Below are 72,089 nucleotides of genomic sequence, written 5' to 3' on the forward strand. Positions count from 1 at the left end.
GGTCACCAGAAGTGATGCTAAATTTCCGTATTTCGTGATTCTTTTTCTCGTTTGTTGGTGAAAGTTAAGCGCAAAGACCAAGACAGGTTCAGGAGAAATTGGAGAAAAATGTATTTTGGAACAATTGAATTGACATTCTTAATTGACGTAAGGCTAAAGTGAAGATCATTCCCTCTCAATCATAGCCGACTGCCTCCATCACCCTACTTCAAAAGAACTTGGGGTCTGTTTCTAACAACATGACTGCCCTTCAGATAAAAAAGAAGTAGAAGGAGAGCAAGCTTAGTTTGGGGAAGGGAATCAACCGTGTCGTTTTCAAGGGGAGAGTGGCAGCACGGGCCTCAGCCAATTTAGATTAGCACAGTGAAAATACACTGAATAGCCAAGGAAACTGGCACACCTTCCTAATATCATGTAGGGCCCGCTCTAGCACGCAGATGTTCCGCAACACGACGTGGCGTGGATTAATGTCTCAAGTAGAGCTGGACGGCACTGACACCATGAATCCTGCTGTAAGCGAACGAGGGAGTGTAGATCTCTCCTGAATAACACAAGGCATTTCAGATATGCTTAATGATATTCACGTCTGGGGAGTTTAGTGGACATCAGAGGTCACAAGAGTGTTCCTGGAGCAGTACTGCACTTGAGGGGTGCCGCATTGTCCTTCTGGAAGTGCCCAAGTCCGTCTGAATGCACAATGGACATGAATGGATGCAGGTGATCAGACATGATGCGTATGTACGTGCCACCTATCAGAGTTGATCTAGGCGTATCAGGGGTCTCATATCATTTCAACTGCACACGCCCCATGCCATTACAGAGCCTCCACCAGCTTGTACTGTCCCCTACTGACATGAAGAGTCTATGGATTCGTTTGGTTGTCTCCATACCAGTACAAACCCATCCCCTCGAAACAATCTGAATCAAGAATCGTCCGACCAGGCAACATGTTTTCTGTCAGCAGCAGTCCAATGTCGGTATGGACGAGCCGAGGCGAGACGTAAAGCTTTGTGTCGTGCAGCTCTGAAGGGTACACTAATTTGCATTCGCCTCCGAAAATCCATATGGATGATTGGTCGTTGAATGGTTTGCATCCTGACACTTGTTGATGGCCCAGCATTAAAGTCTGCAGAAATTTGCGGAAGGGTTGCACTTCAGTCACTTCGAACGATTCTATTCAGTTGTCGTTGGCCTCGTTCTTGCAGGACCTTTGTGCTGCCGCAGCGCTGTCGGAGATTTGATGTTTTACCGGATTCCTGATATTCACGGTACACTCGTGAGATGGTCGTATGGGAAAATTTCCACTTCATCGCTACCTAGGAGATGCTGCGTCCCATCGCTCGTGCGCCGACTACAACACCACATTGAAACTCACTTAAATATTGATAACCTGCCACTGTAGCAGCAGTAACCCATCTAACAACTGGTCTTATACAGGCGTTGCCGACCGCAGCGCTGTATGCTGCCTATTTGCATACCTCTGTATTTGAATATGCATGCCTTTTCCAGTTTCTTTAGCTCTTCAGTGCAAATCTGAACTGGTGGATGGATATTTGAGCAGTTTATCCTCTCAAATAAGAGTACTCTGCCATATCAGTGAGCTGCTTGGCTTGCGAGCCTCTCATTTTACGATGACATTAACTGGCAGGTTAACATTACAACTGGAGAACACATGTTTCCTTCGCACATCTTGAAATATCATGAGAGATAGATTACCATGATAAGAACTTTCCGCGAATTGACTCATTAAAGCCATTATCTGAAAACGGTATCAGTCTGGAAGAGGTACATATTCGCTTTACTCTGGAAAACATAACACACTCAAAAAAGTTTACCATGTAATATCTATGCAGCAGACACACCATCCATTACTGTCAAATATAAAAAATCTGTAAACATAATAGGATCCCACCTGTGCCGCACGGAGTGGCCTCACAGTTAGAGGCGCCATGCCACTGACTGCGCGGCCCCTCCCGAAGGAGGTTCGAGTCCTCCCTCGGGTATGGATGTATATGTTGTTCTTAGCAGATGTTAGTTTAAGTAGTGTGTAAGACTAGGGACCGATGGCTTCTGCAATTTGGTGCCTTAAGAACTCACACACATTTGAACATTTTTTCGATCCCAACTGTCAAATACCTGTCAAACCATTATCATCACGAAAAAAATTCGCAGCTATGTGTGCTGAATAAACAAATCTACTTTCGGAGTTGTATGAGGGTAGTGACACATTACTGTACCTGCTGATTCACTTTAGACCAGTTGTAGTGCCACCACTTTTTTTTGTCGTCGTACTGTCACAACTGTTGCAAACGGACCGTGGACTCCAGTAGATGAAGAGAGGGCCAGAAAGCCATTACATCAGATGGAGCAATACAAATGGCGCGTTCCCCATTTGTGAGCCAGGGGCCACCGCTCACAGCGCAGACGACGGGGCAGAGAGATGGGCCGACCACAGCAATTACAGGCCAGTGGCCACAGCCTAGGGCTGCCGCCTCGTTATGGTGTACATGGTTACAAGCAGTGCCTCGGCACAATACCTAAATACGAAGCATATATAAATATTGGCCATTTTCAAATAGAGTCATCACAGTCTAGCTGTACCGACAATGACATGTGCTCCACATCAGGAGACGAAGCGACATGCTTTCTCAAGGTTCCAGCTCAAGACGAGACCAGGTACTGAGTCCACTCACAGGGACTTGAAGCTTCCCAGCTGATTGACCACCTTCAGACTCACTTTCAATGTAGGTGCAAGGTAATTGTTTGTGAATGGAGTGATGCAGCCGCCCGTCTGCCTATATTCCCGCAGGCAAACTGACACTGTACTCCTGCGTTCATGAAGGTGGACGATCCTCCACTGAGGACTGTCTTCCTCTGCAAGAATCAATACGGGCTTCTGCATCTGCAGATGGTGCATGTGCTTCTGCGACCATCCCAGCGCCCAGTCAGTCACTGTCGCCCGTTCTCCCAGGACCAGGAGTTAGTCTGTCCACGCTGAGGGGAATCACAGACAAGAGTGCTACAGCCTGTTATCTAATAAAATGTGTGATTGTTAATGTTGTTCTCTTGACCTACAACTAGTCAAATTTTTGACTCAAGATCACTGTCTCACCTAACTCTGCCGCAGTTAGTGACCACCCAACCCTGGCCCTTACATTTTGTTGCATACCTGAGACGGACATTGGCACCCGGACCCAGCATCACAAGGCAGCTGCAGTGCTTAGCATCGAGAGTTAAAATGTGGTGAGGGGACGGACTGCTTTGTTTTCTTCTGCTAATTCATCTACAAAGGATGCGCTCTAGATAGGACTGTCGAATTAACTTGAGAGTAGTATTTACGAAGCTGGTGGAAACGGTGGATTCGGCACAATTTGTGAGCAATAACTGTAGCCAGTGCAACTTGTTAGGGCAGAGTGAACCTTGTGCTGAGTCCGTATCAGTGGTGTGTTTTATATGCCACCATTTACAGCCATACTGCTAGACAGTGTAAGAATTCGAAGTTCCTTGTATTTAGAAGTAAGATGTAAGCTAGAATTCTACATCTGCAAATGGGTATGGCCTTATGTTGTTGCTTTATTATACTTGGATATGTATTGGGGATAAAGCTCTACACAATCCAGGACAGAGGGTCTTTCCGGGTAGGGAAGCGATTCAGCTGATAATAAACGTATAGCAACTATCGGCAGCTAAGGTAGAGATGCACAAGCAGGCAGATGCTATGACAAATGGGGGGGGGGCTACTCCATTGCTAGATATAGCGGCTGCTATATCGATTACGCTCTTTTCTAGAGAGCCAACTGTGGGGGCAGTGGCAAATATTTCGTTTCGATCAGATGATCTCCTATTACTAATCGCTAATTTATAATTGTTGGGGAAGGCAAGAGTATTTTTAGGTTTTATTAGATGTTGAAGAAAGCTCTGACGACCGAGCCGTTTGGACAAGGGCTCAAGTAACTCCATAACAAACATAATAGTACGACGTTTTTCCGAGGGCAGTTGAGTGGAATGTCAGAGAAGCACAATCAGCAGTAAGTGTCAGTGGGTGGATAAGGAAAGTCAATAGATATACTTACGAATAAATGAAAAGTGATGAAGCGAATAAGTTAATCTTCTACGAAGCGCTGGAAAGGACTGTAGCTGCTGTCCTGAGAGGCCTACCACCTGACACTCAGAGCAGACTTCGGATAGGAACCCTCGAAAGACTTCAGTGCTTCTATTAGAATAGTTACGCAGCAGGAGGTGTTGTACGTAGAAATAAAGGGTGCACAGTAGGCGAGTCGTTTTATCTACAGACATTAAGTGTTATAGGTTTGGAAAAGCAGGACACGACCAGAATCAGTGTCATCAGTCACGATGTGAGAAGTGTGGTGAGTTTGCGTCCCAGAAATGGAATAGTAAATGCAAGGGGCAGAATGGACAAGAAGTGAATTTTCAGGAGTTAAACGCAAACGAGGAGTCATTTCAGTACTGCAAAAACATAGAAGGAGTCTTAAGTGGTAAGTAGCATAAAGTCGTTTGGCCACAGGGGTGCTTGTGTCAGTGGTAAATCTGGACCCCGTAGGAAGGAGACTGTTACACCGACCATACTACAGTATGCTTGGCGTTAGAAAGAGTGATGTGAAGTCACTGGAATCAGCAATACTAGATGTCAAGATGGTGTGGAACGATTTCGAGTGTGCAATGAAGTGGTGCCTCATAGAAGCGAAAGTTACTGCTCAATACTGAGGTTAGACCTTCTGTTTAAGCACCAAGCCGAAATTATCTACAGCGACGAGCGGTGGCCAGTGTTCCAACTTGGGGAGCCTGTCACCTGTGAATCGGTGTCGCAGGGTTCGGCTAATTTAAGGGACAAACCAGTCAAACTGTGAACAAAATCACTAAGCCTTAATTCTCATGATACAGTGACAGATGGCATCAGGAACCTGCTCTGTGTACGTGCAGTACCAGAACTACTTGTTAACTTAATGTGTACGATGGAGCCTCTAGAGGAGAGTGGTGTATTGGATGGATCACGATGTTTCGTATGAAGAAGTATTTTATGCATGCATGAAATGGACAGTGAAAGAGTACTAAAAGTAAGTTTAGATAACTTCGGCGTCAATGAAATTGTAATTGAGAGCGAAACTAGACTTTAGAATGGAGTTGATTTGGGAACGTCACATTTGGCCCATAACCGTACTTACGATAAAACAAAGGCTAAGATTAGTGTGGAGGATTGTAACTTAACAAAGATGATCCTCTGGAGGAAGAAGGGTGAACAACACGTAACTGCTGCATAGTCTAATTTATCATACCTCCTGTTTCGTATGTTAACAGCATTTGAACCCATCTCCCGTAACAAAAGTTTCAGTTTCACTACAGTACCAATCGCGAGTAGGGCCATTTCTATTACATTAACTAACTTAGTAGGCAATAGTGATAGTGTGATAGTCTTTAAGGCAACTGTGATAGTGTGATAGTCTTTAAGTTTTTATAGTCTTTCTCTGCGTACGGCTATAGAATGTTTATTAACAATTTTTTTTAAGTTGTAGACGTACCTAACATTCAGATACTTTCTCAACCTTACAAACAGTTCTTCTACTACACTCCATATTTTGTAATACACAGGAGTAGACTCCAGTTATTTTTATTTGCGTGAAACACCGTCCTGTTTACCGCTATTCCAGTGAACTATTACTCTAATACATTCAATACGATACTGTACTTGATGTAGTTAGTCTATTTGCGCTGTATGGCACCCGCACCTCCTCCTGCGAGTCATTTCTTAGTTTACTTCAGAGTGACTTCAGTCTTTACTGAATCAAGGAAAGCAATAGTATCTAAAGTGTAAAGTAGCTGTTCAATAATATTCTGCGACCCTCATATTTTTGTGTTCTCGGGCACATAAAGTTAGTAAACAAGGTTGTATCGAAAATAGCGAGGTTACTAAATACAGTGAAAAGTCATTGAAGAATCTCCAGCAAGTTGAAGAGGCATCCCAACATTCACCTACTCTTATTGAGGTCGCTCTTGGAAATTCTAATTTGGGATAGATGCCAAGTATCTTATACGCTTTGTCTTCTCCATTGAGCTACCTTGCGTAGTAACAAATTCACCAACCTCGAATTAATTAGAATGTGTAACTCACCGAAATCGTAGCATTTCCTTCTAATGAAACTTTTTTATCATTATAGGGCCGTAAAAGCATTCTTATCTCCTATCTAAATCGATGTTGTACAACACGCAATCACTGACCGTGAATGAGTATTGGTTACCTGAACAGTCACTGAATCTCCTTAGATAAAGCGTTATCTCTAACACATTTTGGAGGTCTGACGTACGCGATGTCAGATATAAAAGATGTAGCACCTTGGACACTAAAGCAGTGTGCCAGTGAGGCGTTGACGGCAATGGCAACTCTAGGTACAATGACAGGTAAGTCAATAACACCACTGCTTTGTGGGATTTTGCTGCACTATATGTTCTCACGGTTTTTTTCTTAATTTCAGATACTTGAGTTTTATGAGTGAAATTGTGACATTATTACTAGGATGCCTTGGCTCCATAGACTCCTACAATGAAGTCCAATGTCTCTTTCAAACACATAATATTATAAGCATTTTACCAATTATGGGTTCTGCTGTTCCATATTTCGCCTATTGACACCTATCAAAGATCAACAGAACTGCCACAACGGCAGCTGTATAAATACCACTGTAGTACACAAAAAAGTCTTGCAGACCGGTAGTTCAAAGTTTTAGCATTAATCTTTCTGAGTCGAACACACTTCTGTTAGAGATACATCATACTTTATCATTTTCATAATGTTTGTGACAGCTGCTCATTTCTGCTTATAAGAGATGATAAAACGAGTTTTATTATATAAGGGTACTTGAAAATGCCATAAATTGGAAGGTTTTTTTTACATTTAGTTCTTTGTCATTGGCCATCACGATGCCACGGATCACTGGAACGTATTATTTTAGTTTATGAACGCCGTAGGTAGTTTAACTTGGTAACATCTCAGCAAATCAAACAGTAGAGAGCTTTAATTCCTAGCATTGATTCGTATGGCAAACCTGCCTTTTATTCTGGATACGGTTTTCCATATACTTTTCCAGCTCACTTTCTAATACATTCCATATTTCAAAATCATGTCTCCAAATGACTTTCAGTATATTAATATATTTAATATACCAACAAATGACAATTTTTCCACATTTTTCTCGCTCGGTCTCTGCACAAATTTTCTTTCACATCCATTCACGCCATTGTTATCATAATGACCAATTTTGGGTGCTAGTACCCGATTAACCTGCCATGTGCCCACCTGAACTGTGGCTGAATAGGATTTTGTTCAGCCTGCGTCTTTAGTGTTCGCCACTTTTTACTAAGTACGTTATTAGTTTACTCACAACCTCAGCGCTGGGTTTGAAAGTGGTTCAAAAAGCTCTGAGCACTATGTGACTTAACATCTGGTGTCATCAGTGCCCTAGAACTTAGAACTACTTAAACCTAACTAAACTAAGAACATCACATACATCCACGCCCAAGGCAGGATTCGAACATGGAACCGCGCTGGGTTTGAAATTGAAGGCAAGTGGTGCCGTCTCGGGAAGAGTTCCTTACCTACTGGACCATCTGATGAGGCCGTGAATTCCCTGAAAATCTTAACCAGCTCAGGCTCTTTCTCATGAGTTGCAAACCACCCGAGCGTGTCTCCAATGAATGTCTCGAATTATGAACCGCGCAAACAGCTGTTACCTCACAATGTTGTATCGTTTCTATATATCAAACCAAAACATTCACTGTCATACTTAATTGTAGTTTTAGGAATCTCGATTGAGCACCATGTAGCGTTCCCACGGTTATACCATTGGTTTGAAAATCTCTCACCTGTAGGAGTGGTGGGTGCGAGAAAGTGTCTGTACATCTTGCAACGACTTTTTCGAACCGAATACCTCTGTTATGCGACACGATATTGTAGTGCCTGTGTTACTCTGAATTACAATGTAAAGTTCGTTCGGACGTGTATAGGCACTCCAATATCGTGTTATTATCCGCCGATAACGGGAAAGCGACTTTCAAGTAAAATGGCTCCCCTGTTGAGGAATACACATTATGGATATACGAGTACAGATTGTGAGCACTTTGTAAACGTATGGAAGTTTCGGTCTGTCCATTTGTCTTGCTGGTATAGCTACACGGTAAGGTGACTGTAAGCTATAAGTGGGAAACCAGGATTCGAGCCAGAGATCAACACAGATTGTCATTGTCGTGATTCCATTATACAGCTGGTGGTTGTTCATATTTGAAACTGTGAATACGTTTCATGTTCCTTTCTGATGTTTTCTCCTGGTGTCCGCCGAAAATTGTTCCCGACGTTCTGGCGCCGTAGCTGTCAATCTCTGCCTCAAGCACGTCCCGCAATCTGGTTAATTAACATCATATTTACAAATAAAGCAATCAGGTAACTTGGTTATGTATCTCTCATAATACAAATAGAACACCTAGGGGCGTGGGCCACGTATCCTTCCTTTTGAAACGACGAAACCTCTAAATAATATAACAAGTTGCTTGCATACCTGTAGTACTGCTTACCCACAGCCCTTGTGAAATTTGCTTGGAAGTTGACGATTTCTTGAAAATTTCGATGCATTAACAAATTTGTGCAGCTCATAAATTAAGCAGCGCCGTTTCCACTGATATAAAAGTGATTATAAAAAATGTCTTCGAACGTATAAGAGCTATTAACAGTCAGAATAAAAATGCTTCCTATTAAAGAAATTCCTATTCATTGTTATTAAACACACGATGAGATTTACATTTGATACTGTTTCAAATGCCGTGAGTAGCATCTTATTTCGTAGTCTGGACAATAGGTACATTAAATCTTATGACCAAGTTTAGTATTTTTAGGTGCACACCTAACTCTATAATCACCTTTCTTACATTTTTTTCATTAATAGTAGCTTCTCCCTAATCTTTGTGAACGCCTTTTGTTGTTTATAAGAAAAATGACTTGGTAATTTCATTTCCATTTGTATATAGTTTCCAATCAGTATAAAATATTTAACTATATTAACGTCTCCTGAATTTGCAGCGAACAAGCGAACAGCAAGCCAATTTATTTCAGTAAATGCGGGACTGAAAAAACACCTGCAACATTCGAAAATAATTGTGTGTAAGACAAATCTTCTTTCTATCACCTTACAGCTATAAATAGCCTGCGACAATACAAACGACAGGAACGCATTTCATTATGTCGTTTTAATTTCACGAGATTCAACAGCCTACTGTTTTTGAATATAACTTCGTCAGTAAACAATTGTGCTGGATTACTAGATTTCCACCACACCGAAAGAGTTCAATGCTCAGAAATCTCCTACTAGAAACAGACATATTTTTAAAATATAGGCAAGTTTAATATTTGAAGGGCAACGGTTCCAGGGCTGATAAGTGACACCTTGTTGTACATCTTTCTAATTCAGTAAACTAGAATAGGAGAAAAAGAACTAGTTGTATTAGTTGAGGAAATCAGATGAAGTTTGCATCTAAAAATTCTAATCTCACTTATGTCACACATTACAGACGATAACCTCTGGTATAAGGGCGCAGGACACTAGTATCATAAGACAAAGCTGAGCAACAGATGTATCGTGAACGCAAGCCAGATTAAGAAAGGTTAAAATTTCAAGGGTTGCCTCCAGGCGACACTTAACGTTTATCGGAAAAATCTTCACCATCGGATAGAAGAGGCGTAGAGAGTAGAGCAGCTATGACCATCGAAATGTTTTCGTGAGATTCGCCTAAAACAGCCGAAAAATTTCCTTAGTGGCAGGAGAGACACTTGAATCCCGCCTCTATAAAACGCAAGGCCAGTGTCTCAACCATTACGCCACCTCGCTCATTTGATTTAGCAGCAAATGTGGTACATCTGCCAAACAGTGTTTGCTTTTTAGCCAGCGAACCAGTCTCACATAAAAACATGGTTAAGCGAAGACTTTTCTCTCCAAGTTAATCTACACTAACGCTTAAAATCTAACGCACGCATAGCCAAATTATACAAAATTTAAGAAAGACCCGGTACATATGACTTCATCTGATAAGACATTATAGTATTAAAATATGTTAAGCAGTTAATAAATCAATGTTGATTGCCTATCATAGTCGGATTGCGAGGGATATCCGGAAAGTAAGCAATTACCGGTCGCCAAATGTAAACCACTGTGAAAATGAAAACTATTTTAATTGAAACTTCTTTACGTTGTCGCCCCTCCGACTTAGATATCTGTCATTGTGTTGTGCCAACTTTGTAATACGCTCGCCGCAGAAGACCGCCTCCTGGGCTTTCCAATAGTATTCTACGCTGTGCTACAGCTGGTTGTCCGTCCCAAAATTATGTCCTTAGCCAGCGGTTCATTTGAGCAAGGCTGAAAATCAGAGCAGGAAAGTACGGGCTTACGGTGAGTCATCAAACATTTCCCGTCAAAAACGCTGCAGGAGCGACCACGTTGTGCCTGCAGGGTGCAGACGACCACTATCATGAGGGAGGAAAAGCATAACAGCTACTCTATGTGGTCTTGCATGCAATGAGGAGAAGTATCACGGCATGCACACATACATGGTGGTAGACACTAATTTATAGAAATTTTTAAGCACTCAGTGAGCGTTCGGGACTGGGGAAAGTGACGTGGCGCTAAGTGTGGGTATACTAAGAGACACTGCCCAGCACATATGTTGAGAACTTGATCGGATTTTCACTGTGGTTATCATATCGTGATCGATCGCTCCTTACATTCAGAGTTGCTCTGTGGGAACAGTAAATTATGTGGTAAAAGGAAACAAAAGGACTGATCACAAACTGTTCCATTGTAATTTAAAGTTATAGGTTTTTATGTATTTACAGCGGAGTATTAATAGGGAACAGTCTGGAGAAATCAACGACACAGTACAAAGAAAATTAAATGATACTGCATCTCACTCCAAGCCAAAAACAGTAAATTAAGAAATCATATGGTGAAACACATCTGTAAAAAGAGCGAAGTAGATTTAGTTAAGATAAATTACAGCAAGGCAGGGCCGGTGCCAGTTACATATTATAGAATTCAAATGCATTTGCTATTTCACAATCTGTAATTGGCACACATTTATTAAAGCGAATAATTGTCAATTTTCGCAGGTGTAGCGGTGCTTCTGGTTCTGGTGGCAGCGGCTCTGGGTGCCCACCAGCAATCACTGGCTGACCCGCCAGTATGTCCAGAGCGGATCCCGGGCGTGACACTCAACATTACCTTCTACCCAAATGAAGACGACTGCACCAAGTACTGGGAGTGTGACAACGGAAACCTTTACAACGGCTCGTGTACTGATGGCTTGATATGGAATCCCAATGTGGACTCCTGTGACTGGCCGTATAATTACGATTGTCCTTACGATAGGAAACTACCTATTGACGTCATATCCTGTCCTCAGCCATCCCCAGGTGAGAATTTCAACGTTACTTTCTATCCTAATGAGGAAGACTGCACCTTGTATTGGGAATGTGACAATGGACTTCTGAGAAATGGATCTTGTCCTAATGGTCTCATATGGAACAATGACATACAGGCCTGTGATTGGCCTTACAACTATGACTGTCCCTATGACAAGAAGGGACTTATTGTCCTTTCAGATGCCACTCCAGACTGTCCGCAGCCATCGCCAGGCGAGGTTTTCAACGTTACGTTCTACCCCAATGAGGAAGACTGCACCTTGTATTGGGAATGTGACAATGGACTTCTGAGAAATGGATCTTGTCCTAATGGTCTCATATGGAACAACGACATACAGGCCTGTGATTGGCCTTACAACTATGACTGTCCCTATGACAAGATGGGACTTATTGTCCTTTCAGATGCCACTCCAGACTGTCCGCAGCCATCGCCAGGCGAGGTTTTCAACGTTACGTTCTACCCCAATGAGGAAGACTGCACCTTGTATTGGGAATGTGACAATGGACTTCTGAGAAATGGATCTTGTCCTAATGGTCTCATATGGAACAATGACATACAGGCCTGTGATTGGCCTTACAACTATGACTGTCCCTATGACAAGAAGGGACTTATTGTCCTTTCAGATGCCACTCCAGACTGTCCGCAGCCATCGCCAGGCGAGGTTTTCAACGTTACGTTCTACCCCAATGAGGAAGACTGCACCTTGTATTGGGAATGTGACAATGGACTTCTGAGAAATGGATCTTGTCCTAATGGTCTCATATGGAACAACGACATACAGGCCTGTGATTGGCCTTACAACTATGACTGTCCCTATGACAAGATGGGACTTATTGTCCTTTCAGATGCCACTCCAGACTGTCCGCAGCCATCGCCAGGCGAGGTTTTCAACGTTACGTTCTACCCCAATGAGGAAGACTGCACCTTGTATTGGGAATGTGACAATGGACTTCTGAGAAATGGATCTTGTCCTAATGGTCTCATATGGAACAACGACATACAGGCCTGTGATTGGCCTTACAACTATGACTGTCCCTATGACAAGAAGGGACTTATTGTCCTTTCAGATGCCACTCCAGACTGTCCGCAGCCATCGCCAGGCGAGGTTTTCAACGTTACGTTCTACCCCAATGAGGAAGACTGCACCTTGTATTGGGAATGTGACAATGGACTTCTGAGAAATGGATCTTGTCCTAATGGTCTCATATGGAACAACGACATACAGGCCTGTGATTGGCCTTACAACTATGACTGTCCCTATGACAAGATGGGACTTATTGTCCTTTCAGATGCCACTCCAGACTGTCCGCAGCCATCGCCAGGCGAGGTTTTCAACGTTACGTTCTACCCCAATGAGGAAGACTGCACCTTGTATTGGGAATGTGACAATGGACTTCTGAGAAATGGATCTTGTCCTAATGGTCTCATATGGAACAACGACATACAGGCCTGTGATTGGCCTTACAACTATGACTGTCCCTATGACAAGAAGGGACTTATTGTCCTTTCAGATGCCACTCCAGACTGTCCGCAGCCATCGCCAGGCGAGGTTTTCAACGTTACGTTCTACCCCAATGAGGAAGACTGCACCTTGTATTGGGAATGTGACAATGGACTTCTGAGAAATGGATCTTGTCCTAATGGTCTCATATGGAACAACGACATACAGGCCTGTGATTGGCCTTACAACTATGACTGTCCCTATGACAAGAAGGGACTTATTGTCCTTCCAGATGCCACTCCAGACTGTCCGCAGCCATCGCCAGGCGAGGTTTTCAACGTTACGTTCTACCCCAATGAGGAAGACTGCACCTTGTATTGGGAATGTGACAATGGACTTCTGAGAAATGGATCTTGTCCTAATGGTCTCATATGGAACAATGACATACAGGCCTGTGATTGGCCTTACAACTATGACTGTCCCTATGACAAGATGGGAATTATTGTCCTTTCAGATGCCACTCCAGACTGTCCGCAGCCATCGCCAGGCGAGGTTTTCAACGTTACGTTCTACCCCAATGAGGAAGATTGCACGAAGTATTGGGAATGTGACAATGGACTTTTGAGAAACGCGTCTTGCCCTAATGGTCTCATATGGAACAATGACTTACAAGCCTGTGATTGGCCTTACAACTATGACTGTCCCTATGACAAGAAGGAACGTAGTTCCCTGCGAGATGAGGTGTTTGTTTGTCCTCCAGTTCGCCCGCATTTGTTAGGCGTTGTTATGTTTTTTCCCAATGACGCTAACTGCCACAAATACTGGGAATGTCTTAATGGTAGAGTGAAGGATGGCAATTGTGAAGGAGATCTTGTGTGGAATCCTAATCTCAAAAAATGCGACTTGGAAACTAACTATCCTTGCAACACAGATAACTGATTGTGTAATAATTGATGAAAGCAACCCCCATACATTATTTGCAGTTACCGGAGTAGTGGAGTAACGTCTTGACTCATAATGTAATGAAATCTAAATGTTACGAGCAGAGTGACCTAATGTAATCTCTGTATATTTATTTTTGTATTGTGACCATAAATTACAATTTGGATCTATTTTAAAAATGGTTGTTTAATCTCTTATGCATACCACTACAACAATCCTGGATAGCGTAAAACCTTCGAAACAAGATTGTGTCAGTCATTTCTCAACTCTGTTCTCCTCAGGTTTTATATGATCTTCATTGTCTATACTACGGTCCAGTGAACGTCGGTCAACAGTGTTTTGCATTCATTCCTGCGCTGCTGTTAAATGAAACCTAATTGAATATCGTGCACATGCAGTATTTGTCTGAGCTGTAGACACATATATCACATTTCGCAACCGTCTTTTGTATGGCATAGGGCGTTATCCGTAATATTTGAAAATATAAGCTTGTTTATAAGAGTATGTGAGAAAACAGAACTACGTAAGTTAATAAATATCAGCAATGCACAACACTAGACATAAATATGCGAAGTCCCTACATCAGGCTCTAATGCACAGAATAAAAAAAAGAATAAATATAACCTCCTTTTGAACGAAGCCTATAGCACTGAAACACTCCATTACGTACTACTAATATCAGAGTTTATTGTCACGACTTTCATGTGTGAATGATCTCTGCCACGACCCTTCAATTGATATCTGTCCCATTTTTCACTCATTCCAACGTTCCTTTCAAATCTACTTCAACAACTTCACATGTTTTTGCAACCAGTGCTCCATCGTCATCGACATTGCCGAAATGGAGAAAGTGCAATGTTATAAACGATCGTAGCTCTAGTTTCTGAGTTCTATAAACAACTGTTCACGATGTTACAATCTTCCTGACAATAGATCTACGAAACACTAATCAGCCGAAATAATGCATGCAATAGTCTAAGAATTTTAAGGTGCGTATATGACCGTTAAGTTCCTGCAGGAATTCTACATTGGCAAAGGACTGTCTGAATGAATAGTACGTGTGTTTTCCTAACGTGTCGAGGGAAAAATACTATATATGAGACAGAGTATCTTTGTCTCGAACTTTCTGATGCGAACTGACAGATATTTAATTGGAAGGATATTCAGCTACAAACAGTTGTTGCGGAATGTAAACATACGTAGTATTGTAATTACTATCTATTCGTTTGTCTCTGACTAATATGAGTTATTTTCAAAAGGTATTCACGATAATATATTTTAAGAGCACGGCAGAACTGTTGACGAGTATTAACGAAGATGGTTGCATCCTTGACACAGCATGTTATAAAAGTTATGCCCACTTCACGATCAGATTACGTTATGCAAAGTGTACCTCTCCACGTTTTCAGCCAGCTGCATAAAGCACTAGTGAGGGTCATTAAGAATCGCTCTTACCTTTGAGTCTATTGCGTTAATTATCTATTCGCAATTGGAGTGTAAAACGCTATTTACATTATTTATCTAACACCACGATGACACACAACAAAATGGCGTCTCTAAGATTATTTGTGATTCTACGACAAATCCTGTGACCAAAGGACACTCCAAATACTTCGCGTTTCTGAAAGCTGCTAAATATCACATGCGATAACGGTTGCTTTCTCAAATGGAGTCTTCTGTAAAGGCAGCTGAAAACGGCTGCTGTTAAATAGAGTGTACATGGACTTTCAGTACTCCAACAATCAAACTAAGGGACGATGGCTCTATAGATGAATATCTTGAGTAAAAATATATTTTTATGTTGCCTTTTGTAATTTATGTGCACAAATAAAGTTTGCCGAAAATGACATGTTTAACGTAACGTAGCTAAGTGACAGTTATTTGGCATTTTTCTCATAAGCCTTCAGTCTGTCCAACTAGTAGAACCTGCTTACAAGCGAGGTTTTAGATCGATCATAGACAACAGCTTGTTTGAGAGACTCGATGCTTAATGTGTTACCATGAGAGGAGGGTGGATGAAAGAGACTTTCGTCATACACGTGCTTGTCTAACGGGAAAAATGCAATCCATAGCACCTTTCTGAACATCATAAACACTTTCGACAAAATCATAATATTTAGCGTGTTAACGGGAGAATGCGTAATACTAGAGGCTCAGAACAGAAGCAAGGTGGGTTAGAAGATGTAATATTCCACGGTTGGCGAAGTCTTTAGTTAGGAAGGATATACCTCAGATTGAGGAAGGAAGAGAAAGGAAATCGAAACATATCCGTCACTTGTGTCTATGAATTCTGTGAAACTTTTGAAAATAAGAATCCGGTTGCCGGCCGCGGGTTTGAATCTGCTCTTTCTGGATGCAATTCCATTACCTCCGTCACTGAGTCCTCTGTCTCATCTCTAGATCAGAGATTAGAACGTCATTATTAGAAACTGTATGATGTAACTTCAGTTTCTATTGTGATATGGTTCCTGCTATGGGAAATAATATAAAATCTGTGGATATAAGTCATTGACTTCTGCTGGATAAAAGCTACGGAGCACACCATTAATAAGAACAGCGCAGCTCTCCTCAGTCGCTCCATACTGTGTAGATTTAACTTAAGCTCCCCTCTCTAACTTATTTGGAAATACACTTGACTGGTGCACTGTGCTAAACATATCAATATGTGTTTATGTTTCTCGGTATCAGTAACCGCAAACTTTTATTTAGTGCGATGTAATGGCCTCAGATTATCACATTCATTCCGTAAAAGAAATCTGGCTTAACATTAAATTATTTACACAACTCTCATAGTACTTGTATCTACGTCTGCGAGTACTACACCGTATTATGGAAAATTTTTTGATACACCTTTAATGCAAGGCAATAACAGAGAAAATTAGAGGCTTTGGCAGCATTCCGTGCTCTTAAGGTAGTGCTGACATCTTCTTTTAGACAAACTTTAACTCCTGCCAAGATTTCCCAGGAGGGGAAGGAAGCCAGTGTGCTCTCTGTGTGCATCCCGGGGGGAGTCATTCCGGATGTGGAAGGGGTGATTCCCGATGCCATGAGGAGTAGAAGGTGCAGCCAACTGCAAGTGGTAGCCCATGTCGGAACCAACGACGTGTGTCGCTTTGGATCGGAGGAGATTCTCTCTGGTTTCGGGCGGCTAGCGGAAATGGTGAAGACTGACAGTCTTGCTTGCGAGATTAAGGCGGAGCTCACCATCTGCAGCATCGTTGACGGAACCTTCTGTGGTCCTTTGGTGCAGAGCCAAGTAGAGGGTCTGAATCAGTGGCTCAGGCGGTTCTGTGACCGTGTAGCCCGCAGATTCCTTGACTTGCGCCATCGGGTGGTGGGTTTCCGTGTTCCGCGTAAAAGGTCAGGAGTCCACTACTAACAGGAAGCGACTACTCGGGTAGGGTGGGCTGTGTGGAGGGGACTGGGCGGTTTCTTAGGTTAGAGTGTCTCAGGAAACCACAGAAAGCGCGTCCGTCAAAAACGGGACAGGTAAAACACAGTAAGGTAGTTGTAGAAACGATCGGTATTGTGGTTGCAAATTGTCGTAGCTGTGTTTCGAGAGAACCAGAGTTTCAAGTCCTAATAGAAAGCACTGAAAGTCAAATAGTTGTAGAAAGCTGGCTAAAGCCGGAAATAAGTTCAGCCGATATTCTTTCAAACGATCTAACAGTGATCAGAAAAGATAGATTAAATACAGTTGGTGGTGGAGTTTTTATTCCACTCAGAGGTAGTTTGCCTTGTAGCGAAATTGATGTAGAAAGTTCGTGCGAAATAGTATGGGTAGAGGTTATACCTGACAATCGGACTTAACTATTAACTGGACCGTTTTACCGACCCCTGAATCACATGATATAGTTGCTGAACAGTTCAAAGAAAACTTGAGTCTCATTTCAGATAAGTACACCGCTCATACAATTATAGTCGGTGATGACTTTAATCTACCCTCGATATGCTGGAAAAATTATACGTTTAAAGCTGACGGTAGGCATCAAACGTCGCCCGAAATTGTACTGAATGCTTCCTCGGAAAATTATTTTTAACTGTTAGTTCATGAGCCCACTCGAAGCGTAAATGATTGCGAAAGCATACTTGACCTTTTAGCAACAAATAATCCTGAAGAAATAGGGAGTATCATGACGAATACTGGGATTAGCGACCTCAGTTGCTGCTAGGCTGAATCCCGTAACACCCACAACCATCAAAAAGAAACTACAGTAAATATATTTTAAAAAACTGATAAAAATGCTCTTAACGCCTTTTTAAGAGACAGTCTCTACTCCTTCCGATCTGATCACGTAAGCGTAGAAAACATATGGAATGATTTCAGAGAGACAGTATCGACGGAAATGGAGAGATATGTACCACGTAAATTAATAAGTGATGGTACTAATCCCCCATGGTACACAAAACGGGTCAGGTCGCTGTTGCAGAAACAACGAAAAATGCATGCCAAATTTAAAAGAGCGCAAAATCCCGAAGATTGGTAAAGTTTTGCAGATGTTCGCGTACTTGAAAGCGAGATGCTTTTAATAATTTCCACAACGAAACTCTGTCTCGGAATGTGTCAGAAAACCCAAAGAGATTCCGGTCATATAAAAAGCACACCAGTGGTAAGACGCAATGAATACCTTCACTGCCCAGTAACACCAATAAAGTCACTGATGGCAGTGCCACCAAAGCAGAGTTATTAAACACAGTATTCCGAAACTCCTTCACCAAAGAATACGAAGTACGTAAATAATCCCGAATTCCAAATAAGAACAATTGCGAGGATGAAAAACATAGACGTAGATATCCTCGGTGTAGCAAAGCTGCTTAAATCACTTAATAGAGGCAAGGCTTCCGTTCCAGGTGGTATACCAGTCAGGTTCCTTTCAGAGTATGCAGATGCAATAGCTCCATATTTAGCAACTATATGCAACCGCTAGCTCACAGGAAGGTCCGTACCTAAAGACTGGAAAGTTGCTCAAGTCCCACCAATACCCAAAAAGGGAGATAGGAGTAATCCGCTGAATTACAGGCCCACATCGCTACCGTAGATTTGCAGTAGGGTTTTGGAACATATACTGTATTCTAACATCATGAAGTACCTCGAAGAAAACGATTTACTGACACATAGTACTGAATCAGAAAATATCTTTCCTGTGGAAGACAACTAGCTCTTTATACTCATGAAATAATGAGTGCTGTCCACACGGGATGTCAAATTGACTCCATATTTTTAGATTTTCAGAAGGCTTTCTACACCGTTCCTCACAAGCGTCGTCTAACCAAACTGAGTGACTATGGGGTCTCACCTCAATTGTGCAGCCAGGTTCATGATTTCCTGTCAGAAAGGTCACAGTGCGTAGTAATGGACTGAAAGTTATCGAGTAAAACAGAAGTAATATCCGGCGTTCTTCAAGGAAGTGTTATAGGCCCTCTATTGTGCCTGATCTATATTAACGACATAGGAGACAATCTGAGTAGCCCTCTTAGACTTTTTTCAGATGATGCTGTTATTAACCGTCTTGTAAAGTCATCAGATGACCAAAACAAATAGCAAAATGATTTAGATAAGATATCTGTGTGATGTGAAAAATGGCTGTTGGCCCCGAGTAAAGAAAAGTTTGAAGTTATTCACATGAGTACTAAAATAAATCAGCTAAATTTCGATTACGCGGTAAATCACACAAATCTGAGGGCTGTAAACGCTACTAAATACTTACGGATCACAATTACAGATACCCTAAATTGGAACGATCACATAGATAATGTTATGGGTAGAGCCAACCAAAGACTGCGATTCACTAGCAGAACTGTTAGAAGGTGCAACAGATCTACAAAAGGGACTGCTTACACTACACTTGTCCGCCCTAGTCCGGAGTACCGTTGTGCGGTGTGGGATCTGTATCAGGTGGGACTGATGGATGACATTGGAAAGTTCAAAGAAGGGCGGCTCGTTTTGTATTACCGTGAAGTAGGGGAGATAGTGCCACAGACGTGATACATAAATTGGACTGGCAATCCTTAAAACAAAGGCGTTTTTCGTTGCGACGGAATCCTCTCATGAAATTTCAATCAGCAGTTTTCTCATCCGATTGCGAAAACATTCTACTGGCACCCACCTACACAGGGAGAAATGTACATCACGATACAATTAGAGATATCAGGGCTCCATGCAAAAAGTTTAGAGTTCGTTTTCCAACGAGCCGTTCGAGTGTGGAATGGTTGAGAGACAGCTTGGAGGTGGTTCATTGAACCCTCTGCCAGGCACTTAATTGTGAATAGCAGAGTAATAATGCAGGTGTAGATGTAGACGTAGGTGTAATGCGTAATATGTAACTCACAATAGCCTCTGGCACCCAAATATTCGAATATGTGTCTGCCCCTCAAGTACTTCTTCTTATCTGTGTAGATAAGAGCTCCACATATAGAAAATTAGCGTTTACCATCATACCGATCATGAAATCGTTGGTGATGTGTAGTATCAACTATGTGATCAAAAGTATCTGGACACCTAGCTGAAAATGACATGCTAGTTAGTGGCGCTCTCCATCGGTAATGCTGAAATTCAATGTAGTGTTGGTCTGCTCTTGGCCTTGATAACAGTTTCCACTCTCGCAGGCATATATTGAGTCTGGTGCTGAAAGGTTGCTTGGGGAATCGCAGCCCATTATTCACGGAGTGCTGCATAGAGGAGAGGTATCGATGTCGGTGGGTGATGCTTGGCACTAAGTCGGCCACCCAAAACATCCCAAAGGTCTTCTATACGGTTCAGGTCAGGACTCCGTGGGCCCAATTCATCACAGGGATGTAATTGTCGCGTAATCACTGTGCCACAGGCAGTGCATTATGAACAAGTGCTCGATCGTGTTGAAAGAAGCAGTCGCCATCCCCGAATTGCTCTTCAACAGAACGAAACAAGGAGCTACTTACAACATCAATGTAGGACTGTGGTGTGATAGTGCCAGGCAAAACAACAAGGGGTGCAAGCCCGCTCCATGAAAAACACGACCACACCATAACACCACCGCATCCGAATTTCACTGTTGGCACTACACACACTGGCAGATGCCGTTCACCGGGCATTTGCTATACCCACACGTTACCCTCGGATCCCCATATTGTGTACGGTGATTCGTCTCTCCAAACAGCGTCTTTCCACTGTTCAATTGTCCAATGTTTACGGTCCTTAGAGTCGTTTGGCTTTTACCGGCGTAATGTGTGACTTACGAGCAGCCACTCTACCATGAATTCCAAGTTTTCCCCCCCTCCCGCCTAACTGTCATAGTCCATGCAACTCCTGTGTCATGGTCTGGATAGATGTCTGCCTATTACACATTACGACCCTCTTCAACTGTCGGCCGTCTCTCTCAGACAACAGACGAGGTCGGCCTCTACGCTTTTGTGCTGCACGTGTTCCTTCACGTTTCCACTTCACTGTCACAGTGGATCTAGGGATGTGTGGAAATCTCGCGTACAGGCGTATCACACAAGTGACATCCAATCACCTGACCACGTTTGAAGTCCATGAGTTCCGCGGAGTGCCCCATTCTGCTCTCTCACGACATCTAATGAGTATTCAGGCCGCTGATATTGAGTACAGGCAGTAGGTGGCTGCACAATGCATCTCATATGAAAACCATTTGTTTTCTGGTGTGTCCAGATGCTTTTGATCACAGAGGGAAGCTATGGGAAATCAGTCCACGTAGACCATAAGTGAAGTATTGAAGTGTATAGTACCACAGGCACCAAGCACAACAAATTCAAGAGCTTATCACGTCATGAACCTGGCCCTCATCTCTCGTTGGGACATGGGGTCAGTACCTGGGCTAGCCTAGTTATAACTTATATTAATAATCTGTCATGTTACAGTTATAATTTACTAGCCAATGAATGCGACAAATGTAATGTAATACCCAATTATAACGATTCCCCTCGCCCGAGCTCCCTGTTCTTACTACTGATCTGATGTATTACTCTTCTCTGATGTTCTTATGCACTCTTGACGTATACCTCTACATTTTGTACCATTTTCTTTTCTGCAATTTGCAGCAGAGTACTGTGCCTAAAGACATTTCTTAAAGCACGTCACTCCTTTGTTACATAGCCATTTACACTTTTGGGGATATTTGTTACTACTCTGCAGATTTTGCAAAATACCAGTACCACATTTTGAGACGGTAAAATACGCGACTTTAAACATTTCAAAATTACCACACTGCATTAGTTTACACAATGACACTCAGACCACACATTTTAAACAAATAACCATCTATTTTGTTCTGGGAAATTAATACTTAACAGCAATTAGGTGTATAGAAACCTGGTGTTTATGTGCGTTGAAAGCAATGGTCAAAACACAGTGCTATCGTATAGGAAAGAGACAAGGGTTAGAAGGTATTCACAAACCTACGATCTAACTTTGAAAGTCATTCAACTACTCACTTATTTTAATATTCACATAGAGAAAATTTTTAATGATGCACAATTTTCAAAAGGCAATCCTCTTAGAAAGCGTTATATTATTTATCTTTTTATACTTCTTTAGTTATTGCACAGACTGCAGTTTTGACGCAAGTACTCATATAAATACCGAAAAACACCTTAAATATGAAAGCAAAGTTTTCAGTGCACCCATTCATTTTTGGAAGCATATTGCTATTTATTGCCTAACTTTATTCTTATTCATTGCAGTTTGGACACAAGTAGGTGACGTGAGCTTTTTTAAAAAGTCTGTTACATTTTCTACGCAATATTTTTGTTATAATAACATTGCTTTCTGGACACAGCTTACAGCTTGCTCGTTTAGTGGGTTTTCTTTTTGGCACTGACTCTGATAGACTTTCCACACCCTCAGAGTTGAGGATGTACCATTCTCTGAGAATCTTCTGCTCTTAAAAAATGTTTCCTTGATTCAGTGTGTTCTGTTATTGTGGTTCTGCAAGAACATTCTGTCTCTTAGCATCTGACATCTGTAGTACATCATTTTGGGTCAGTGTACAAAGTATTTCTTCATATGAACTTCCTACATTACACATTCTGATAATTGTGAACCTAGTAACTTCTCCTGTACTCCTGATGACATTTGAAGCCGATAGGTGGCCATGTTATGCTGGTGGGTGTAACTGTCATTTTGTACTCCATTTTTAGAACGAACAGGCTGTACACTATTCGCCGCTGGGGCACAATTCATACTAAGCAGGAACAACAAGAATTCAAATAACTGAAGAATGCTAAACAGATTCTTGGAGAAAGCAAGAGACAAACACATTGTTGTAAATGCAGAGGTTTCGTTGATTGTGTAGAATAAGTTGGAAGGATAACAAAATTATTGCCATATAGTGCAGCAGAAAATTAAAAAAAATTGACATGAGAGCACTAATATTTGTGTGGGATCATTATCAGTCCATCATACTTATGTAAATGTTAAGGTTTATGACGAGACTACCTGAAATATTTTTAAACATCTATTGCTTATGAATACTGAAAGTCGCCAAATTCCATCTTATCTGGGTATTTAAACCTAAAATTAAATTTTTAATAATATAAGCTAGAACAGAACAGCAGGGTTAAACAACAACCACCACTGCTGGGATAGGATTGTAGTTATTGCTACAGCTTTATTTAAACAAGCAGCCTAACTGCGCTGTGCACCGGCGCACATGAAAGAGTGCCGCACACGACTGCACCCCCTCCCATTACTGCACTGCACTCCAGTGCTGTTAGGATGGTTGAATCTTATACATGTTCTAGCTAGAGACTTGCAGGCAACTCGCTCGTCTCCTGCTGTTGCTCTGAAAGCCCATTATTACACATGTAAAACACTATTTACACGCATGACGTCGCTAAATAACTAGTCAGACAGCCTCTAGTTACAACTGCTACAGGCGTTTTTCTTTTTTGTTTTTATTCCATCTCGCCGTACCAATGGGCATAGCAGTAGGATATCTTACGAATGAATCAGTTATGATTTTTTTATTACTAAACCAGTCATAGGTAGCTCCACTGCCACTAGTCGAAAGTGTGTTAGAGTGGAGACTGCAGTAACTCTGAGCACAAAGCTTGCCGTAGCCGTCTCCTGAAGTTCACACTAAAAGGCGAGACACACCGCGATCACGTGACGTCGCACCCAGCCAGATAAGGCTGGCCATGAAAAACCTCTCCATCTCCGAACGCTAACTGAAACCTGCATCCATTTGAACACGTTTACTGCATTCATGAATCATACGAGACGCTTTTTGTAATCTGTTAAAAGTATTTCTCGGAAAGACTGGTCCCACCCACGGAACAAAAACGACATAGAATACAGGAGTACCTCCACCTAAAACGACCGTAGACCCCGCCATATCTGGGAGCACAGTATTCCTTCGCTACGGCCAGAGCCGCTCGCAAGACACAGCATAAGCTCACTGTGGTCGCCGGCCACCTAAGGCGACGGTCCTCCCCCAACAAAAAAGCATGTAGAGTCAGTTTAACAAAGGAGGTAAATGGGGGGTTGTCCCAAGTGAAACTTGTTCGTCTAAAATATAGCAACACAATCCCGCCCCCACGTGTCGCCCCTTGTTCAGGATGGGGCTGCACCCTCGTGTACAGACTAGGAATGTCCCCACCACCCCCAACAGGCCTGTCATCTTGTGATGGATAACAACTGTATTTAACGTCAACGCATTTCTTATTATCAAGGATCTATTAAAAAGGAAAACACAATCGTGACGATAATAAATGTCCTCTTTCAACGACAATAGACGTAGTCAATTTTCTTTTCGTTTATGAGCTATGTCAGTAGAGTTTTCACGTTAGACTGCGGGATATAATTCGAATCTCTTTATTTTGGGACGTCCAACGAAGTGATCCACTGGCGATTACATTCAGAGGTCAAACTATACATCCCCTAAACGCGTCCACTATTTCGCTGCGAAAATTACCTATCACCGCAGAACGTCCTCGTCATTTCGAAACAGTCATTAGAATAAAGAAGAAGCGAGAATTTAAAATTTGAAGAAACTAAGACATCTACTTTAGGCAATTTCTTTCAGCCTTATGGACAAATTACATGACCTCAGAGCGTCTCTCGCGTTCAAATCAGTGTCGGTAAGTAAACTGTTATGCACGTGTGTATTGCAAACATTTCTGACATTTCATATAACACCAGTGAATAGTCTTTGACGCCATTAGCTAACATCCCAAGAAAAAAACCACCGTCAGTTTTAACTTAGACGACAACGTGTTATAATAGCAGAGTATGTTGCTGTATTGTACACTATGGCAAGCCCCATTTAACCATTGCGACGCTGTATCACACTGGTATCTATGAAACAAATCGTGAGAGCCAGACGTGTAATAGAACCTCCTACAAGATTTTCCCGCATCTCTTGCTCTCTTCCGTTAAACTAAAACCAATAACTGTGTGCGTGTTTACATTTGACATTTTTCTTCCAAAACTTCCCTCTGCCAACATTAGATTCTTGTGTTCTAGTTTTGTAAGGAAATTGATCATCATAGCATGTTTCATGCAATCCACACGTATGTCAGGAAAAAAAGACATTAACATTTCTAGGTTCAACAACAAGGTACTAATCAAGTGGTGTCAACTTTATAATTAGAGGTTATGAAGTATGAAACAACACAGGACTCACGCTAACACCCATTAATTAAACATGCAATCATGCTGATGATAGTAAAAACAATTATGATTCCATGAGATACATACATTCGATTTCTATTACTTTTATGAAAAAAATCGGTGTAGATTTGAGAACTATCTGCACCAAAATTGGCTGCCACATAAAGCACTCCTGATAATGGAACCTCCTATTAGATTTTATTGTGTATCTCTCTTCCGATATATGGAAAAAATCAAATACCATCTGCGTGTTGACATTGAGCATACACTCCTGGAAATTGAAATAAGAACACCGTGAATTCATTGTCCCAGGAAGGGGAAACTTTATTGACACATTCCTGGGGTCAGATACATCACATGATCACACTGACAGAACCACAGGCACATAGACACAGGCAACAGAGCATGCACAATGTCGGCACTAGTACAGTGTATATCCACCTTTCGCAGCAATGCAGGCTGCTATTCTCCCATGGAGACGATCGTAGAGATGCTGGATGTAGTCCTGTGGAACGGCTTGCCATGCCATTTCCACCTGGCGCCTCGGTTGGACCAGCGTTCGTGCTGGACGTGCAGACCGCGTGAGACGACGCTTTATCCAGTCCCAAACATACTCAATAGGGGACAGATCCGGAGATCTTGCTGGCCAGGGTAGTTGCCTTACACCTTCTAGAACACGTTGGGTGGCACGGGATACATGCGGACGTGCATTGTCCTGTTGGAATAGCAAGTTCCCTTGCCGGTCTAGGAATGGTAGAACGATGGGTTCGATGACGGTTTGGATGTACCGTGCACTATTCAGTGTCCCCTCGACGATCACCAGAGGTGTACGGCCAGTGTAGGAGATCGCTCCCCACACCATGATGCCGGGTGTTGGCCGTGTGCCTCGGTCGTATGCAGTCCTGATTGTGGCGCTCACCTGCACGGCGCCAAACACGCATACGACCATCATTGGCACCAAGGCAGAAGCGACTCTCATCGCTGAAGACGACACATCTCCATTCGTCCCTCCATTCACGCCTGTCGCGACACCACTGGAAGCGGGCTGCACGATGTTGGGGCGTGAGCGGAAGAAGGCCTAACAGTGTGCGGGACCGTAGCCCAGCTTCATGGAGACGGTTGCGAATGGTCCTCGCCGATACCCCAGGAGCAACAGTGTCCCTAATTTGCTGGGAAGTGGCGGTGCGGTCCCCTACGGCACTGCGTAGGATCCTACGGTCTTGGCGTGCATCCGTGCGTCTCTGCGGTCCGGTCCCTGGTCGACGGGCACGTGCACCTTCCGCCGACCACTGGTGACAACATCGATGTACTGTGGAGACCTCACGCCCCACGTGTTGAGCAATTCGGCGGTACGTCCACCCGGCCTCCCGCATGCCCACTATACGCCCTCGCTCAAAGTCCGTCAACTGCACATACGGTTCACGTCCACGCTGTCGCGGCATGCTACCAGTGTTAAAGACTGCGATGGAGCTCCGTATGCCACGGCAAACTGGCTGACACTGATGGCGGCGGTGTACAAATGCTGCGCAGCTAGCGCCATTCGACGGCCAACACCGCGGTTCCTGGTGTGTCCGCTGTGCCGTGCGTGTGATCATTGCTTGTACAGCCCTCTCGCAGTGTCCGGAGAAAGTATGGTGGGTCTGACACACCGGTGTCAATGTGTTCTTTTTTCCATTTCCAGGAGTGTATTAAAAAAACACGTATCGCCCTACTGGAGCACGTGGGCAGTGCTCGTAGCTGCTTGCACAGATCTGATTGAAGTTTTTTCTACTGTACTGGAGGAAGAGAAATATAGAGCAGTCTATCAGTCAGACGAGAGGGTTCCTGTATTCACAAGAAGTTTAATAATTTTTTTTTTCGGCTGTAACACACCCAGTCAGGATATGATTACAGTTCTGTACAGCGCCATAGACTTTGTTTTTCTCCCATGGCTTCGATTTTCGTGTCACGTGCTAAAATGACATTTAAGACTTGTTGATCCCTTGGCTTTCACAGAAGGCTGAACATCGCATAGTGTAAACTCTGCAACTCCCACAACACAAGGTCGGGAGAAAGAAAACAAGGACGAGCTTTCTGATTGACAAAAATGTGGAAGACATCGCATGCCACCCAACGTGCTCTAGAAGGTGTAAGTCAACTACCCTGGCCAGCAAGATCTCCGGATCTGTCCCCCATTGAGCATGTTTGGGACTGGATGAAGCGTTGTCTCACGCGGTCTGCATGTCCAGCACGAACGCTGGTCCAATTGAGGCGCCAGGTGGAAATGGCATGGCAAGCCGTTCCACAGGACTACATCCAGCATCTCTACGATCGTCTCCATGGGAGAATAGCAGCCTGCATTGCTGCGAAAGGTGGATATACACTGTACTAGTGCCGACATTGTGCCTGCTCTGTTGCCTGTGTCTATGTGCCTGTGGTTCTGTCAGTGTGATCATGTGATGTATCTGACCCCAGGAATGTGTCAATAAAGTTTCCCCTTCCTGGGACAATTAATTCACGGTGTTCTTATTTCAATTTCCAGGAGTGTATTTTACATTATGATCTCTCTACGATCGTCTCCATGGGAGAATAGCAGCCTGCATTGCTGCGAAAGGTGGATATACACTGTACTAGTGCCGACATTGTGCCTGCTCTGTTGCCTGTGTCTATGTGCCTGTGGTTCTGTCAGTGTGATCATGTGATGTATCTGACCCCAGGAATGTGTCAATAAAGTTTCCCCTTCCTGGGACAATTAATTCACGGTGTTCTTATTTCAATTTCCAGGAGTGTATTTTACATTATGATCTCTTCATTGTGTGTGAGAGTAATTATAAGAGCGACTAATTTGTACGTCATTTATGATAGCATGTATTGGTTTGATTATCTCGGCTGCTGGGTAATTGTCGAGCAGGCGTTTCTAGTGAACGTTAAGATCAAACAGCGATAGATAAAGTCCTTAGCTGTATGCTTACAGGTAATACGGTTATTAAGCTTCTTTCTATCTCACACTAGCATCTCGTTAGTTGAATATTTCCCACCAACTACCTCAGACATCAGCCTTTATCCGCTGGTTTGAAGCTGAAGGGTAGAGTACTCTGAAATGTTTTCTCACCAAGATAGCACCAATTGTATGGCATCGTCAATTTTTTAGCTGTATGGTGATTTTAATGAGTCTTTGCGTAGCGATATACATATATTTGTGTAATTAGGACCAATCTGTATGATTAATTACGTAATTAGGACCGACATTTACTTCAGTCCCCCCCCCCCCCCCCCAAAAAAAAACTAAGCTACCTTTGATTTCCTGCATCTGGGCAGTTTTCATGTATTGGGCATGCAGTTGGACTTTCTGTCCAGAAGGACCAGGTTTCATGTCCCAGAAACGGCACCGCCATTTTTACTTTCCCACCAATTCCAAGTGACCCTGGTGGTATATTTGTGTTAGCGGGCTACACTTAGGGCTTTCCATACAGAAGATCCATGGTCCGAGTCCCAGAAAGGGACGTGGGAAGGGGGAAGGGGGGATGGGAGGAGAGGGCTATATCCCACCTCCTGGCAGCGAAGATTACATGACGTCACTCAGTGTTGGGATGTGGTTTTAAAAGTGATTAATTGATCAATTTAATTAATTTGCATATCAATTTGATTTCAAAAGTGATTTCACACCACCAGTAACCTACTACCTTTGGATATAAAAACACATAATAAAAATTATTCTAACAATTGCTCAATGAATAGACTTCTTTGAAACACATTCCATATATTGAAATTTTCGACCATAGGAAGGAATAAACGTAATAATTGTCAGACAACACACACACAAAAATTCAAGCATATAATATCTACGCAGCAAATACACCCGAGGACTGCGAAATAATAAAATGTCTGTAAACCGTAAAATAATTGTCGAACCATTATTACCACAAAAAAGGTTCACAACTACGTAAGACGAAACGGCAAAAAAGGGGGCCGACCACAGCAATGGGAAGTCAGTGGCCATACCCTTCGATTGCTGCCTCATTTGTTGCTCTTTTGTGTCGTTTCGTTGTTACTGTGGGCCTGCACTATTGGAAGCAAGGAGAGGATGTTGTTTGGCGACCAATATCCTCTTTTTATAATACAACAGCATGCATGTATTAACAGGTTTCTTTATTCGTAAGATAAGAAGTTACTTAACTCAAGACAGTCCATGTGTTGTGTACAATCTCTCCAAAATATTCCACATTAGCCTCACTGCTGGTGAAGTACGAAGTCCCGCTATGTACACTACTCCGGTCGCTATGTGCTCCCTAAATCTTAGCTAGAGGCTCAGGCAACTCCTGCTGCAACTACCACTGGGATGTGACTGATGACACTAAATGATTGACTGGAACTTACTGGGGCCTCCAGTCCGCGGCGACGATCTAAATACTGTCGGCCGAGAGGGCGTTGGTGGAAAGCTTCTTGCGTGTCTGTCTTTGGACTCTATCTATCTTCTCGCAACCTCTTTGCTGCATGGTGTGGTGGTGAGAGCTTACGCCAGCACATTCCTCGCCCCCAGACTGCTGCACAGTTGTCGTTTAGAGAGGCTGCGAGCGACAAATGGGAGGGAGGCAGGGAACTGGCTCTAGAGATGAACCAGGAGCTGAAGCTGTGAAGGACAGTGTACTCCCGACCGTACTCCGCCATCTGGGTTGTGAGGCAAAAGGAACACCCTCTGGAAAACTGCTGCCCTGGCACACGTCCAGGCCGAGGGCGTGTCTGGAGGCGATGAAGGTGACTACTATGGCGATGACGGGTCCAGGTCAATGAGGCCGGAGAGCAGGGACGGGGAGGGCGCATCGTCCATGCGCTCCTCCTAAGGTGCCCCTGTGGCATCAGCAGGCGGCTGCGATGGCCGCGCTGTCCCGTGAGGCTGTGAATCTGGGAGAAGAAAAGCAGCAGAATCACTGTGCGAATGACGCGGATTTGGTTCTGGTGGCGGCGCTGCAAATCATCGGGACCTACAATTAAATACTTAGAAGAGATAGTGCGTTCCTGGATATGCCTCTTCCGCAGTGACCAAGAGTGCCATAAACCCTGAATAGAAAAAGATCGCGCAGTACAAAGCGATGCTTGCGAACCATTGACGGCGCCAGATACTGCGTTGTGTGTAGGACGTGTAGCAGCGTCCGATGGCGGCAGCCTTGCAGATGCCTCGCCAGTGATGGTCCATCTTGTGGGTGGGTGCGGCAGGAGGCGAGAAAGAGTTACAACGACAGTTCCCGTGTGTGGATGGTGCGAAGCTTGGCCGTCTGTTGCATAAATGTTCATACGAAGCATTCTGCTTCTCCGTTGCACTGCGCGTGAAACGGAGCACTTGTTAGATGATGAATGCCACTGCGTTCACAATGAAGTCACGTGAAGTGGTGGTCCGTTGTCGGACCCAAGTACTTCTGGCAAACCTTGTATGCAAAATATGGAGGACAACGCTTCAATGGTGCTACGTGATGAGGCAGAAGCCATAGGCAGCGCAAATAGGAACTTTCTAAATTAATCTACCACTATGAGCCAATGCGTGGTTCAAAATGGTCCTATAAAGTTCATGTGCACCCTTTTCCATGGCGATGGAGTCTTAGACTTGAGAATGTCTGTGGCGAAGCGGATTGGTTCTCCGCGCATGGGCGACCTAGTGACCTCACCTGCTCAATGTGGGCGTCCACGCCTGCCAAGTACAATGCCGTCGTGCTAACTGTTTGGTGTGAAGAATTCCCCAATGTTCTTGATGAAACAATCGCTACAAATCCTTTTGCAACACTTTGGAAATAAGCACACGCGATTGTCCACTTTCATTTTGAATTAGAATCACACCCTGATGAACTAAAAGGCTATACCGACGTGTGAAATGCCAAGATGTGCGTATGTATTGCAACAAAATATTGAGATCCGAATCTGCTTCCGTGGCCTGTGCTATTTTTCTGCAGTGCGATGGCAAAGATTCCAGCAATTCAGAGTACTGCGCATCCATTTGGTAACAAGATGAGGCAGATGCATCTGGGCCAATCATGCTTTGCCATATGTCTGTACACACAATCATACTCATACTACAACAGCAACAAAGCCAAACGTTGCATTTTTTGAGCAGTACGTTAAGAACCGGCTTTGACGAATGAAATCAGGATTGCAGATGCTTGTGATCCGCCACTAAGTAAACTTCCTACCCTACAAAAAGTGATAGAATTTTGTCACACCATACACAATCTACATCTACATCTATGTGATTACTTTGTTATTCACAATAAAGTTCCTGGCAGAGGGTTCAATGAACCACCTTCATGCTGTCTCTCTACCGTTCCACTCTCGAACGGCACGCGGGAAAAAACGAGCACTTAAATTTTTACGTGCGAGCCCTGATATCTCTTATTTTTCGTGATGATAATTTCTCACAATGTAGGGAGGGGGGGGGGGGTGCGAACAGAATGTTTTGGCAATCGGAGGAGAAAACTGGTGATTAAAATTTCATGAGAAGATCCAGCCGCAACGAAAAACGCATTTGTTTTATTGATTGCCACTCCAATTCACGTATCATGCCTCTGACACTATCTCCCCTATTTCGCGATAATACAAAACGAGCTGCCGTTCTTTGTACTTTTTCGATGTCATCCGTCATTCCCACCTGATGCGGAACCCACACCGCGCAGCAATACTCAAGAACAGGACGGGCAATTGTGGTGTAAGCAGTCTCTTTAGTAGACCTGTTGCACCTTCTAAGTGTTCTGCCAATGAATCGCAATCTTTTGTTTCCTATACCCACAATATTATCTATGTGATCGTTCCAATTTAGGTTATTTGTAATTGTAATCCCTAAGCATTTAGTTGAATTGACAGCCCTCAGATTTGTGTGACTTAAAGCGTAATCGAAATTTAGCTGATTTCTTTTACTAATCATGTTAAAAACTTCGCACTTTTCTTCCTTCAGGGTGAATTGCCTCTATTCGCACCATACAGATATCTTATCTAAATCATTTTGCAAGTCGTTTTGATCATCTGATGACTTTACAAGACGGTAAATGACAGCATCATCTGCAAACAATCTCAGACGGCTACTCAGATTGTCTCCTATTTCGTTAATATACCGGGTGATCAAAAAGTCAGTATAAATTTGAAAACTTAATAAACCACGGAATAATGCAGACAAAGAGGTAAAAATTGACACACATGCTTGGAATGACATGGGGTTTATTACAACGAAAAAAAAAGAAAAACAAAGTTATCGGGCCTTTTTTCCTCCGAGGAAGTGCGTGATTCTCATTTTGTACCTGCTGCCGTGACGGGTGAGAGGTATGCCAATAGGATACAGAATCGCATCATCCCAAGCCTGGCTGATAAACACCTGCTGGAACGTACGATGTTTATGCAGGATGGCGCTCCACCCCATATTGCTAGATGCGTGAAGGATCTCTTGCGCTCGTCGTTTGGAGATGATCATGTGCTCAGCAGCCACTTTCGTCATGCTTGGCCTCCCAGGTCCCCAGACCTCAGTCCCTGCCATTATTGGCTTTGAGGTTACCTGAAGTTGCAAGTGTATCGTGATCGACCGACATCTCTAGGGATGCTGAAAGACAACATCCGACGCGAATTCCTCACCATAACTCCGGACATGCTTTACAGTGCTGTTCACAACATTATTCCTCGACTACAGCTCTTGTTCAGGGATGATGATGGACATGCTGAGCATTTCATGTAAAGAACATCATCTTTGCTTTGTCATACTTTGTTATGGTAATTTTTGATATTCTAATCAGATGAAGACCCATGTGTCGCACATTTTTTAAACTTTTGTATGTTTTGGTTCTAATAAAACCCCGTGTCAATTTGTACCTCTCTATCTACATTATTCCGTGATTTATTCAGTTTTCAAATTTATACTCGCTTTTTGATCACCCGGTAGATCAGGAACAACAGAGGGCCTATAACACTTCCTTGGGGAACGCCGGATATTACTTCTGTTTTACTCGTTGACTTTTCGTCTATTACTACGAACTGCGATCTTTCTGACAGGAAATCACGAATCCAGTCGCACAACTGAGGCGATACTCCGTAGGCACGCGGTATGATTAGAAGACGCTTGTGAGGAGCAATAGCGAGAATCTCTTTTTCAGTTTGAAAATAATTGCACTTTGTCTGAGTTAATAGCTTTGAGGAAAAAGCAATAGGGCTGTCTTGGGCAACAACTCAGTGGTGAAAGCACTGCACCGACTCAGCAGGTGGAAACGTCGACTTGTTAAACTACCGGCTGGCAGGGTCAAACGTACTAAACATGTGTCATTGAGCAGGGCATTTTTGAGTTTCTGAACTGTGTCTGACAGTCTGTAGTCCACACAAAAGGCACATGGGAGCGACGCAAGTGATGCAATGGAGCGGCGATCTGAGAGGCATTCGGTAAGAACCGAATGTAGTACGTCATCTTGCCTAATACTGGCTGCATTTCAGATACATTGCGAGGAACAGGCAGGTCACGGATTGCAAGCAAATGAGACTGGAGGGGTGCACATCCTGACTGTTTATCACAAAAGTACTGTAGTTCAGTTTGAAAGAGTAACACTTTTCGAGACAAGACTTGAGTCCTGCTTCTGACAACACTCGAAAAAGAGTACACAAATTGACAGTTGGTGTACGACCTCAGACGATAATAACGTCAAGGTAGTTTAAACAAATGGCACTTTTGCAGTTAGCCGTTCAAATAACGTTGAAAAATGACGGGTGCGGAAGCGCTGTCGAATGGCAAACGCAAATACTAAGTGTTTATTTAATTCCTCATTCAATGGACTTTTCAAGTAGGCATCACGCAAATCTAAGGCTTAGGCAACAAAACGAGGGGACTTGCCCATTGAGTAGCTTGAATGGCAGCAATTACATCAGTATCTTGCAGTTATTTCAATTCATTGGCGAATGTCTCTTAATGCAATTGGAACGTAGACTATGCATTGTCTTTCAAAGTAACATGCGCTACAAAGCTTTTGAAGAGCAAGCTACCGGTACTATCTCTTCGATCACAAGCCAATATGGAAGGTACGTTGTCATGAATAATTAGACCAAACAAATTGAAGGTATCCAAACAGAAAATGTTTTCACTGTCACTTGATTTCAACTCTCACTGTACTAATGTCAGATTGGCAATTGGCAGACCAACTACACTGTCCAAGCACTGGAATTTCCTGTCCGTTTAAGCAGTGAGGTGGTTGTTGGATTTAGAAAGGCATGGTGAGCCTAACTGTTCGTACGTGGCACGATTAAGCAAAGTTAATGAGACACTTTTGTCCAATTGAAAGTTCACACGACGGCCATCAGTTCATAATGAGACATGTAGTGTGCTAGAACGTCGTTGCACATCATGAGGTCGAGACGGACGCACAACCATACTTTTGTCAGAACCTGTTGTAGGTTTGGGAACACATAACGTGAACTGCATGTGCACGAGACTATTGTTTCTGAGAGAGGGCAAAATTGGCGTTTTTGTACCGTTGCAAACAAATTGCTTGCACATGGCCTTGTCTTCAGACGTATAACACGTGACGTTACGTGATGGGCTATCCTGTCTTTTATGGAGAGCAAAACATCTAGGGCAGGGCTTCACAACATACGTGCTCGCGGAGCAAGCTGTGAGCAGCAAGGCGCGAGCACGGAGCACGGAGCACGCTACCCCCTCTAACGGACCAGAGCGGAGAGTGGGGCACACAACCGCTGCCGCCAGCAATGTAAATCCGCTGCCACCTGCAGGGATATCACTCACGAATTATTACTGCGACAAATGAAACAAATAAAGGAGAAATTACACGTGCCACATAATTTTATTAGCTTAGTGTATGCCTCTACATTCGTATTAATTTGTGAACTCTTACACAATAAAATGTGTCACTTAAGTGTAGAATTCTCGGTTATCTTGTTCTTTATGCCCTTTACAATTGCGTCTATGTTCGGAGTAATTGTTGTTGTGTATTATAGGCGGAGCGTGCAGTTTAAATTTCGATCAGACAATGCGTTTCTCAGGCGCATCTTGTTACATTTCATTGCAGAGAGTTGTTCACAAACAAACGTGGAACCGAACATTGATATTATTGTAGCCTCCAGTTTGTGCTAATGAGGAAATCTATCCTGAGGGAAGTGTCTATACAATTCCAAAATGTTTTTCTTGTTCTGAAATTGGTCTCTGTATTCTCTGTCACACTGCAGGTCAATAATTTCTATAGTCTGATTTAAAGTAGTTGTCACTTGACAGGCAACGGGCTGCAGGGCTCCCGCCACCAATAAACCAATGGAAGCCGGCGCTGTCGGCTGCCACTGTGTTGCCACTTCGCTCTGCTGAGCTGATTAAGGCATTGTGCCAGTCAGTCCTTAGCGAGCCGTTGCAGACGTGCGGGTGCGAGATTTGAGTGACTTGTAGCTTCGCGTGTTTACGATGTCTGATGAAAGCAGTCGCAAGAGAGGGAGGCCGAGGCTGCACACTCCTCGGAAAGCTCCAAAAAGTGGCGTACATGGCGTCGTTATACGCAGTCAGGCGCGTGAATACGTGTGTTCGTTACTTAAGGGAATATTTTGCGAGAGGGAGGGATGCAGGAGGGCCTCTCGTTCCTTTTGATAAGGTGGTGGAGCGAACCGCAGCTGATCTGCAAGTTAGCGAGCGATCAGTAATAAGACTCTGCAAGGAGAAATTCACGAAAGAAGGCTCCAGTGAATCATCTAATTGGATACACCTGGGAAAAAGAGGCGACTAGAGAATAGGGTCTTCTTCCTTTTCAGGAAGATGCCATTCATCGTCAAATATACACATTTTATTCGAGGAAGGAGTATCCAACACTCAAAAAACTACATGCTATCCTCACAGCGGCTGACCTGTTTCAGGGTAGTAAATCGTCTTTGTTACGAGTCGTTAAAATGTTAGGATTCCACTATATATCTGTCTCTGGCAGAAAGTTACTAATGGAACGCCAAGATATTGCAGCCTGGTGATGCCGCTTTCATAGTGAATAAGTGGGGACAAATTTTACAAGGGCAGAATTATTAGAACTTTTGTCGCAGCTTTACAAGCCAAAGAACCCGATTTATATTGTGGATGAAGTAGCCTAAAAATACGGGCATAAAGTGCTTAGATTGCCTCCTTACGATTGCCATTTCAACGCAATAGAGCTGATTTGGGCTCAGGTTAAACGGCATATTGCTGCAGAAAATAAGAAATTCACATTAACCGAAGTGGAACGCCTTTTGAAAGAGGCAGTTGAAATTGTGAACTCGGAAGAATGGCAGAAGGTAGTGCATCACGTGAAAGGAGTGATACAGGACGCATGGAACAATGAAGGTATCTTACAACAAAGTGTCGAAGACTTGATTATATCTGTCAAAACGAGCAGCGAGACGGATAGTTCCACTGACTGACTCTGAATTAAACGGTGTTTCCGCATTGTCTGATTAGCATGTAGTGTACTTACTGCCATTAAATATTGTCTTTGTGAATTTATTTCGATTAATTCTTATTTTTGTTGTGAGACTAAGAAATACTGTTTGGCCAGCTCTCGTCATCTCCTTACGGTAAGTTAGACTGAATTTTAATTCTATTTCATTTTGTATATACACCAAGATGTTATTCAATGTGTGTAATAGTTTTCGAGATTTGCAATCTAAAGAAGAAAACTTTTCTGGACACGAAAATTTCTCACACTTCATAGGTTAATGTAACAACGGCCCGGCCCTAATTAAAATTAAGAAAAGATATTTGAATTGCTTATAGATACCACTGAGGCCGATACTGTTCGTAAATTTCAAAATATTTACATAATATTTATAGGAGATTGTTTCGAGTTCAGTACTGATAAGGTTGCTTAAAAATGCTTTTTTCAGAAATTTATATACAGGAAACGTGATACACTACGAAAACTTTTAAGGATTCTTTGCCGAGTGCATTATTTTGGTAATTGATAGAAAAATGTTTTTTGCTGTGACACCAATAGTTTTTCAGTAATGACGTGATAAGTTAGAAGCTGATTGCGAAATCGAGAATTTAAATGGTTTCAAACAAATGAACATAACTCTTGTCCTAATTAAAATTAAGAATAGATATTTGACACGTTGAGTGACATTGTAGAGATATACATCATATGTGGGTTTGAAATTTTTTGCTTACTTTTTGTAGGAGATACGGCCTTTAAAACGATTTTCTATCGCTGGGGGTAGCGATGCGCTGAGGCGGCGGCCTCCAGCCAGTGCTTGACGTGACAACGCCGCAGATTCGCAGCGCAAACGTCAAGTGACAACTACTTTCAATCAGACTATAGTTGCAGCTCAGGACGAATCTCTTCAATATTCGCTGAATATGGAGAGGAGAACAGATCAAAATCACTGTCTAGTGCTGTCAGATCTTGAAAGCGTTGATCAAATTCTTCCTTAAGGGCAACTAAACTACGTGAATAACGTTCATAGTCTTTGTGAACATCTTGCATGGATGATAATTTAGAAAAATGATCTAGATTTCCTGTTCCAGCTGACTCACCCAAAGTGTCAATTTCATTTTAAAAGCTCGTATTCGATTTATGAAATGAGTAATTAGCAGATCTTTACCTTGTAGTGAAATGTTCAAAGCATTCAGATGGCTAGTTAAATCAATTCAGGAACACAAATGTTATTTACGTCCATGAACATATTTATCTCATCTAACAAGCAAAAAAATCAATTTAATAATTCGCCACTACTAAGCCAGCGGACCTCCCAGTAATAAGGCAGGCTACCATACTGGCTTTCTACATCCTCAAGAAAGCTTTTAAATTGCCTGTGTTGTAGCCCATGCTTCCTTATATAATTGGTTGTACAGACAACAACACTCATCACATTTTTTAGAGTGATTCTCTTTGCACATAGGTTTTCCTGGTGGAACGCCCCTTATTTCATTCGGCAGGTCAGTTTTTGCATTTTCTCCTTCAACAGCGCAACGAAAACTGATTTTTTCCCTGTCATCGTTGGTGCACCGTCTGTAGACACTGAAACTAAAGAATTCCACGGCAATCATATATCTTCTACACTATTTAAAATATCACATCCGGTTGTAGTGTTTTTCATGGCTACTACATCGAGGAGCTCCTCCCTCACCTGAAGATCTCTATTAACACCTCTAATAAATATGGCAAACTGCGCTGTTCCAGTGATATCAAGACTTTCCCCCAGAGCTAGAGAATACGCCATCAAATCTTTACAGATATTTTCAAGCCGGCTCTGGACGTCGTCTGCCATGTCCTGTATGCGACGCATAATGGTCATGTTAGATAATGGTACAATCCGAAACTGTTCAACTTGAGATGGACACAAACGTTCCGCTGCAACTACCAAACATTCTTTTATTAAATCGCCATCAGTGAAGGGGCGCAGGGATTTTGCTAAAAGCAAAGCAATTTTGTAACTCTCTCTGAGAGCTGTCTGAGTGGATTTTTCTTCGTCGTCCAGATCTTCTTCGGATAGCTTCCTTTTAAGTTTAATAACTTCCTGTGCACGATCTGGTCCATCACATTATCCACTTCCGTAGTCTTTCGCGTGGTACGACAGATAATGTCGCTGCAAATTAAATTTCCTAAAAGAATTCAGGGTTTTGTGACACACTTAATTTTTTGCAACACCATCTTTTTCTGTAAACAGATACAATTCCTCCCAGTGGGGGTAGAACTGCGAAAGCATGGGTGGGGTTACACAACGGCGACTTGACATGATTCTTAACCAGCGAAGTGACTATTAGAGCTGATCGTAGTACTTTAAACGTTACACAGTCTGCGCGAATTCAATAGGCACGCTGCGGCCCTATTCAAACGTGAGCGCGCATTTCCCCTCCCTCCCTACTCCGCGACCTTGCACATGCTCGCGAGCACGTGCCTGAGCAGACGCGAGTACTCGCGCTCAAAACCGCCCGGTTGTTAAGCTCTGATCTAGGGCAAGCCTTCACTAGGTTCACAGGGCTATTTACCTTCTGTCTATGTGGCAGTCCGCGCGGCTGTGTACGCGCTCGTTGTGGTTGCCTGGACGGTCGCGAGCGAGGGGGGACTCGAACCGCTATGGCGGGCGAGTCATACTGCTCTAAAAAGGGGACCTCCCCGTCGCACCCCCCTCAGATTTAGTTATAACAGTGTACAGGCCTTGAAAAATCGAAAACAGATCAATCGAGAATACAGGAAGAAGTCGTGTGGAACTATGAAAAAAAATAAGCAAAATATACAAACTTAGTAGTTCATGCAAAGATAGGCAACATCAAGGAGAGTATGAGATCAGGAGCGCCGTGGTGCCGTGGTTAGCGTGACCAGCTACGGAACGAAAGTACCTTGGTTCAAGCCTTCCCTCGAGTAAAAAGGAGAATGATTGCTTTCTTTATTTTCGCAAAGCTATGATCTGTCCGTTCGTTCATTGACGTCTCTGTTCACTGTAATAAGTGCGACCGCACCGCAAAATCGTGCGGTTAGTAGACAAAAGGACGTGCCTCTCCAATGGGAACCGAAAACATTTCATCGCAAGGTCATAGGTCAACAGATTCCTCCACAGGAAACATGTCTGATATATTCTATACGACACTGGTGACGGCATGTGCGTCACATGACAGGAATATGTTGCCGACCCACCTAACTTGTACACTTGGCGAAGGGGTAAAAAGATTCTTCTACGTTGCCCGATTTAGCTTTTCTTGTGGATGTGATAATCACTCCCAAAAAGTGATGAAAACATAAGAGTTTGTCACATAAACTGCAACAAATGAAAGGAACAGTTTCACAGTCGCACAGTTTTCCCTGTGCTCTGTCAAAGCATGTTTTCAAATTTATCCGTGTGTCGACCGTCAAATCCTGCATATGTCCAAGCAAATCTGAACATCTCATGAAATTTTGGAGAGCGAAGTTGACTATGTGTGAATGCCTGAACTTTGATAACTGTCTGAAAATAAGAAATTAAACTCTTCACTTTTTGTCTTTTTTATTTTCTTTTTTCTCTTTTATGGTTTTTTTTTTCAGTTGGACGCGAACACGCGACTACAGGTTCAGAATGCACGACTATTACCACTTTTTTTCATATGTGTATAAATAAAGAAAGAAAATTACCTCTTCCACTTCAGGCATTGGCCCCTATCACCCATACTACCCCCAAAAACCTATCTAGCCTAAAAACAAAAACAAAGTTAGTGCCGCCGCCACTTTCATCCTAAAGCTAACTAGGACGGCCGTTCGCCACCACTTCAGGTTTCGCCAACGAAACAAAAATTAAATATGCCTATGAACTTTTTATTAAAAAAAATTATAAAAGGAGAAAGGAAAGGGTATAATACTTTATTATATTCTATTTGTTGTTCATTTTGTTCTTAGTTTGTTCTTGTGTATTTATTTGGATTGGAATGCAGGTCTCCTGCCCACTTTTTTTCATTTTTTTTATTTATATAGGTATCAATTTGCGAACAGTCATAGTTAATCAAGCCTGGAAAACTAAACCAGAATGAAGACACCATCGAAGATATTAAACGTAAATAACATGAACAGAAAGCTACCACGTCGTAGTTAGGCTTCCCAGCGACTGCGCCCACTGATAAATATTGTTCAATATATGCTCGTTTGCAGTTCGTTCTGACCTCATCTGCCACTGCCTGGAACCTTCCAGCTGCACGGCGGGCTGCGAAAGGCACTCCATAGGTAGTTTGCAAAGCATTGTCGATATCTGGTATGCCCGGGAATAACATGATGTCTTTCTTGCAAATAGAGCCAGAAGTCAAGGAAATTCTTGTGTCCGTCACGACAGAGGTAATGGACCGCATGTCCACGTATCCAGGTGACGGAGTTGGTTAGAGCCTTGGGGTAAAATGTCTCATCCGGAAACAATAACGTGCGTGCAGATATATGCTCCGGCCTAACTCGCAAGACATAAGCCAGCATCTGCCGCACTAGGTGCCAAACCGGTTCCGCCTCTCCGCAGCTGAGGCGGTGCTCGTCAGAATCTACTGTGTTAACAACCCACACAATTGGGAGATTCTTCCATGTGGATATTGTAGAGACGTTCTTGCATCACCAGCTTCCCATTAACGACTACGTACCATTGGGAAACAACGTCGAAATCAAGCATGGCATCGTGTACAGTATTCCACACCACGCACCACCGTACGTCAGGATATTTTAGTTCGACCACATTTAGTGGGCGGCGTTGCAGCATGTCGTGATATAGGCGTCGAGTCGTGGCCATTTGTGGTGTCGTGAACGCTACAGTGCAATAACTTTGTTCTAAATACAAACGTCCTATATAAATGAGGGGCGCTGGGATTTCCTGTAGTGGCACCGGGGCTCTTAGTGAAGCAGGTCTTAGCGCCGTCAGAAGCAGACTCGTGAGGCTCGTAGGACAACGGCGCAGCAGACATAAATGTGAGCTAACATAGAGGGCAATGGCCCTATCATGGACGTTGACTAGGCCGAGACCACCTTTTCCCTTGGGGAGGGTAAGAGATACGTATTTGATCTTAAGTAACATACCAGCGGTGACGAAGTATCCCAGCGCTGCCATAATGCTACGAGCCAAGGGTTTCGGAATGGGTAGCGTCTGGGTGACATGCGGTATGGGGAACGCAAGGTATACATTGACATAATGCGCCCGCTGAACGGTGTGGAGGGATCGCAAGCGCTGATTTGCAATTCCGGCCCTAATTTGATGAAGAAGGCGTCGATAATAGAGCGTCGTCGCGCGTCGCATGTCGTTCATGAAATCTAAGCCCAAGCAGCGGACAGTATCACTGAAGCGTAAGGGGGCAATGTATTCCTGCGGTAGCCCAATCCCGATGCTCAAGGCGACAGACTTGTCAACGTTGATTTAGCTACCAGAAGCTGTACCGTAGGTTGCAATCCAGTCCAACGTCGCGACCATATCGTCAGCTCCTCGTATGACGATCATCAAATCATCCGCATATGCGGTGCAGCGATAGATGGAGCCGCCGAACTGTATCCCAATGAGCCTGTCTCGGAGACCACACAACAAAGGTTCTAAGGTCAATGCAAATAACAATGTTGATAATAGACATCCCTGTCGTACTGATCGGCGGATCGGCATGGGTGCCGTCAGTCTTCCATTAACAAGAACTCGAGAAGTAGCCCCATGCAGAAGGCGTGTCAACACTGTGATAAAGGGGTTGGGATAGTCCATGCGCCCTAGAACGGACGTGAGGAAAGTGTGGCCCACAGGGTCAAAAACCTGGCTAAAGTCGATAGACGCCAGGGCTGCCGGCAAACGTCTCACCCGTTCAAGGGAGATGAGCTCTCTGTAGCGACATAACGCAGTTCTGATGTTGTTGGGTCCCCCTAACGACATCTGATCGCTGGACAGGACGTGAAATAGTGTGTCCCGAAGACGTCCTGATAGCAGCCTCGAAAAGATTTTGAAGTCGCTGTTCAATAACGTTAAGGGGCGATAATCGCGGACGTGATTACGTCCCTTCGGCTTATGGATGGGGACCAGTCTTTCCAAGAACGGTGCAGGCAACGGTATACCCGGGGACATCGATTCCTGACAAATTTCAACCCAACGCGGTACCAACAATTGTTTAAATGCTCGATAGAACTCTAACGGTTTCTCGATGGGCACAGAACCTAGGTCTGAAACTAAACCCCAAGAAATTCCAAGTCATACTTATATCTCATCCAAAGTTAATCAGCCGGTATATTCGCGAAACAGTCCCTCAAATACTCCTCAATGGTACCCAACTACCATACCAAAAAACAGTAAAAGACCTTGGAATAATCATGGATGAACACCTGAATTTGGAAGAACAAACGGTCACAGCTTGCCGGAAATCGCTCTCCTCCCTACATGCAATTCAAAAATTTAGAAAAATATATCCAACCCATGGTCCAAACACTAGTCTTGCCTAATCTTTACTACTGTGATGTAGTTCAACACGGCACAAATAGTGAAAATTCTAGATGCCTCGAGCTAGTGATGAATGCTTGCGTTAGATACGTGTGCAATATTCGGTTGTATGATCAAATCAGTCCTTCATACTCCCAGCTAGGTAGGATACGCCCACATAAGGCACGCGATTTCCACACGATGTGCTTACTTCATCGATTTCTTAGCCACTGGTGCCCCCAATACTTATCTTCTCACATTAAACACCTATCATCATTCCACAATCGCAATACCAGATCGGATACGTCTAGCATCTTGGCTGTATCTTTACATAACACAAAATCTTTCTCCGTGTCATTCTCCATCTCAGCCATACGACTATGGAATGCGCTCCCCTGTCATCTGCGTCTTATTCAGAACTACTCAACATTCAAGAGGGAACTCAAAACTTACATACCTATCTACCTCTTATATATCTCTTTTACCCCATTCTATCGTCTTATGTCTCTGCTCGATGAGAATAACTCACAAGCTGCAAGAACATAACGACAAAATTCCCAACTAACAATAGGACTGACATTCACAAAAGAAAAGTATGTTTACTTTCATGTACATAGTCATTACTGTTATAATTATTATTATAATTATTCTTTTTGATTGTTATAATTATTTTTTATTGTTATAGTTATCATTGTACTACTGTTATAATCTCTATTTTTTTCTGTAATATCAATACTGCATAATACGTTATATATCCGTAATGTTCTGTAGAAACTGTAACTCGTTCAATCTGAGTATGCCTGGTTAGGTGTAAGAGAGGGCCTGAAGGCCCTAATCTTGCCAGGTAAAATAAATGCATAAATAAATAAATAAATAAAATAATGGTAATCCATCGATTCCTGATGATTTATGGGGAGTACCTTTACCAATGGCGTCGAGCACTTCCCCTTCTGTCACTTCTCCCAGTAAAGTTGGTACTATGTCTGGTGGAAATGTACCGTGGACATGTGCTGCAACAGTGTCTACCGTCGCCATATCAGGGAGCACTGCTGAATAAAGTTGAGCGTAATGCCCATAGTAGGCTTCTGCTATATCTGCTTGTTCTGCCACGTATCGTCCGTCGTCCGTTATATGTCGGTTACCAGTGCCCCACGGCGCCTCCTGCTTTTTAGGAGCACGTGGTGCATAGATGGCCTTTCTGATTGTATCATGTCTGGAGCACGCGACCGTATAACATCGCCTTGTAAATGATGGCGTGCTAAGGAGACGATCTGCGCTTTCGCGCGATTAACTATGATCTGCCGGTCAGGTGAGGGCTCCATAGTAAGACATTCCCGTAGGATGCTGTAATAAAAGTTTTCGTGCTCCTCCTCCATGCCGCCGTTTCCCGGCCGTAAGCTATGAAGGTGCGCCTAAGAGAAGGCTTCGCACATTAAATCCACCAACTGAGGGTCGTTCGGTAACGACCACGACGCTGTAAGGACGCGTTCCACGACTCTTCGATAGCACCTTTACATGCCAGCTCGTCCAGATGGGCGACGTTCAGTTTCCAGGGCGGCCTACTGCGCCACACACGTGCAGCTTGGAGGGCAATGGTGCAAATACAGGCTCTGTGGTCGGTGAATGCAGTGGGCCAGAGCTCTGCTCCTCTCGTCGCCATCGAAAGGGTGCTTGTGACGTAAATCCTGTCTAACCGACTTGATGAATGACTTGTATAATTGGTGTATCCAGGAGCTGGGCCATGCATGTGGCGCCACGTGTCAATCAGGTGGCGGTCACGCACTAGCATTTCCAACTCCGCACACGGGACGTGATGTGGCTGCTGATCAGACGGAGATAATGTACAGTTAAAATCTCCTCCGATCACCATATCGTCTATGCGGCCCATAAATAGACGCGTAACGTCTTCCGAAAAAAAGCTGGCCCCATCTCTCCGTCTCCCTGATCCTGAAGGGGCATATACATTAATGAGTCGTACACCGTTGACAGTTACCACCATGGCTCTTGCACTCGGTAAGTACAGTACGTCCGTAGCCGCCAGACCGTCTCGTAGCAGAACAGCTACACCACAATCGGTAGAAGAGGCGTGGGAGATGTGGGCGGTATATCCGTGGAAGTCAGGGAAACTGGCGACACATACTTCCTGTAAGAGGGCCACGTCGACGTCCGCTGCATCAAGCATGCGTTGTAGCATTGTCAGTTTGTGTGGTGCCCGTATCGCGTTGATATTGATTGTGGCAAGGCGAAAGGTGTGCTGCCTAGCTAGCCTCTTCACCTAGGGTAGACGCCATAGCAATCAAAGCTAACCGCAAGAGATGCCGGACCCACCAATCCAGTTACAAATTAAGAGTCTTTCATGCTAGGAGTGGCATCTCCAATGCCACCCCTCCCCTGTCACCCGTGCCCTCTTCAGGAAGTTCTTCAACATCGTCCGACCACGGTGGCTGCAACACGATGCTGTGTAGCTGATCGACACCTAAATCTCCAACAAGTACGTCGTCTTTGGTAGAGGTAGACGCAGCGCCATCCATCGACGCGACCTGCTGCATCTGTGGTGTAAGAAGTAACTTGGCACTAGTGGTATTGGTAAGTGAACCGTCTACACCACTTAGATCCTCAGCAGGCGCAGCATCCATGCCGTCTGATGAGATGTCACCTTTTTGACCTGCCGTATGTAGGAGGCAATCGTCAGAAGGGGTCCGCCGACGTCGCTTCCGTCGTCGAGGTGAACGTTGCTTTCGAACGTGGACATTCGTATCCCAATGTGGGAGGCAATCCAGCGTCGTATCACCTTCCGCTAGGAAAGCCGCGGTCGGGACAATGTTCGCGTCCACGTCCATCGCGATCTGAATGTTACGTTGCGTCTGGAGTCCGTGGGACTGTTGCTGCTGTTGTTGCTGTGGAGGGGGCGACATATGGGTTGGCATCGGGGGTCCTTCCTCTTCCTCCCTTGGTACTCCTGGCGTCGATGGGTGTGTCTGATCGCCCGTTTCGTCCTCAACTATGGTGCGCATCGTCGTCTGAGCGTACGTGAGGGGCAGGATTGTCGTCCCCGTCGGGGAAACGGAGTCTCCCACTGGTATCTGCGCAATGCGACGTTGTAAGCAGCTCGATCGAACATGGCCTTCCTGCCCACATCCGGAACAGGTACGCGGCTGACCGTCGTACATGATGATTGAACGACAGCCACCGATGTTCAAATAGGACGGCACATGTTTCTTGAGCTCAAGTTTAATTTGGACCACACCATTGTAGACCTTAAAAGTCGAGAAATTGGCTGATAACATTGCCATATGTTCGGAAGGCGTCATTGACAACTTCCTCTGGGACCTCAAAGGCGACCTCAAAAACCGTCACAGTCCTTAGGCCGATGCCTGCATGATCCATCCTCACTGCACCGATATGCCCGTCAGAATGTTTGAATCTGAGAGAGTTCGAGTATTTAGACACACTGTCGCGCAGACCTCTGCACTGGTCATTTTAACACAAGAAAAATGTATTCCGACGACAGTCGCCGGATCTAATCGTAGATCGCCGCTTATGAATTGTTCTATTTCATAGGCTCGAGGACGCACGTGATCTGGTTGGAAAGCAATTTTGATCGTATCCTGGCGCCATGTGTGTGCCATAGTCGCACTGATTTGGAACTAATACAACTCGCGCCGCGAGAAGGTAAACACAAGCAAGCGCTCACAGTCGCGTACGGCGGGGCGCAACGGACGTCCTCGCCCCACCGCAGCCGAAAGCAGACTGACACTCGAGGGAAGACATGAACCAAGGACCTTTCATTTTGCAGCTGCTCACGCTAACCACAGGACCACAGCGCTCCTGAGCTCACATTATCCTTGATGTTGCCTATCTTACAGTTAGTATATTTTGCTTATAGTTTTCATAGTTCCACACAACTTCTTCCTGTTTTCTCGGTTTATCTGCATTCAGTTTTTCAAGGCCCATCCACTGTGCCAGCTTATAACTATATCTGACGGGGTGCGATGGGGAGGTTCCCTTGTAAGATATACAGTACTTGAGGAAGTGATCGATCGCAGTACTGTAGGATCTGTTTCCGTACTCTACTACTGGGACAAACAATGTTATTGCATCCCTAATAATTAAGTCACTGTAAAAGTTGCCACAACTACAATTTTGTTTACACTTACTAGTCATGCCCGTTAATTCTGTAACCACTGACGGTACGTCTGTACCAGCTTTTTCGGCAAGCGATCCTAGCACTGCGTTAACGCAACGATTACATCGTCATAACAGAGTTCGTCGGGAGACGTAGTTGGGAATAGTTTTTGTATTAACCTGAACACCGAGGATTCTACAATCGAAAGAAAGTATTGTAGCTTGACAGTACCTTGTGCACGATGAACTCGACAGTGTGCTTGGAATTGTGTCAGGTATTAGAGCCACTCCTCTTTGGTGTCATTAAATTGTCGGAACGGTGGTATGCTGGTCGGTGGCAAATGATGGGCTACCCGATAGGTTAGTTGTTTTGCGGCCGACGCGGCCTTTGCAACCAGAAATTATTGTACAGTCGTCAGCAAAGCAGCAATTTGTTGGTTCTGCAACTGGGTTTTGCACAAATACATTACAGCAAAGAAGCAATCAAAGTTACTGAAAAGAGAAATTTGATTAGTTCTGTGGCATTCCTGCTGCAATATGTTCAAGAACGCGACAAAAAATTAGCAAACACTTGAATATGACATCCCTACAATCTGATCACCCCTGCAATGTGAAATACAAAAGAAGCAAGCAAAATCTGCACAGAATTATAGTCGTAGCCAGTTTTTTTGTGTCGCCTCATTGTCATTGTAGGCTTGTACCATGGGAAGCAAGGAGAGGGTGATGTCTGGTGGCCGGTATCCTCTTTCTCTAGCACAATTGCATGCATGTATTAACAGCGTTCTTTATTCATAAGAATAAGAAGTTAGTTAACTCAAGATTATCCAAGTGTTGTGGTACAAGCTCTCTGTAAAATTGCACGTTAGTCTCACTGCTATTGAAGTACAAAGTCCCACTATGTACTCTGGTCGCTATATGCTGCATGAGTCTGAGCTAGAGGCTGAGATCATTGCTACTCCGACTCCCAGTGGACTGCGACTGATAAATCTACTCATTGCCTCAATCTATGACTGACTGAACCTAACTAGGGTCTCCGGTCCGCGGCGGCGGTTTAAATATTGGCAGCTGAGAGGGAATTGGCGGCGCGTTTCTTGCTAGTCTGTCTTTGGCCTCTATCGATTTTCCCGCAACCTGTTTGCCACATGGTGTTTTGGCAACAGCTTACGGAAGCACACTTGGTTAGAAGTGGTGCGGCACAATAAGTAAATACCTGGAGATAACCCCATTACACAGAGTGGCAGGATAATGAAGCGTGAGGGGGCAATCCACAGTAGTAATGTCGTTTGTCGTTTGGTTACATTCCTTCAAACAACAACAAAAAATATTGAACATGGTAAGGATCAGACTCCCTCTTAACAAACAACAACAGTAGGGAAAATATGTCAAATATGTACAACAGAGATACACATACAATAAAGAACAGTAGCATTTCACATTAAGAAAATGGTAAAAATGAGGCCTTGGGGCCTATTCCGACAATCAGTCGGCACTCGACCAAGCTATGCTGTTAATCTTAGAAACTGTTACAGTTTATAGTAGAATCAGTAATTTCATAAAACGCAACACATTATTTCATAGCAACGTTAACAGTTCTTTATACGAAGAAACGAAGTGAATATACTGTTAAAGCAGAATATTTCCCCCATTTTTTTTAAATTTAAGTAAATAACACTGAACTGTCTCTAGAGGCTATAAGGTGAAAGCAATATATTCGCAGCTCACCCTAAGGCCAGTCACAAGAAACACCTTTAAATATACTACGAACCCGTAATGTTTGAGAGGAAGCTGGTGCCGTATAGTTACTTAAATCTAAAACTCTAATACTCAAGATATTGAGAGGTTGAATAAGAATACGGCATGTAAGATACACAAGAAAAATTAAGTCGCTCGTTCCAATAGACCACCAGAATTACTGTACCTAGGCTAATCCCTCGTGCAACGACATAAGTTTACAAACAACAAGGTGGCGCGTAACAACAGAAGATCCCCGAGCCCATGAGGTGTAGAGAAGTCAACCGCAAGCTTAGGCAAGTAAGTGCTGTTAACAAAGGCATTAAATAAGATGGGGGCAAGGAAGCTGTTTAACAGTTGAAGCCTTTGCAGTAACATACGAAAGAGTAGGAACTTACCTTTTAGTAACAAAGTTCAGTACTCAAGAAAAGAGAACAACTGAAACAAAAGAGAACAACTAACTAGTCACAGTTATAATCAGAGGCTCAGCACAAATACAGCCGATAACTGTCAGGCCAACAAGCCGTTTGTTGGCGTATGCTACAATAAGGAAGAAGGGAAGACCTTACTTCCACATAATTGGAATTAAACAGATTCTCACTCGTATTAGTTGGTTACGCAACTCTTCAAGCAAGGGAACCTATAATACAACTTGCATACACATTACACATACAACGTTTAAATCCGTTCTCCCCAGAAATAAAAAGAACTTTAAAGGTCAACTGCTAAAATAACCAGCAGCAGAAAATACAACTATTAAATGTTATTGAATTTAGACTCAAGTGTTAGAATGGCTAATTTAACATTTCAGTTCAATCAGAATTACACGTAGCCGTCCATAGTAAAACTCAGACCCAGTTATACTACAAAATTGTTTAAAGATTACTATAAAAATAAACTACAATTATCAACACAATTATTGAAAAATGGTTCGCCACCAAGACTTAAATAATACAGGGCAACGGTCAATGTAATCACCAATACGAGAAAATGATAAATTAATATTATTTATATAACTGCCTTTGCCCACTGTAAGAGGACTTGAGCAACCAAATTACACATGCAATAATAAACGCAGAAAAGCACCCTTAGATAGGCACTGTAAGACACAAATACTCAATTAATGAGAAACACCAATAAATTAAAATGGCGCTTAATCAGTAATCACATTAAATCAGCCCTTATGGAAGCCACCAAGACCAGGCAAGAAGCCATCTTAGTACGACCAGTTTTGATTAAAGGTGTAAAAGGTTAAGGCTAGTTGAATATCTTGAGACCAGCATTAAATAGCCGGCTGCACAAAGCACTGAATCGCCTGAATCACAAGCGAACGGAAGTTAAGACGACTTGAATATACACAACCAGACGCCATCTCCCCAAAAACTGCAACAGGCGGAAACGCTAAGGCCGTGGCCATAACAAGCACACAAGAAATATAGCAGCCGCTGGTAGTGCAGGCCGCTGGTACTCCAGGTCTGCGACGATCGCACTGGCTCTCTCTGCATTCCGCCACCTTCTCGATGCCCCGCCAGAGATGCTCCTTCCCAAGGAGAATAGGTACACAGAGTGAAATGTGGTGAAATAGACACATTCGACTGCGCAAGGCAGGGAAGAATCAAAATGAGCCGTCACCACAGCTCAACCTCAGCCACTTAAAACGAGCCCCGCGGGGTAGCCGCACGGTCTAGGGCGTTTTGTCACGGCCCCTGTGCCCCACCCCGTCACACGTTCGAGTCTTCCCTCGGGCACGGGTGTGTGTGTTGTCCCTAGCGTAAGTTAGTTTAAGTTCGGTTAAGTAGTGCGTAAGCTTAGGGACCGATGACATCAGCAGTTTGGTCCCAAAAGACCTTAATATAAATTTCAATTTTACTTAAACCGAGAGGTCCTCCCCCTGAGCAGAAAGGTAATAAGCCTGTTTGACCTGGTTCACATGTATATTACTAGTTTTACCAGTCGTCAGGTCATGAACGAGAAGATTCCAATGACGTAAGACCGTAACAATGGTAAAAGGTCCCACAAACTGAGGGGCTTGTTTACCAGACCCCACACCGTGACGAACTCTACCCCGATTATGATTGTGAATAAAAATCTTAATGGGTGTCTTCCTTGACAGTAACGTTTCCCCTGATGGCGGAGGCCTAACTCAGTATTCCTTCTGGCCGGCCGGAGTGGCCGTGCGGTTCTAGGCGCTACAGTCTGGAACCGAGCGGCCGCTACGGTCGCAGGTTCGAATCCTGCCTCGGGCATGGATGTGTGTGATGTGCTAAGGTTAGTTAGGTTTAATTAGTTCTAAGTTGTAGGCGACTGATGACCTCAGAAGTTAAGTCGCATAATGCTCAGAGCCAGTATTCCTTCAAGCCCTTTCCCAGTTCTGCTTGATAACCAAGGGAGTTACATGCTCTAGCAAAACGGCACAGATATTCCACAGATAGGCAAATGGACAATTAAGGGAGTGAGTGAACATAAGAGCTGGCTGAACAGTCTTAGAAGCCTTACGATAACAGAATTAAGGGCAAAATTGATCCATGGGAGAGGTATATCTAATTTTACCAGAGCTTTATTGTGATAAATAATAATTAAAGGTGCCTTAAGATGTCTATCATCCATTTCAAAGAGGGAAGGCTGCGGAAAACAAGAGGTAGTTGTAACATGTTTAATTGTGTTTCTGAGACAAAAGCGCATAAAGTCACTAGACACAAAGGCGTGGACGTTATCGCTTAAAAGAACCGTAGGCGGGCTGAACCAGAAAACATGTTAGTAATATGACGAGTACTAATACAGGCAGAACCCCGTGTGCTGAGAAGTAGCAAAACAAATCTAGAAAAGTATCGACTGCTACTAGTAAATAACGATTCCCTCCTTAAGTACGAAGAAGAGGACCTACGTAATGAAAAAATAATTTCTCCACTGGGCTCTGGTCTCGCTCACAATGTAACAACCCTTTGCACGAGTTGGTGTTAGGTTTCTCCACCTTACACAACTTGCACTAGTCCACTAAACGATGAATATCCATAAATAACGAGGGCCAGGTAAGATGACAACGAATTTTAGCCCGAGTTTTATGAAGGCCCAGAAGACCTCCCACGAACGAATCATGGAAGTATTGGAAGGCAGGAGATATCAAATCGGTAAGTAAACAAATCCTTGTCTGAGCTAATATACCCACCTCTAGACACAGTTCCTTTCCTCAAAAGATTACCGGGAATAGGCTCGCCTGCTACCAGACACTTCTTAATAGGCCCGAAATAAGGGTCTTGCTCTTGTTTACTCCTAATATCTCCAAACATCTGAGGCATCTTCGTCAAAACGTTGCAAACTAAGGACTAGCCACGTTACAGCATGCAGTTTCATTATCGCCTTCATCAAACATGCGACTAAGCGCACTGGCAATTAGGACTTTGCAAAAGCTAAAGGACGTCTTTCCTCTAAGTTTTCCTACAACAAAACGGCCACAACTCCGGTATTATAAGTATCAGTTTGTAGAATCAACCTCTTCCTGAAATCCGGAACAGTCAATACCAGAGATTTGCTAAGGTCGGTCTTAATAGTTTCAAAAGTCGATTGCTGGCTTTCTCCCCAAAACGTCCCCCCCCCCTTTTTATGTAGGTGGTTAGGGGGGGGGGACAGGCGGAGCAAAATTAGGGAAAAAGCGGCTAAAATAATTGGCCATTTCAATGAATCTGGCTGCGCCCTTTTTGTTCCTAAATGGTGGGAATTTTCTCAAGTCAGACTCTCGCTCTTGGTGAAATCTAATACTATTCATAGAAACCAGGTGTCCCAAAAAGGAATTATGTTGCCTAGTAAGATTAATCTCAGATTGTTTGACCGTTAATCTGGCAGATCGGAGCCTTGCAATAACTGTACCAAATGTTAAAGATGCTCCTTAAAGGAGTGACTATATACCACTACTCATCAAGGTGATTGTGTACACAAACGAAGTGAAGGTTGCCTGAAACTTGATCTAAAAGCAGCTCAGTAGTCAAGCCAAAGGATACTTGATTAAACTCATACAGGTTCCAGTCTGTACAAAAGGCAGTAACGCGCTTAGAATCCTCAGTTAATGGAATTTGAGAGCAAACCCTACTTACATCAAGAACAGTGAAATAACAAGCACCAGCAAAGCATGTGAAACAGTTAGGGAAATCGTGAATAGGACTGACTCCAAAATAAGTTTCCCATTAAAGGTCTATAATAAGTAACTGGCAAATAATCTACGCCTTGTCCCTTCGCCACCAGAAATGTGGGCGAGGCACGCGGAGAAGTATATAATCTATATCACATTATTCTGCAGCATTTCAACAATTTTTCTTTTAAGTATCCTCAACATGTGAGGTAAGAGACGATACGGGGAATGGCGTACTAGGTTGTCGCTGGTTAGCCTAACCTTGTAATCTTTGAGAAGCCTGAACCCCAATTGATCGGACAAGTCAGAAAACGGTTCAAGTAGGACAGTTAACTGTTTAGCCTGATCCTGCCCAAGATGAGTAACCTCAAATTCCGAGCGTACAGATTTGAAACAAATTATGTCATTAACGGCACGACAAGAAGATGAGGCTACTTTCTCAGATCGACAAAACTTGAAGAAAGATGTTTTTCTAGCAAAGTCGAGAACAAAGCATGTTTGCTGGATGAAATCTAACCTAAGCAACAAGGTAACAGACAAGTTTCTAGCAAGGATGAATGCGACAGGCCAAGAAAAATCACAAAGAGATAAACTCAACCGCACCTCACACGCCAGAGGCAACTCTTTCCTATGATCCACACGATATCTCGGAGAAGACGGGCGTAAGGGTGACATCGTACACAAATCAGCAAACTAAAAGATGCTAACTACAGTCTAGTACGGAAACAGAACTTCTAGAATCCAAAAGTGCACTACTTGGTTACCGGTTATGTCGAGCACAGACGTGTGGAAGAGAATGCTCATTATCTGCGCGAACACGCCTACAATGAGTGGTGAGGGATGGGGGGAGGGGGAGATTAGTAGAAAGAGTTTTACCCCTCCTCTGTACGGCGTCACCCGTTAGACCTAGCACGACGGCCCTTTGGACAGTAGCGTACGGGGTGCTTGTGTGCACCACATCAGAAACATCGTTTAATGGTAAGAAGATAACCGCGTAAGAGTACCATTAATGGCGGGAGATTCGACTTGAAAATTGCTGACCTCATCACGCTGCTCGTTAGTAAATTTAAGTGCCTTAGTAGCACCAGATAGGTACACTGAACTGTCGCTCAGTAGTCCGGCCTCTCAGCAATCCGGCACACTTCCGGATTCTAGTTGTTCAACCTGAAATGACGCCTACAATAATGAAACTTTGTCTGCAACAGTGTTGTTAGTTAATAAAATGTTCAACATTCATGTCCGGTTTGAAACTGTGGCTTTCCTTAAGGGTCATTATCATCGCTTGGAAAGAGAAACACGTTGTGCTGGACCCCAAGCAGAAACTCGAAATTAGATATAAACTGAACTGAGGTTCTTCGAAGACAACCATTGCTGCTGGCAACAGTGTTAGACGAGGAACCATTTATGACCAAGGTTCAGCAGAAAAGGGGTAATCATGAACTTAGAGGAAAATTACGATGAAACTGATGAAGAAGAGGACATAGGAGGAGTGAACACGTAGATAGCTGAAACTGCTGGTTCTGAAACTGGACACGTCTTCATGGAGTACATTATGTAACATTCAGAAACGTGTCAGGACCTATGACATGCCTGTAAAGCCGCTACGTGATAAAGCACACTGCCGTCGCGTATCATCATTGTGACAACTAAAAAGGTGGGACATGTTTCATAGTGAGTGTCGAGTGATAGTAATATGTATGTACACAGGACGGACTACGTTTTCTGCGAAAATGAATGTAGCTTTGGATTTCAAATGGCGCAAATGGCTCTGAGCACTATTGGACTTAACATCTGAGGTTCAAAAAATGGCTCTGAGCACTATGCGATTTAACATCTGAGGTCATCAGTCAAACCTAACTAACCTAAGGACATCACACCCATGCATGCCCGAGGCCGGATTCGAGCCTGCGACTGTAGCGGTCGCGCGGTTCCAGACTGAAGCCCCTAGAACCGCTCAGCCACACAGGCCGGCTAACTTTGGATTTGATAAAGTACAACCCCTATGTGTTTATAGCAAATTTAAGACACTCTCAATAATCCGGCACTTCTGCTCCTACCAGGGGAGTCACCCCGTCCCCCTCCCGGCCGTTTTCACTGCATAGAACTGGGAGGACACTCCCTCAATCCCCCCCCCCCCCTTCACGAGCTTTCCGCATTCCTCATGCTAGACCCTCTTGTCACCGCTAACCACGACCGCAAACATCTGTCGGCAGTCTCCTCGGGCAATCAACACCTGAACGCACCAAGCTGCATATTGCACATTCAAATGTACAATCTGTGCCAGCTCACTTCGACGAGTTCAAATATATATTTCAGAATACAGATATAAACGTAATACTTTTGTCATAGACTTGGCTCAAACCAAGTATTCCTACAACTTCCCTAAACCTAGATGGCTATACCTTTCTCACTTACGACAGTTGTAACAGATGAGGGGGCAGAGTATGGGCGTACATACGCTCTGATTTGTCACCTACTGTACTACATACATCCGACAAAAATGTAGATAAACAAGAGGAATATATGTTCAAAGAGATCAAATCCCTTAACAGAAAGTGCTTAATTTGTGTCCTTTACAAACCTCCTAAAGTAGGTGGGTTCGCCTGCTTCGAAACTGCCCTACATAGCCCAGAATCGTCATATGAACATGTAATTATAGCATCTGACACTAACATTAATTTGCTGCTCAATAGTCCTTCCACTGGGAAATTTAAGAGGATGCTTTCTTCCTCAAATATGACGGTACTTCAGCTGACACCTACTCATCACACGACTACCAGTCACACTTTCATAGATATATTCGCAATGAAATCTCCAAACAGAATAATACGCACCTCTTAAGTATCTGCGCCTGGCATGTCTGCCCATGACATCGTTTTCATGACGTACTCACTAGAATGTCCTGGAAAGAAACAAAAACTGTCTACATACCGAGACTTCAATTGCATAAATTTGCCTTAACTCGAAACTCAGGCACAAGAAATAGTTTGAGGGATGACCTCTACTCCCCTCATGGACATAAACGACAAACTCCAGGATTTCACTAACAAAATTACTCAACTATATGACTAATATGCTCTAATAAAGACCAGAAAACTAAAAAGGAATCCTGTACCTTGGCTGACTGATGAACTAAAGCAGCTCATGAATCTCAGAGATGCTGCACTTCGAGCATACGAGGTACACCCTACACCTGAAAATCATACTGTACACAAGCAGAAACGAAACGTAGTCAGTCGAGCGGTGAGAAACGCTAAGCTCAGGCATACCCGTACATTAGCTGACAGGATATGTAGACCAGCTATCCTGTGGACAAATCTCCGTAGTCTCGGTTTAGGCAAAATAAAAGTTGCAGAAAATCCCATGGGCCCAGCTGAAGAACTAAACCGATTCTTGACATTACCTACAACCACAATTGAATCCCCCCCCCCCCCCAAAAAAAAACAGAGAATCATTGATTACTTCATAGGGATGAACGACTGTAGCAAAGAAAACTATCTACAGCAAGTCACCTGCAATACTGTCCAAAAAGCCGTAATGCGAATTATATCAGCATCTATAGGACATGATGGCATCACTATCCACATGTTAAAACTTATAATTGTTCAAATGCTGCCCTCTATAACGGACATTTTCAACGAATTCAAATTCAAATGTGTGTGAAATCTTATGGGACTTAACTGCTAAGGTCATCAGTCCCTAAGCTTACTCACTACTTAACCTAAATTACCGGAAGGACAAACAAACACACCCATGCCCGAGGGAGGTTTCGAACCTCCGTCGGGTCCAGCCGCATAGTCCATGACTGCTGCGTCTTAAGCCGCCCGGCTAAACCCGCGCGGCCATTTTCAACAATCACAAGTGTTTTTTCCTGAGGCCTGGAAACTGGGACAAATTAAGCTACTGCCTAAAAAGGACATCGCCACACACCCTATGACTACCGCCCTATCTGCCTTCTTTCTGCACTATAAAAGGCTTAGGATATATAGTTCATGACCAGCTCACCAGCTAGCTAACTACTAACAACGTACTTGACGAATATCAATCAGGTTTCCGTAAACATCGAAGCACAACATCCGCACTGATAAAGGTGACCGATGGCCTAAAACTTGCCATGGACAGACAAGAAGCGATTATCATTTGCTTCTTAGATTTCAGCAAAGCATTTCATACTGTCTACTTCGACATCCTACTAGCCAAACTTAGCGGTCTAAATTTCTCACCAAGTGCAGTGCAATGGTTTCGCTCATACGTGACGTCTCGTCAGCAACGCGTCCTATCAGGGAATATAAAATCACAATGGCGGCAGGTATTGTCAGACGTTCCCCAAGGCTCAGTATTAGGTCCTATACTCTTCTCTCTGTATGTCAATGATTTGTCATCGGTTCTGACCTATTGCAAATATCATATGTATGCTGATGACCTTCAGTTGTGCGAAACCTAGCAATCTTAAGAAAGCTATTCAAAATTTCAATACTGACCTCGATGCGCTATCAAAATGGGCACAGGACATAGGACCTTAACTAAACCCATCTAAAACCCGAGCGCTACTTGTTGATCACTCTAAGTTCATTAGCCCGAAACATCGGGAATCCGTACAATCTCTTATCCTAAATGGAACAAATATTAACTTCTCTCCCTCAGCAAAGAGTTTGGGAGTAATAATAGATAAAAATCTAAATTGGACAGAGCACATAACTGCAGTTTTCAAGAAAGCATCAGCATCTCTTCATGTCCTACAAGAATCTAAAAAACTCTTCCCTCTCGATCTGAAAAAGAAATTAGTACAAACGCTTATACTCCCAATCATTGACTACAGCGATATTATTTTACAAGGCCTCTCTCAGGAAAATTCGCGACATCTGGAACTGGTCATGAATGCCTGCGTCCGATATCTCAGTGATGGTCGACTTTTTGATCACATTTCACCAACATATGCAAAACTGTCCTGGCTGCGTGCAGACAAACGCAAAGATTTCCATACACTCTGTCTCATCTACTGCCTTATAAACGTAAATTTTCCCTCATATCTCTCCTCGTCCTTAACGGTTATGTCGGAACAACATGACAGAAACACACGTTCCCATCATAATAAAATCCTCTCTGTTCCACAGCACCGCTCAGTCACCTTCTCCAAGTCCTTTACAGTAGCGGGAACCAGTCTCTGGAATAACCCCTCACGTTATATTAGAGAACTTAAAAACATGTCCGGCTCCAAAAAACAGTTAATGACGCATGTACTTAAGCAACAGTAATGCCTTCCTCTGCACATGAATGCATTTCACCTCATTACTTCCCTCCTTCCCCGTCCTTAAATTTCGCTTCCCCAGAACTCGCTATACTAGTAAACATCTACACACGAAGATAATAATGTACATCTGCACAAATCTTCATTACCATTGCTAATTTTTCTCATATTTATCACTATTATTAGATTTTTTTACTGTTATTATTATTGCTTTATCATAAGTTGTATGTATAGCACCTGTTGTAAAAATACTGCCAGAATTTAATTTATTATGTCTTAGTCATAACTCTTTATTGATATTGTCACTAGAGAAATTTAATTTTCTTATTTAAACTATGGTCATGATGTAACTCTGATGTGTGAAATGCTGCATATGTGGAACACTGCCCGATGCAAGAGAGGGTCTGATGGCCCTAATCTGATCAGGTTAAATGAGTGTGAGGAATGGTTTAGCAAGAGTCTAGTGTAATCCAGTTCAACAAAGGTAGTAGATTTGTGGGCAAACACCGGAAGGGACCGATCTCCAGGGCTCATCCCTTTTAAAATATTTGAAATACTGTCTTGTTCAGCAAGCCTTATATTTCAAACCAAGACCGCGTCACGAACCTGTTCAATGTACTGACCCAAGATCCGTGGCAGCTTGTATCCGTGAACAGTACCTCGGCTCAAGCTCATTACGCATATGCTGAGACAACATTTTCCTATAATTCGCATCCTAAGCAGACTCAGGGTAGCTTGGTCTATAAGTGCTTGAGACAAACAATAGCTTAATAACCTTTTTGGTAAAGGATAAAGTAGGGAAAGTGTCACAAAATGCAGAACGGCCATGGCCTCGTCATGGGTTTGAGAGTGAACAAGTAACCACAATGCCTGTTGTTGGTTCAAATGGTTCAAATGGCTCTGAGCACTATGGGACTTAACATCTATGGTCATCAGTCCCCTAGAACTTAGAACTACTTAAACCTAACTAACCTAAGGACAACACACACACCCAGCCATCACGAGGCAGAGAAAATCCCTGACCCCGCCGGGAATGCCTGTTGAACTTGATCCAAGTTGTCAGTAGGTAACTTTGAAATAGCCTGATATAGACACTTTATTGGATTCGGTAACTTAGCAAACGTCTCAGTGACACCACAGCCAAAACTTTGACTTCCGGCCTGATTTAGATTTGCCACCTGGCTCTGATGGCAGTGCTTTGTTCTAGACTAGATGATGGGTCACTCTCCAAACCCCTAATCCGTAAGTCTTCTACGTAGCTGTCCTGCTCCTTAATAACTTCCCTCTGCTGATCACTAAACTTAGTCAACTTACATCATTGAGGCGGTTAGTACAATGAGGCCGATGGGCTTGGACCCTGCACAACTGCCGATACGTAGGTTGACTGCCTTCCAAAAACTGCAAACTACGAAACACCTCCTCTAAACTTGCAGAAGAAGCAGATAAACGACGCCTACCTGCCAAACGGTGTCAATGGAATTGTGAAGAGGCTCTTCCAATGCTGTCCGCAACCCGGCCGCCAACTCCGAAACACTACCATCTACAGGAGCGCGCCGTACCCACCGTTCTTATTCAACGTGTTCAATCGTGAGGTATGACACACAAAAACAGCCTCCGACCGCCACGATGATAAATGGCTTAACGAAAGAATACACAAATGCAATTAGAATAGAATTACTCTAAATTTCAAACGACAAATAACACAAAGGATAGACAGTTCTAAACCCCATTCTTAACACAGAAAACAAACACGCTCTGTTATGGTAACCCAATTACACAGAATGGAAGAATAACGAAGAGTGAGTAGTAATGAAGTTTGCTGTTTGATTACATTTATTCAAACAATAACAAATAATATGAAATACAGTAATGATCAGACTCAATCTTAACAAACAACAACAGTAGGGAAAATATGTCAAAAATGGATAACAGCGATAGACACGCAATAAAGAACAGTAGGATTTAGCATAAAGAAAATGGTAAAAATGAGGTCTCGAGGCCTATTCCCGCATTCAGCCGGCACTCGACCAAGCTATGTTGCTAATCGCAGAAACTGTTGCAATTTATAGTACAATCAGTAATTTCATAGAACGCAACAAATTATTTCATAGTAATGTTAACAGTTCCTTATACCAAGAAACGAAGCGGATGTACTGTTAAAGCAGAATATTCCCTCCCCCCCCTCCCAATCTCAGGAACAAAATTAAAATAAATAACACTAAAGTGCCTCTAGAGGATATAAGGCAAAAGCAGTACATTGGCAGCTGAGGCAAAAGACTCTTAAATACCTTCAGATCAACAATGAATCCCTAATGGTTAACGGAAAGCTGGTACAGTAAAGCTACTTCAATCTAAAACTCTAACAAACAAGGTGTAGTGAGGGAAAGGGTACAATTTAGAATAAGAATATGGGGCGTAAAATACACAAGAGAACTTGTGTTGCTCGTTCCAACAGACGGTCTGAATTACTGTGCTTAGAATTACCGAGCAAGAAGGCGGTGGGGGACAACTGCAGGTCCCCTCCCCCGTGAGGTGTAGAGAAGTCAGCCGCAAGCTGAGGCAAGTTAGTGCTAACGAAAGGTACTAAATAAGTGAGGGCCAAAGAGTTGGTTTAACAATTACAAATGAAGACCTTACAAGAACATACCAAAAGGCAGCAACTTATCTTTAAGTCTCGTAACACAGATCCCTATTCAAGAATAGTAAAGTCAGCCTCAAACTGTAATCAACTGCATAGTAACAGCTATAATCAGAGGCTCCGGACAAATACAGCTGATAAATGTGAGGCCACCAAGTCATTTGTTGGCTTATATAACAATGAGGCAAGAAGGAACGACCTTACTTCTACAGAACTGAAAAGAACCAGATTCTAAAGATATTAGTTGCTTACACAACACTCCAGCAATAGAATCTATAACACAATTTGCATACGTATTACACATAAAAGGCTTAAATCAATTACCTCGGAAATAAAAAAAAGTAAAAAGTGAACTGCTAAAATAACCAGCAGCATGAAATACCACTAGTAAATATAATTCGCTACAGACCCAGTTATTTGTATGGCTAATTAAACATTTGAGTTCAATCAGAATTACGAGTAACCATCTATAAGAAAATTCAGACCGAATAATACTACAAAATTGTTTAAAGAATACTAAAGGACTAAACTTCAATTAACAACCTCTTATTTACGAAAAGGTTGGGCACAAACATTTAATAAAAGAGGGCAACCCTCAAAATAATCACCAATACAATAAAAGGATATACAAAATTGGGCATTGTAACTGAACGTAGTTACGCATCCAATAAATAACGCAGGAAAGTAACCTTAGAGAGACACTAAAAGCACAAACATACGATTAGTAAAAATAAATAAATAAATAAATAAATGAAAATCGGTTCAATCGGTAATCACATTAAATTCAGCCGCTCAGGAAGGCACCAAGCCCACAACCACAGTGCATGAAAAATGCAAAAGACGAAGGCAAGTTGAATGTTGTTAGAGCGGCATTAGACATTCAGTCCCACACAGCACTGAATCGCCTGAATCACAAACAAACGGACGTCAAGGCGATTGGAATTCATACGATTGGACGCCGTCTCCCCATAAACTGTAGCAGGAGAGAAACGCTAAATTCTTGACCAAAACAAGCACCCGAGAAACACAGCTGCCGCTGATAGTCCGGACGGCTGGTAGTCCAGTTCTACTGCATCCTGCTGTTCTCATGCTCTCCTTGTACTGGCTCCCTATGCGTTCCTTCGCCTTCTCGGTGCACCGCCAGAGACGTTGCTCCACAAGGTAAATCGACACAAACAGGGATATGTGGGCCCATCAAAACATATGACTACGGAATTCACTGAAGAATCAATAAGGAGCTGTCGCCATGGCTCACCAGGCATGTGTAAATATCCAGCATTTTTAACGAAAGTCATCATACTCTAGCATTACCAGCAGGTGCAACATGATTTCTCAAGTTACCTGCATAAGGTTTAGCATGCACCACTGACTACCCTAATTCTGGTCCTACGTCCACTGCCATGGACTTGTCGCTTTCCCGCGGATGAGCCACCTTCAGGCTCATTTCACCTGCAGCTGGTCTTCTGTGCTGAAGGGCAACCGTTTGTGAATGCAGTGGTGCAGCGCCCACCGGCCTGACACTGTACGCCAGCATTCACGAACATTGACAATCCACCACTGGGGGCTGTCTCCTCTGCAAGAATCATGACGGGCTTCTACATCTGAAGGTACGCTTTGCCCTGAGTTGTAGGGTTACGATGGGACGGTGCATGTGCTTCTGCGACAATTCCATCGGCCAGTCACTCACTGCTGCCTGTTCTCTCTGCACCACGATTCCCGCACTGTTGTTACTATGCAACTACACTATGACTGCTGTAGCTTCTTTTATAGTAAAATGTGTGACTGTTAGTGATCATCTCTTGAGCCACCTCTGGACAACTTTCTGACGTCAACTCGCTGCTTCAATTCAACCCCGCCGAAGTAGAGTTCACCCAGCCCAGACCCTAACATTTTGGTGCGTATTTGAGGCGGATATTGGCAGCCGGACCCTCACCACAAGACAGCTGCAGTGGTTAGCATCGAGAGTTAAAACTATCGTGAGAGGACGGGCTGCTTACTTTTCTTCTGCTAGTTGCATGTACAAAGTACAGGTTCTAGAAAGGTTTGCATATGTAAGTTGAGAGTAGTATTTACGAAGCTGAAGGAACCGGTGCCAATTTTTGGGAGCAGTAAAGGAAACAAAAGAAAAATTTGGAGTAGGTATTAAAATCCATGGAGAAGAAATAAAAACTTTGAGGTTCGCCGATGACATTGTAATTCTGTCAGGGACAAATGGTTCAAATGGCTCTGAGCACTATGGGACTTAACATCAATGGTCATCAGTCCCCTAGAACCTAGAATTACTTAAACCTAACTAACCTAAGGACATCACACAACACTCACCCATCACGAGGCAGAGAAAATCCCTGACCCCGCCGGTAATCGAACCCGGGAACCCGGGCGTCTGTCAGGGACAGCAATGGACTTGGAAGAGCAGTTAAACGGAATGGTCAGTGTCTTGAAAGGAGGATATAAGATGAACATCAACAAAAGCAAAACGAGGATAATGGAATGTAGTGGAATTAAGTCGGGTGATGCTGAAGGAATTAGATTAGGAAACGAGACACTTAAAGTAGTAAAGGAGTTTTGCTATTTGGGGAGCAAAATAACTGATGATGGTCAAAGTAGAGAGGATATAAAATGTAAATTGACAATGGTAAGGAAAGCGTATCTGAAGAAGAGAAATTTGTTAACACCGAGTATAGATTTAAGTGTCAGGAAGTCGTTTCCGGAAGTATTTGTATGGAGTGTAGCCATGTATGGAAGTGAAACATAGACGATAAATAGTTCGGACAAAAAGAGAATAGAAGCTTTCGAAATGTGGTGCTACAGAAGAATGCTCAAGATTAGATGGGTAGATCACATAGCTAAAGATGAGGTATTGAATAGGATTGGGGAGAAGAAGAGTTTGTGGGACAACTTGATTAGAAGAAGGGACCGGTTGGTACGACATGTTCTGAGGCATCAAGGGATCATAAATTTAGCATTGTAGGGCAGCGTGGAAGGTAAAAATAGTGGACTGAGACCAATAGATGAATACACTAAGCAGATTCTGAAGGATGTAGGTTTCAGTAGGTACTGAGAGATGAAGAACCTTGCACAGGATAGAGTAGCACGGAGAGCTTCATCACACCAGTCTCAGGACTGAAGACCACAACAACAACATCTGAAACCAGAACAACTTGTTAGGGCAGAATGAACCTTGTACTGAGTCGGTATCAGTGGTGTGTTTTATATGCCACTATTACATCTATATTGCTAGACAGTGTACCTATTCGAAGTACGTCATGACTAGAAGTAAGGTGTAAGCTAAATTCTACATGTGTAAGTGGGTATGGCCCCGTGTTGTTGCTTTATTATACTTGAATGTGTACTGGTGACAAAAGGTCTACAGAGTCTAGGATGGAGAGTGTTTCAGGGTAGGGAGGGGACTCAGCCGATAATAAACCAGGTGTAGCAATTATCGGCAGGCACGCAGATGCTGTGGTAAATGTTGAGGGTATTCCATTGCTGGATATAGCGGCTGCTACCCTGATTACACTCTTTTCTAGAGAGCAATCTGCGAAGGCAGTAGCAAAGATTGCTTTTTGATCAAATGATCTGCTATTACTAATCACTAATTTATAATTGATGGGGAGGGCAAGAGCATTTTTAAGTTTTATTAGGGGTTGAAAAAGCTCTGACGTCCGAGCCGCTTGGACAAGGGCTCAAGTAACTGAACAGAAAACATAATAGTCCGAAGTTTTTCCGGGCGCATTTGAGTGGAATGTCAGAGAAGCACAGTCAGCAGAAGGTGTCTGGGGTTGGATAAGGAAAGTCAATAGGTGTACTTACGAATAAATGAGAAGCTATCCTGAGTGGCCTACCACGTGATACGCGTAGCAGAGTTCGTATAGGAACCCCAAAAGACTTGAAGGCTTAGATTAGAATAGTTACGGAGTAGGAGGCGATGAATATAGGAATAAAAGGTTGTTTTATCTACAGACATAATGTGTTACCGGTTTGGAAACGCATGGCATGTCCAGAGGCAGCGCCAGCAGTTACCATGTGAGAAGTGTGCTGCGCTTGGGCCCCAGAAATAGGACTGTAAATGCAACGGGCAGAATGGACTAGGACAGAATCTTCAGGCATTAAACCAAAACAGGAAGCCCAAGGCTGCCAAGTAGTGTTCCCATTACATTCCAGTACTGCAAAAACGTATAGACAGGTGAAGTGTGGCGTAGTAGGAGTCGCCGGCCGCGGTGGTCTCGCGGTTCTAGGCGCGCAGTTCGGAACCGTGCGACTGCTACGGTCGCAGGTTCGAATCCTGCCTCGGGCATGGATGTGTGTTATATCCTTAGGTTAGTTAGGTTTAAGTAGTTCTAAGTTCTAGGGGACTAATGACCACAGCAGTTGAGTCCCATAGTGCTCCGAGCCATTTGAACCATTTGTAGTAGGAGTCATAAGGGATAATAAGCATAAACATTTTCGGACAAAGGCGTGCTTGTGTCAGTGGTAAGTGTGAACACCGTAGAAAGGAAACCGTTATACAGACCATACTTGGCGTTGGGAATAGTAATTTCAAGTCACTGGAATCTGCAATACTAAGTTTTCATGTTGGCGTAAAAGATTTTAAGAGTGGATGGAAGTGGTCTTCCCCCCCAAGAACCATGGACCTTGCCGTTGGTGGAGAGGCTTGCGTGCCTCAGCGATACAGATAGCCGTGCCGTTGGTACAACCACAACGGAGGGGTATCTGTTCAGAGGCCAGACAAACGTGTGGTTCCTGAAGACGGGCAGCAGCCTTTTCAGTAGTTGCAAGGGCAACAGTCTGGATGATTGACTGATCTGGCCTTGTAACAATAACCAAAACGGCCACGCTGTGCTGGTACTGCGAACGGCTGAAAACAAGGGGAAGCTACGGCCGTAATTTTTCCCGAGGGCATGCAGCTTTACTGTATGATTAAATGATGATGGCGTCCTCTTGGGTAAAATATTCCTGAGGTAAAATAGTCCCCCATTCCGGGCGGAGACTACTCAAGAGGATGCCGTTATCAGGAGAAAGAAAACTGGCGTTCTACGGATCGGAGCGTGGATTGTCAGATCCCTTAATCGGGCAGGTAGGTTAGAAAATTTAAAAAGGGAAATGGATAGGTTAAAGTTAGATATAGTGGGAATTAGTGAAGTTCGGTGGCAGCAGGAACAAGACTTCTGGTCAGGTGACTACAGGGTTATAAACACAAAACCAAATACGGGTAATGCAGGAGTAGGTTTAATAATGAATAGGAAAATAGGAATGCGGGTAAGCTACTACAAACAGTATAGTGAACGCATTATTGTGGCCAAGATAGATACGAAGCCCACACCTACTACAGTAGTACAAGTTTATATGCCAACTAGCTCTGCAGATGACGAAGACATTGAAGAAATGTATGATGATATAAAAGAAATTATTCAGTTAGTGAAGGGAGACGAAAATTTAATAGTCATGGGTGATTGGAATTCGAGTGTAGGAAAAGGTAGAGAAGGAAACGTAGTAGGTGAATATGGATAGGGGCTAAGAAATGAAAGAGGAAGCCGCCTGGTAGAATTCTGCACAGAGCACAACTTAATCATAGCTAACACTTGTGTTTCAGAATCATGAAAGGAGGTTGTATACATGGAAGAACCCTGGAGATACTAAAAGGTATATTATATAATGGTAAGACAGAGATTTAGGAACCAGGTTTTAAGTTGTAAGACATTTCCAGGGGCAGATGTGGACTCTGGCCACAATCTATTGGTTATTAACTGTACATTAAAACTGAAGAAACTGCAAAAAGGTGGGAATTTAAGGAGATGGGACCTGGATAGACTGAAAGAACCAGAGATTGTACAGAGTTTCAGGGAGAGCATAAGACAACAATTGACAGAAACAGGGGACAGAAATACAGTAGAAAAAGAATGGGTAGCTTTGAGGGATGAAGTAGTGAAGGCAGCAGAGGATCAAGTAGGTAAAAGACGAGGGCTAGTAGAAATCCTTGGGTAACAGAAGAAATTTTGAATTTAATTCATGAAAGGAGAAAATATAAAAATCCAGTAAATGCAGCAGGCAAAAAGGAATACAAACGTCTAAAAAATGAGATCGACAGGAAGTGCAAAATGGCTAAGCAGGGATGGCTAGAGGACAAATGTAAGGATGTAGAGGCTTATCTCACTAGGGGTAAGATAGATACTGCCTACAGGAAAATTAAAGAGACCTTTGGAGAAAAGAGGATCACTTGTATGAATATCAAGAGCTCAGATGGAAACCCAGTTCTAAGCAAAGAAGGGAAAGCAGGAAGGTGGAAGGAGTATATGGAGGGTCTATACAAGGGCGATGTACTTGAGGACAATATTATGGAAATGGAAGAGAATGTAGATGAAGATGAAATGGGAGATACGATACTGCGTGAAGAGTCTGACAGAGCACTGAAAGACCTGAGTCGAAACAAGGCCCCCGGAGTAGACAACATTCCATTGGAACTACTGACGGCCTTGGGAGAGCCAATCCTGACGAAACTGTACCATCTGGTGAGCAAGATGTATGAAACAGGCGAAATACCCTCAGACTTCAAGAAGAATATAATAATTCCAATCCCAAAGAAAGCAGGTGTTGACAGATGTGAGAATTACCGAACTATCAGTTTAATAAGCCACAGCTGCAAAATACTAACTCGAATTCTTTACAGACGAATGGAAAAGCTAGTAGAAGCCGACCTCGGGGAAGATCAGTTTGGATTTCGTAGAAATACTGGAACACGTAAGGCAATACTGACCTTACGACTTACCCTAGAAGCTAGATTAAGGAAAGGCAAACCTACATTTCTAGCATTTGTAGACTTAGAGAAAGCTTTTGACAATGTTGACTGGAATACTCTCTTTCAAATTCTAAAGGTGGCAGGGGTAAAACAGAGGGAGCGAAAGGCTATTTACAATTTGTACAGAAACCAGATGGCAGTTATAAGAGTCGAGGGACATGAAAGGGAAGCAGTGGTTAGGAAGGGAGTAAGACAGGGTTGCAGCCTCTCCCCGATGTTATTCAATCTGTATATTGAGCAAGCAGTAAAGGAAACAAAAGAAAAATTCGGAGTAGGTATTAAAATCCATGGAGAAGAAATAAAAATTTTGAGGTTCGCCGATGACATTGTAATTCCGTCAGAGAAAGCAAAGGACTTGGAGGAGCAGTTGAACGGAATTGACAGTGACTTGAAAGGAGGATATAAGATGAACATCAACAAAAGCAAAACGAGAATAATTGAATGTAGTCGAATTAAGTCGGGTGATGATGAGGGAATTAGATTAGGAAATGAGACACTTAAAGTAGTAAAGGAGTTTTGCTATTTGGGGAGCAAAATAACTGATGATCGTCGAAGTAGAGAGGAAATAAAATGTAGACTGGCAATGGCAAGGAAAGCGTTTCTGAAGAAGAGAAATTTGTTAACATCGAGTATAGATTTAAGTGTGAGGAAGTCATTTCTGAAAGTATTTGTATGGAGTGTAGCCAGGTATGGAAGTGAAACATGGACGATAAATAGTTTGGACAAGAAGAGAATAGAAGCTTTCGAAATGTGGTGCTACAGAAGAATGCTCAAGATTAGATGGGTAGCTCACACAACTAATGAGGAAGTTTTGAATATGATTGGGGAGAAGAGAAGTTCGTGGCACAACTTGACCAGAAGAAGGGATCGGTTGGTACGACTTGTTCGGAGGCATCAAGGGATCACCAATTTAGTATTGGAGGGCAGCGTGGAGGGTAAAAATCGTAGAGGGAGACCAAGAGATGAATACACTAAGCAGATTCAGAAGGATGTAGGTTACAGTAGGTACTGGGAGATGAAGAAGCTTGCACAGGATAGAGTAGCATGGAGAGCTGCATCAAACCAGTCTCAGGACTGAAGACAACAACAACATGGAAGTGGTGCGTCATGTAAATGAATCTGACTGCGCAATACTTGGGGTAGACCTTGTGCTTAAGCATGACGCCGAGATTACCCACTGAGACGCAACGAGGCCAATGTTCCAACTCGGCGAACCTGTCACCAGCACCACACTGTCGCAGGGTTTAGCTACGTTAAGGGACAAAACAATCAAACTGTGTACAAAATCACAAACTTTTAATTCTCATGATACAATAATAGACGGCATCAGCAGCCTGCTTTGTCACTTTGTGCGAGTGTAGTGGCGGAACTACTTGTTAACTTGATGTGTACGGTGGAGCCTCTAGAGGAGAGCGATGTATTGCAAGAGTCATGATGTTTCATATGAAGAAGTATTGTATGAATGCATGAAATGACAGTGGAAGAGAAGTACCATTAAGTTTAGATACCTTTCTTGCCAATGAAATGAAGCTAACCAAAGGATAGCAAGTTAAGAGATTTAAGATGAAGTTTATTTGGGCACTTAACGTGTGGGCCATAACCATCCTTATGATAAAACAAGAGGTGAGATTAGTTTGGACGATCTTGATTTAACTAAGTTGTTCCTCTGGAGGAGGGTAAACAACGAGTAAATGTTGCGTAGTCTAATTTATCATAACTCCTATTTCGCTTGTTGACAGCATTCGGACCCTTCTATCGTAGAACCCTTCTATCGTAAATAAAGGTTCAGTTTCACTAGAGTACCAATTGCGAGTAGGACCATTTCTACTACATTAACTGTCATAGTAGATAATAGTGGTAGTGTGATAGCCTTTAAGTTTTTTTAATCTTTCTCTGGTTAAAGTTATAGAATTCTAATTAGTGAATTTTTTAAAAGTTGTTGAGGACGTATATCACATTCAGATACTTTTTCAACCATATAAACAGTTCGTCTACTACGCTCTTTCTTCTAACACATAGGAGTAACTTCCAGTTATTTTTATATGCGTCAAACGTGATTCTGTTTACCATCATTCTCGTGAACATCTTGTGTAATACGTTCAGAATGGTACTGTACTTTTTGCTGTCAGTCTTTTTGCGCCTTATGGTACCCGTTCTTCCTTCTACACGTCTGTTCTTAGTTTATGCACGTCATCTCTAATTTCAGAGTGAATTCAATCTTTACTGTATCAAGAAAAGCGAAAGTACCTTACGTTTGAGGTAGCTCTTGAGAAATATTCATCGACCCTTGTATGTTTGTGTTATCGGGCTCATAAAGTTAGTAAACACGGTGATACGCACTCTATGTTGTCTCGGAAATAGCGGGATCATTAAATACAGTGAAAAATCATTGATGAAAAGCCAGTAAGCTATTTGAGAGCATCTCCGCGTTCGCCTATAGTTATTGAGATCACTCATGGATATCCTAATTTTGGGTAGCCGCCAAGTACCTTGCAGGCTTTGTCTTCTCTAAGAATCAGTATTCACCCATGTAAGTCCAAAACTCATCCGCAAAGAGAATTAATACTGCTTATCGTGTATTAGATGAAAACTGGTTTCTATATATTAAACCAGCATTTTCACTGCCCTACTTACTTGTGGTTTTAGGACTCGCGATTTCGCACTATGCTCTGCTCCCAGATGAGATACAGGTACGTCAACCGCAAGTTAATTAGAAAGTGTTTCTTACTGACGTCGTTGAATTTCTTTCTAAAGAAGTATTTTTTATCATTTCATGGCCGTAAATGCAGTCTAATCTCCGATCGAAATCGATAGTCTACAATACGCAATCACTGCCATGAATGAGTATTCGTTACCGAAAGAGCCACTAAATTTCTTTAGATGAAGTGTTATCAGTACCAAATTTAGGAGGTCTGACGTACGTGATGTCGAATATAAAAGATGTGGCACCTTGGACAGTGAAGTAGTGTGCCACTGAGGAGTTGACGGCAATGGCAACTCTAGGTACAATGACAGGTGAGACTACAATAATATTTCTTTGTGAGATTTTGCTGCACGATATCTGCTCACGGTTTCTTTCTTAATGTAAGATACTTCATTCTTAAGAGTGAAACTCTGACATTATTGTTCCTATGCCTTAGCTCCATAGACTTCTACACTAAAGTCCAATGTCTCTTTCAGATATATAATATTATAAACGTTTTACACATTATGGGTGCTAGAGCTCCCTTATTTCGCCTATCGGCAGTTGCCCAAGGAAACACAGCTGTCACTACGACAGCTATGTAAATACCATTTTAGTACATCAAAAAAAAGGTCATGGGGACTGGTGGGTTAAAGTTTTGTCATTAATCTTTTTCAGTCGCATAGGTGTAATTGACTACACACTTCCGGCAGCGATTCATCACCTTTGTAACAACAGCTCATTTCAGAAACCTTTACTTTTATAAGAGATGATAAAACGTGATTTAGTTTATAAGGGTATCTGAAAATGCCATAAATTGTAGTGTTTATAATTTTTTTTTACACTTGGTTCTTCGTCGTTGGCCATCACGTTGCTACGAAGCACTAGAACGTATTATTTTAGTTTATGAACGCCGTAGATAGTTCAGCTCACTGACATCTCAGCAATTAGTACAGAAGAGAGCTTAAATTCCTAGCACAGATTCGTATGGCAAACCTACCTTTTATTCTGTTTTCCATATACTTTTCCAGCTCGTTTTCTAATACATTCCATATTTCAACTTCATCTCTCCAAATGACTTTCAGTACATTAATATATTTAATACATCAATAAATGTCAATTCCTTCCACGTCTTTCTCGCTCAGTTTCTGCACAAATTTCCTTTCACATTCTTTCAAGGCAATTATTATCACTTTTGGGTGCTAGTACCAGATTAACCTGCGTTGTGTGCACTTGAACAGCGGCTGAATAGGATTTTGTTCAGTCTGCTTCTTTGGAGTTCCCCACTTTTTATTAACTACGTTGTTAGTTTACTCACAACCTCCACGCTGGGTTCGAAATTGAAGGCAAGTGGTGCCCTTTCGGGAAGAGTTCCTTACCTACAGGACCATCTGATGAGGCCTAGTGAATTGTCTGAAAATCTTAATAAGCTTAGGCTCTTCCTCATGTGT

The 72,089-nt window shown here is 43.1% G+C and overlaps 1 protein-coding gene across 2 annotated transcripts; it reads left to right on the plus strand.

Moving 5' to 3' along the window:
• Positions 1-6,364: 6,364 nt before the first annotated feature.
• Positions 6,365-14,036, plus strand: LOC126356012 (uncharacterized). 2 transcript variants are annotated; one of them, XM_050006660.1, is made up of 3 exons: positions 6,365-6,414; positions 11,162-13,245; positions 13,468-14,036. In XM_050006660.1, the coding sequence occupies exons 1-3, from the start codon at positions 6,390-6,392 to the stop codon at positions 13,852-13,854; spliced, it is 2,496 nt and encodes an 831-aa protein (XP_049862617.1). In that variant the 5' UTR covers positions 6,365-6,389; the 3' UTR covers positions 13,855-14,036. The 2 variants fall into 2 exon arrangements, with proteins under 2 accessions (XP_049862617.1, XP_049862616.1); XM_050006659.1 differs by having other exon boundaries at positions 11,162-14,036.
• The last annotated feature ends 58,053 nt before the right edge of the window (positions 14,037-72,089 follow it).

This window comes from Schistocerca gregaria, chromosome 3, assembly GCF_023897955.1.
Source record: "Schistocerca gregaria isolate iqSchGreg1 chromosome 3, iqSchGreg1.2, whole genome shotgun sequence".
Taxonomy (NCBI): Eukaryota; Metazoa; Arthropoda; class Insecta; order Orthoptera; family Acrididae; genus Schistocerca; species Schistocerca gregaria.

Coding starts and splice junctions, on each gene's coding strand:
- LOC126356012 (XM_050006659.1), top strand. CDS start 6,390: ATGGCAACTCTAGGTACAATGACAG. Junction 6,415..11,161: donor AACTCTAGGTACAATGACAG/GTAAGTCAATAA, acceptor CAATTTTCGCAG/GTGTAGCGGTGCTTCTGGTT.